The 60,948-nt window shown below is 34.7% G+C and overlaps 6 protein-coding genes and 1 non-coding gene across 8 annotated transcripts in view; 3 read left to right on the forward strand and 4 right to left on the reverse strand.

Moving 5' to 3' along the window:
- LOC114746840 (sulfhydryl oxidase 2-like) overlaps positions 1 to 2,566 on the forward strand; it is a 7,270-nt gene extending 4,704 nt beyond the window's left edge. The window contains exons 9-12 of one of the 2 annotated variants that reach the window (XM_028935126.1): positions 135 to 175; positions 1,201 to 1,347; positions 1,430 to 1,909; positions 2,154 to 2,566. In XM_028935126.1, the coding sequence (XP_028790959.1) occupies positions 135 to 175; positions 1,201 to 1,347; positions 1,430 to 1,898 (657 nt within the window). In that variant the 3' untranslated portion in view covers positions 1,899 to 1,909; positions 2,154 to 2,566. Of the gene's footprint in view, positions 1 to 134; positions 176 to 1,200; positions 1,348 to 1,429 lie in introns of both variants that reach the window. The other variant, XM_028935125.1, reaches the window with a different exon arrangement.
- A 20,249-nt stretch (positions 2,567 to 22,815) lies between these two features.
- Positions 22,816 to 23,491, forward strand: LOC114746803 (uncharacterized). Its single transcript, XM_028935083.1, has 3 exons — positions 22,816 to 22,965; positions 23,039 to 23,306; positions 23,391 to 23,491. The coding sequence occupies exons 1-3, from the start codon at positions 22,816 to 22,818 to the stop codon at positions 23,489 to 23,491; spliced, it is 519 nt and encodes a 172-aa protein (XP_028790916.1).
- Positions 23,492 to 30,993: 7,502 nt separating this feature from the next.
- Positions 30,994 to 31,935, forward strand: LOC114746804 (putative fasciclin-like arabinogalactan protein 20). Its single transcript, XM_028935084.1, has one exon. The coding sequence runs from the start codon at positions 30,994 to 30,996 to the stop codon at positions 31,933 to 31,935; it is 942 nt and encodes a 313-aa protein (XP_028790917.1).
- A 639-nt stretch (positions 31,936 to 32,574) lies between these two features.
- LOC114746824 (uncharacterized) lies at positions 32,575 to 37,443 on the reverse strand. Its single transcript, XM_028935106.1, has 9 exons — positions 37,119 to 37,443; positions 36,449 to 36,633; positions 35,525 to 35,703; positions 34,887 to 35,171; positions 34,735 to 34,793; positions 34,598 to 34,634; positions 34,434 to 34,505; positions 33,315 to 33,636; positions 32,575 to 33,210 (listed from the first exon to the last, which is right to left on the reverse strand). Exons 1-9 carry the CDS (start codon positions 37,249 to 37,251, stop codon positions 32,791 to 32,793), a joined length of 1,692 nt encoding a protein of 563 aa, XP_028790939.1. The 5' UTR covers positions 37,252 to 37,443; the 3' UTR covers positions 32,575 to 32,790.
- Positions 37,444 to 49,794: 12,351 nt separating this feature from the next.
- Positions 49,795 to 49,990, reverse strand: LOC114746847 (U2 spliceosomal RNA). Its single transcript, XR_003740317.1, has one exon. It is a non-coding gene; the product is annotated as a U2 spliceosomal RNA (small nuclear RNA).
- A 2,973-nt stretch (positions 49,991 to 52,963) lies between these two features.
- LOC114746829 (acetylglutamate kinase, chloroplastic) lies at positions 52,964 to 54,318 on the reverse strand. The gene has a single exon (XM_028935114.1). It carries the CDS (start codon positions 54,242 to 54,244, stop codon positions 53,213 to 53,215), a length of 1,032 nt encoding a protein of 343 aa, XP_028790947.1. The 5' UTR covers positions 54,245 to 54,318; the 3' UTR covers positions 52,964 to 53,212.
- Positions 54,319 to 56,825: 2,507 nt separating this feature from the next.
- Positions 56,826 to 60,116, reverse strand: LOC114746830 (probable ribose-5-phosphate isomerase 2). The gene has a single exon (XM_028935115.1). It carries the CDS (start codon positions 59,613 to 59,615, stop codon positions 58,800 to 58,802), a length of 816 nt encoding a protein of 271 aa, XP_028790948.1. The 5' UTR covers positions 59,616 to 60,116; the 3' UTR covers positions 56,826 to 58,799.
- Positions 60,117 to 60,948: the final 832 nt, after the last annotated feature.

The raw sequence follows: 60,948 nt of genomic DNA on the forward strand, positions 1-60,948 counted from the left end.
TTGCCCCCTTCTATAACTCATTTTAATTTTTATTTATATTTTTTTAATGATTTTGTGCTTGTAAATTGAAGTTTGATTGTCTTCAGACTGAGGACGTTCCTGATCTTTGGTTTACTTTGATTGTTCTTCTGTAGATGTTCTGCCGCGGCAGCAAGAATGATACGAGGGGCTTTAGGTACTGCTTTGCCATGTATACTCATATTTATGTTTTGGCTTCCATATTGAGTCAGGATATTTAACTATCCTTGTTTTCATCCAAAAGTAAGCTGGAATTTTGTACAGTAGCTGTACTCTTCTGATTGAACAGGACCTTTTGGTAAATGGTTTGTTGAAAGAAACATGACCTTAAGTTTCACTACCTCTGACATTACTGCGTCCATACCCAAGGGGTGATACAAAACATGATAGTGTGTGTGTGTGTGTTCAGATTTTATTTTCACAGCTGATTTATTTATATTCAAAAATTGCAAATATTTATCTATATAATCTGTTGTCATCACTTGTGAGTGGATGATAAACTGTGAGTGAAACTAACTTTGCTATTAAATGCATTTATTTATATGGAATATAATAAAAAAAAAAGGAAGAATAATTTAAATATAGGCATTTCAACTTTAAGCCTCTCAGCCTTCGAGAACCTTTTGCCCGCCCCTTTCCCCTCCTTTTTCTGGGTGACGTCCATCCCTTGTTAACAGGATGCCGAATTACATATATCCTTTGCCACATGGCATGCTCCCGTCAGTTTAAAAGTAAATAGTGGTGTTATTTTGTAGAAAAAGAAGTGGAGTGCAAATGACTATGAATAGTAGTATATGTATTTTTCTCAAAATAAATTCTTCTTTTTTCTGATCAAGCTTAATCCTTTTTGAATGAATTAGGCGGTACACCGCAGTCATCTCATTCTTTTTTCTTTCTAACCTTTGTTGGGAAAGGCCTTGGGGCTACATATCAGGGTGGAGAAGCTCTTTGCCTGTCTACTTTGTTTGTTGATGACTACTCTATAGGGAAGCTAGCTGATGTGTTTGTACTAAGGATTTTAGTAGTTGTGGTGATGATACTATTATGCGTGTTTCAAAATAATATGTATCGGGCGGCTTCACCCTGCTCTTCAATCTTGGACTCTGCAGAGCATGACAAAGCATATCACAACATCTTTGAATGGGATGCCTTGTCTTATCATTCTTGTGTTCTCTTTCTCAGCTGCGGCTTATGGGTTCTCCTGCATTCGCTTTCAGTGAGAATCGAGGATGGAGAAAGTCAGTTTACATTTAATGCTACATGTGATTTTGTTCACAACTTTTTCATCTGTGAGGAATGTCGACAGCATTTTTACAAGATGTGTTTAAGGTAAATTGAATTGAGACTACGTTTCTGTGTCATAATTTAAACTCATGAATTTCCTTTATCTTGGACAATGCTTAATTTTCAGTGCTAGTCCAATCAACAAAGCTCGTGACTTTGCTCTCTGGTTGTGGAGTGCTCATAATATGGTTAATGAAAGGTTGATGAAAGAAGAGGCATCTCTGGGAACAGGTGATCCAAAATTTCCAAAGATGGTATGGCCTCCAAAGAAGCTCTGTCCTACTTGTTACCAAGACCTTGGCCGGAGGACCAACAGAATTGAATGGAACAAGGACGAGGTCTACAAGCTTTTGACTCAATACTATGGAGAAAAGCTTGCATCTCTATATAAGAACAAGGGCATAGCTGGAAATGACGGAACCGAAGGGGCTGTTGAAGATTTAATAGCATCAAGTAATGCACTTGTGGTGCCTGTGGGAGCTGCATTGGCAATTGCTATTGCTAGCTGTGGTTTTGGAGCACTTGCATGCTACTGGCGTTCCCAACAAAAGAGTCGGAAGTATTTTCACCAACTACACTCTTTAAAGAACATATGATGATTAGGAGGGTAATGAATTCTTTCAAACTTCCTCAAGTCACAGTATTTTAACATTGATGTATTACAATCAGGGGGGTTAATATATTTTCATAATTTTGATTGAGAGTAGGCTTCTAGGGATCAAATTCATGACTTACTGGTTATGAAAGCTTTGATACTATACGAAACCACTTAATCATGGATGTTCCAGAACCATGTCAGTGGCAATTTAGGAGATGATTTGAGTTTCTCTTTTAATGTTTTCATGTTTCAAGCCAAAGGGGAAATAGAAGTAGAATTAGCTGAGAAGAATACAGAGGAATACAGACAAGGCGAATATCGGTTTTGTTCAACCCAAATTATGGTCACTTGCTCCCAAGAGAATGGCCAAGTTCCTTTTTGAGATGTACAGAATATGATTCTTAGCTGCTTACATTTCGACTAGATTATTATTGATCATGGATCTTATTTTCACTAGCTTTATTTGGGCAATGGTCACTTCTAGTTCAACTTGGAAAAATTTGGGATGAAAGGAGTATCAAGGTGTGAAATTTTTGTGAAGATTAGTTTCTGATTTCCCTTTCATGATCAAAAGCAACTTGCATAAGTTAAGAGGAGGGGTTTACATTCTTGATGGTTCATTTTTATACCTGACACTCGAATGAATTAATATCAGCCTTCTTGTCATTGGTATTGCTCATATTCCTTCCTTCTTTTCTTGTAATTTATTACTCTTGCGGTTCTTAATATAGGAGATAATTAGGGAATTAATATTGGTCTTTTACATAAGATATATTTTATATACTTATTAATTTTTTTTTCAAATCAACTTTGTTCTTCCAACAACAATCAAGTGGGGGGGGGAGGAAGAGAGAGAGCGAAAAAATTAAGGAAGATGTTTGAAGTGTTTTAAAAAAAACATATATTAACTAATTTGTTTAGGGTGTTTTTAGAAGAAAAATATATATCATATTAACTAATTTATTTAATGTTTTTAACTTACTCAAATTAACTAATAGGTTAATACAAATTTTCGTCCCTCAAATTTGGGTCCAATTTGGTATTGGTCTCTGAAATTTAAAACGTATGGTATTGGTCTCCGAAATTATATCTGTTTCAGATCGTGGGTCCCTGGCATCTTAGTACCGTTAAATTTTGTTGACGTGGCGTTAACATCGTTAAACTGATGAGTTGGTATATGACCTAGACATGATATTGATCTCTCAAATTTGGGGCCATTTTGGTGTTGGTCCCTGAAATTTAAAACTGATGGTATTTGTCTCTCAAATTATATCTGTTTCTGGCCTTTGGTCCTTGATAGCTTTAGGCCCTCCTCTTTTTATCTGTTCCTGTAGAACCCTCTGCTTTGCTGTTATTTGGTCTCAGCGGCTCTGGTGGCTTACTGGTCGTGCTTGCCTTTTTGTTGGAGTTGTTGGTGAGGTTCTTGTTGCTTCTTCTTAAGCTTCTTACTCTGGTAATGAGCTTCTCTTTTTTCTTGGGAGGTTCATCATCGTTTGTACTAGAAGAAGATGGCTTCAATGGGAGTGGTTTTGTATCTGAAGCCGGCTTCTTCTTCTCATGAACTGTTAAGTCACCTTTTTGGCCAAAGGTAATAGAGGAGGTAGAAGGTTTAGCTGAGAATGCACTGCGTTTCCTCCACACTAATATAGGAGCAGAAGCTTTGTGTTTTGACAAAAGTGAATCCTAGATTGCATAGATTCTCTTCGACCATAGCCTTCCATTGCTCATGCCACATCATCAAGTTTTAGTTGCCAAGTCAAATGCCATATCATAGGTTAACAAAGTTAGAGCCAACTCAGACAAATTTGACAGCGTAAAGCTATCACGAACCAACGGCCATAAACAGATATAATTTGAGGGACCAATACCATCTATTTTAAATTTCAGGGACCAATACCAAAATGGCCTCAAATTTGAGGGACCAATACCATGTCCAAGTCATATGCCACCTATATGCCAACTCATCGGTTAACGGTGTTAACACCACGTCAGCAAAATTTAACGGTGCCAAGATGCTAGGGACTAACGGTCTGAAACGGACATAATTTGAGGGACCAATACTACACGTTTTAAATTTCAGGAACCAATACCAAATTGGGCCTAAATTTGAGGGACCAAAATTTGTATTAACCCTTAACTAATTAAGTCTTATATTAAAAATTGAAAGAATATTATATTACTCAATTGATCTAATTTACTAAGGGCCTGTTTGGTTCCATTACACATGCATTAGGAATGCATTGCATTGTAATGCAATATATAACGCATGCAATCTTGATCACCGTGTTTTTGTTTGGCATCGTATTAAAGGGATGGGAAAAAAATTAATTTTTCAATTAACTTAAATGTAAATATATGTGAAATGAGCAAAATGCCACCAAAGGAAACTTTTCCCCTTATCCATTTAGTATGCCTCGATCTCCACCAATCACCATGATTGTAGATTTCAAGAGACCAACCATTTAACTATTCCTGTAAACCTTCAAGAGTTCCTCTGCCTACGCCATTAGCATCATCTATAACCAGTTTTCCATTTGACCCACGACAGTTGCGTTTTTCACTTGGAATTAAATCCATTGAGCGCTTGATCCAATCAAATAATAATCCTAAGAAAATATGCTGAGTCAAATTTAAAACCACAAACCTAGATCATTGAGCGAATAAGCGAATTCATGAAATCAAACCATGATTTAAAACTAGACGAACATGATGATGGGAAACCCACAATGAAGTAGCAGGGAAGAATACTCCAGTATATGCGTTTTGATAAACAATAAATAGCATGTCTACTCAACAAAGAAGACCACTGATGGATGAAGGGGAGGTAAGGAAGGAAGACGTGTGGCCAATAATGATGGTTGATAATACTTATTGAGGGTAAATGTTGTCTTTTCATCTAGGTTATTAAGGGTAAAATTGTCATTTTATAAAGAATTACATACATGCAATAAGTATTCATAGAGATCCCCCTATGAATAGATATTACCAAAAAATGTGCAATCTTCTTTACTAATGCAATCTTGATTACCATCAATAAGACCAACCAAACAAGTTATTTATAGTAATGTAATAAAGATTACCATTACACACCTGTAATAGGGTTAAACCAAACGGGTCCTAAGTGGTTCTTATATTTAGGATTATTTTTAGAACTGGAAGAGTATATTACTTTGTTACGATTAACTTGAAAGTTGATGGCAAGGATATTATCATCATTTTTGGGAAGTGAATCTCGCTATTAGGAATGTAACCCCTAAAGTAATTGAAAAGCATTCACATCTGCATGCAAGGCTTCTAATGCCATGAATTATGATCACCGTTTCATGCACCATTTTTTTTTTTTTAATTAAACTTCATCCTCATCACGGCTTATCCCGCACTGTACTAATTTCCCCTGAGATCTCATCTCTTCTTCCAGATCCATGTTCAGTATAGAAACATCAACTTCTGCGTCCTTCACAGAAGAAGATGCTGCCGCCATTGACTGGTTTCGGTTTTCCAGTTCAGCTTCTAGAGTGGACTCAATAAGCAGCCCATCCTGCACATGCAGAACGAAGTGGTCCCTCATAGTCGAACTTTGCACTCACCTTGATCCAACCTTTTAAGTACTCCTCCGGTCTTAAATACAAGACTCATTTTATAGTGTAATTTAGAACCGGAGTAGTATATTCCTTTGATCCTATTTATATGATACTCTCAACATATTTTACAAAAATTTAAAAAAATTAAACCGCATTAAATATTTTTTAAAATATAATAACTTTTTAATATTATCCATGTCTAATATATATTTTTTAAAAAATAATTATCTATACTATAATAAATAAAAGATAAAATAGTATATTTATATTAAAAATTTAATAAGTTGATTTATAAATAGGATTAAAATTTTTTTTTCTCAAAACACAAAAAGACAAAAACATAACCATGTCAGCAACACCGAGAAGCATAGGACAATCGTCTTTTCTCCTCACAAAAGGAAACGACCTTTTAAACTTTAGAGATAGTCCAATTTTAAAATGAAGAAAGATTCCAAAAAAAAAAAACCACTATAGCACAGTTAATAGATCTGAACGAGGATATATTAAAAAAAGCGACGAAAACGACAAAACGAATTGAAGAAGTAAAAAGCGATTCATTGGTAAAGCTCACGTGAAAAATGATTATGAATTTGTTGTTTGATATGGATGTCTGACAAAACTAATTTTTATAAATTTAAATTAGGATAAAAATGAGTTGGTATAATATAATTTATGTTTAAATTAACGTGTATAAACAAGTCAGTTTGACAAATTAAAATGACTAAAAAAAATTAAAATGATTAAAAAAGACACAAATTTTGTTAAATAAGATATATTTATAATATATGTATATAACGTGATAATCCTAAGAGAGACATTAAAATTAAAATTATAAAAAATAAAAATAGTTAGTGTATTATAGGAAAATCTTTGTTCTCTGCATACAAAGGCTTTCACAGACAATTCACAAAGCAGTTCAAGAGAAGAAATGAGAAACCATCAAACTTGGCAGAGGTGGTCCCCCCTTCTCTCACTTTTTTTTCGCAGATGATCTCATTCTTTTTAGTAGCACCTTACCGGGCCAAATTCAACTGATACAATCAATCCTCTCAAATTTTTGCACTGCTTCCGGCCAAGTTGGTAGTCATAACAAAACCAGAATACATTTCTCTCGGAATGTAGGAAGAGGGCAAGCTGAAGCGTTCTGTCATACCCTTCAATTTCAGAAGACCTCACACTTGGGCAAGTACCCTAGAGTGCCACTTTTGCATTCAGGAATGTCAAAAGACACTTATCTCTACCTTTTTGACAAGGTACAACTAAAGTTAACCAATTGGAAAGCTAAGTCTCTTTCTTTGGCTGGACGGCTTACATTAGCAAAGACTATTTTGAGCACTATACCTTACTATGCCATGCAAACATCTCTTATTCTAGCATCATGCCGATAGACCATTGAGAAAACAATTCGCAAATTCATTTGGGGCTCTACCAGTGAATCCAGAAAAAAGCTGAGTTTAGTAAAGTGGAAGGACAAGTGCACACCTCTAAAATATGAAGGTACCGGGATCCGAAATCTACAAGGGCAGAACAACACTTTCTTGGCTAAGCTTGCTTTCAATCTTATTAGCAAGGCTTACCAACTCTGGGTCCAAGTCTTTAAAGCCAAATATAAATGGGGACCCGGTACTAACTGAGTTCAAAACCAAGACTGCCTCGCACACTTGGCGTAGCATAGCAAAAGTCTGGCCGCAAACTGAATTGAATGTTGCATGGAAACTCAGGGAATGGACACACCATTTGTTTCTGGGAAGATAATTGGGAGGGAGATATGGGGCCACTTAAATTCCTCTCATTTGTTGATGTTCCTGACTTTGACTTGCACAAAACCATCGCTGACTTCATCACGACCTCGGGGCAATGGGCATGGGACAAATTCTACCATCTCCTTCTTCCTCCAGCAATCAACTTGTAAATCGGTGCCACCTCTCCTCCAAGTGCAGCTGCTACCACGGATACTTGCTTTTGGAATCTCACCTCTAATGGCAACTTCTCTGTCTCAACTGCTTATCATGAAGATCAAGGAATATGTACAAATGAGCAAAGCATGAATTGGTCTTGGATTTGGAAATGGTCAGGATTACAACAAATCAGAACATTCTTATGGCTGGCCACAAAAAATCGTCTCCTCACCAATGAGGAACGAGTCAGACAGGGTATGGCCACTGAAGGAACTTGCATACTATGCCACGTAGATCTAGAAAACTTAGAACACATCCTTCGACGTTGTCCCACTGCCTACACCTGCTGGAGGAAAGCCATTCCACAGTCACGCGTTCAAGATTTTTTTCAAAAGCCCTTCCAAGACTGGCTTCTTTGGAACCTCAATCCAAGATGCATGGGCACTCACTGGCGTCTCTTCTTTGGCACACTTTGTTGGAAATTATGGCATAACAGGAATGAATCCTCTACACCTGAGGATATTATTATCTCTGTTTGCACTCTTGTCAATCACACAACTAATGCCAGGGAACTCCTTAGCTCTATAGAGTCCATAGCTTAGTTGTGGTGCCTTTGTAAGCCGTTGTACATTTTGTTAATATATTCATTTACATTCAAATTTTTTTTTGAAAATACTAAAATTACTTAAATTTTATGGAAAATTTAATTTGTAAAATGATCTAAATCATAGTACTAGACATTGGTACTTTGTATTTACAAAATTTGCAGTATACTAATATTCTATGTGTATAAGAGTTTATCAACTTTTCTTTTTAAACTAAACAAAGTGGACTCCATTTTGTTTTTTTAACCTTATATGTGTTACTCTCTCTCCACTGCAACAATTAACTTTTTTTCTAAATCGCCTAGTGACAAACTCAATTAGTTTTATATATTTTGGTATCTTTTATATGAGTTTTGTCAGCTTAATTGGTCCCTTTTTACCTTAATTGATTTAATTTATTTTATTTTGAATTATTATTTTTTAGGGGCAAAATTGTCATATTTTGGTTTAATTGTGACTAATTAATTTTTGAGGACAATTAATGCTACTTTATTTTTGAATTTTTGCTTGCAGGTTTTTGGAAGATTTTGAAAAATAAAAAATAAAAAAAAGAAAATATAATAAAAAAAAATAATTTAAAAAAAAGGGGAGCAAAACGTTGCGTTTTGCTCCCCAACCTAATATACTAATAATCATCTTCAATTGGAGACGAGGGACGCCGAAGAAAAAGACGGAACAGAGCTGAGCGGCGGCAACGAACGAGACTGAGCACGAACGGGTAGACACACACGCAAGCGGCGCAGACGAAACAGAGCAACAGGGAGGGAGAACACGAGAATCATCATCATCGGCCACTTCACCTTCGTCTTCTCGGCTGATCTTGAACGCGGAACCAGTGACGGCCGTGCGAACAGGGTGAAGGATTTAGCTTGAGTATATCAGCGTCTTCTCCTTCTCGGTCTGACGACTTCGTAACATCTCTTTCATGGAAGCCTATAACAGAGCGTTGATTGCAGCATTTTTTATGGCAAACCGAGGCTAGACTTCATAATCTTCCAATTCAACAATAATGGCAGGAGCTTAGATCATCAAAGGGGAGCTTTAGTTGCTTTAATTTCCTGTCTAATAATTGTTTAACAATTCCTAGTCTTAGGATAGTTATTCTAATTATTAGAAAATAATTGTATTGCTTAATCTGATTATATTTAGAGATTATTGTGACTGAATTATTGTTTAGTATTTGACATTGGGCTGTTTATAGTTTTGATCTCAATTATAATGTTGTGGTTATGACATTTGTATTGATTTTAGAATTAATATATTGTGATTTTTTAAGGTGGCTTAGAATTTTGGATCATATAGTCTCTTGCTAGCTTTAATTCTGTTATTTTGGATTTAAGAGTTCTAATTAAGCATTGGTTTTTAGCATCCTTAATCTCATTTTACTATTCTGGTTGCAGTTAGTAAGTTGGGATTTTAGGAAAATATTTTGTGGCAACTCGAGGTGGCTCGGTTGTTGGATCAAAAGCTTAATTATAATTCTTAATTCATTGTTTTTAACTCCCACATCTTTTAGAGTGATGATTGCCTGCGTTGTTGAATTGGAGGATTGATTTTTATCAGTGTTATTTGTGTGTCTCATTTTCATTTCTTTAATCTCCATTCATTTTAATCACTTTTATATAAAAACAAAATTAAAAAGTATTTTAATTTCAATTTGATTCGTAGTATTTAATTAACAGCTTTTCAAAATCAAAAATCTCTTTTTATAGTTTAGGTTACTTGCATTCATTTACTAGGGTTTAATTTCGTTTTCGGCTCCTCAAAGTGAAACGACCCGAGTTGTGCACTATATTGCATTAATTCGGTTAATTTTTGAAGTAACCCCAAAGCGACAATTAAGGGCAGTTAAACTTCAAGTGGTAGAGAGAGTTTCTCTCTTAACATACGATGGGATCAAAAGCTCATTTCTGTAAAAGCCATGTCACCCCAGACACAATATTTTAGAGATAATATTCAGACAAAACAAAGGAATTAACAAGAAAAGCCACATCACCTGCTTATTAGACATGCTAGGTCAGATTATTTTGGTCAAACTTGTGCTGACTCATCAATTTCACGGTCAAAGTAACAGACTTGTTAGCATAGGATACCAGTGCACCATTTTAATTACTTTGAGGGTAAAATTGCATCATAAATTACTTTAGGTCACTGGGTGTACCTGGAAAAATACTTTGGGGTGTTGGGTGCACCTTAACCCTAGAAATATTATATATATTTATTTTTGTAAAAGAATCTTGCAGGTGCTTTTCAGCTCAACTGGCAAAGGCTTCAGCATGTGCGCATGAGGTCTCAGGTTCGAACTAACACTTATTTACAAATTGGATCAATTTGTGACGTGGCGATGATGTGGTGGCTCATAATGATGGATATATGGCGATGACGTAGACCAAGCAATGATGTGGCTACATGGGAGAGAGGAGGAGTTGAGGTGGCATCCAATAATAGACACGTGACGATGACGTGGATGAAGAGATGATGTGGCAACATGGGAGAGAGAGGAGTTGGTGAGGTGGCAGCCATTGATGACGTGGCGGCTCATAGTGATGGACAGTAGCGATGATGTGGTATTTTAAATTTACAAAATAAAAAAAATTTAGTGACAGATTAGTGACGGCAATTTCCGTCACCAATTTGTGACAGAATTTTCCGTCACAAATCCATCATTATTTTGTGACGTAATTTTTATGGGATATCCGTTACTAATTAGTGACGGATTAGTGATGAAAAATTTCCATCACTAATTTCTGTCGCTAATTAGTGACGGAATTTTGAATTCCGTCACTAATTGTTTAATCACTGTGGAATTAGTGACGAAAAAAATTCCGTCACTAACTGAATTCCGTCGCTAATTTTGATTAGTGATGAAAATTCTGTCACTAAATTCCAACGCTAATTTGATGTGTTTTTGTAGTTATTACTATTTTTTAATTTATTCTTGGGATCTTCTAATATCAAAAACATATTGCCAAATATAGTAATGGATTATAGTAATATATTTTTGATAAAACTGACCGCGGGAGGGTTTTAACTAGTTTTTGTTTCAGATTTTCAATCAGTAATAATAATTAACAAAAGAAATCAGGTAAGGGATTCAAATAGAGGAAGACCTCCACTTGTAATGACTCATTGTGAGAATAATGTGTAATCAAATATTTAGTAAAATTGTCAAGTGTTATTAGATACTTCAATCTTTTATATGATTGTCCAATATTCTTACTTAAGAAAAACTATACTTTTTCAAAAATATATACTACTTTAATTTGGTTTTTAATGTAGAGGCTAATTTGAGAGTTGATATTGGTCTTATATATAAGACCTATTTCACATGTTTATTAATTTTTTTTCAAACTAACTCTTTTGGTATTCTCTTAATAATAATCATGTAGGAAAGGAAGGGAAAAAATTACAAAAGATTATTAGGGTATTTAAAAAAAAACATATCATAGTAACTAATTTAACTAATATTCTTAATTTACTCAAATTAGTTAATTAAATTTTATATTAAGTATTGGAGAAATACATCGGCAAATGCCTTGAACCTCATGCATGTCATGGATATACACAAAGCAATTTTTAATTTACATAAAAACATAATCATAACTTTTCCTTTTATTTATTTATTTTTGGGACTGAATCACAATCTATTTCTCCAAAATGATCAATAATAAAACGAAAGTAGGAGCCATTGCACAAATAATGGAAAATGAAGTGATTCTATTAAGTACCATTAATTGAAATTTTGCAAGCATCTCTATAATCGTATTTGGAATCATATCTATATAGTCTTATTCAGAACATACACTCTCATTCATGAATCAAAGCGGAACGCGAAAACCAATAGAATTCAGAGAAACGAAGAATCTACTTCTATTATGAAATCTTGTGTTACCCGATTTAGGCAAAACGGGTCAGGCGGGTTGGGCTTATATGGTTATACCGGTGGGCTGTAACCCTTCCAAGCGTGGCGGTTGCCCCTTCTCCTTCCACCACCAAGTGATTCTTCTGGCATCGTCTTTGGTCCTTCCCCCACCAAGCGATTCTTTTGGGTACTACGACCATCTTCGTGATGCATGAATCTTCCGGCATCGTCCCTGGTCCTCCTCCCAACCAAGTGCTTCCTCCAGTACTGCCCCCGTCTTCGCGATGCATGTGGGTTTCCACCTCCATTCCAGTCTTGTCGCCTGACATCATCTGCCTTTCCCGCATTGTGAAAGATTTCTTATATGGCTTCTATTTTCTCCATGCTCGAAGCCTTCAAGCTGCACCCTATCCCCAAATATGGTTAGATTCATGCGTGCTCCTTCATTGACCGAATTTGATATTTTTAAATTTGGATTATATATCATGAATACTGTCATTTTTGCCACTTTAAAGTTGGGATCTTTATATGAGAATTACAGTCCCCAAATCTCCACTATTCTTTTCGGTCGTTCCTGATATACACCTCAGATTCATTAAATGGGTTATTAGGATCACAATAAACTGGACGTGAACCATCTTTATAATAAGGCCAGAGACCATGAATTCCAAAATCTGCTTCAGGCTTCCAAAATCATATTTTGCAAGTTCTTAAACTAAATATTACATCGCCGGCTCCATATTTGCTTTTGGATTTTTTTTTTTATAGCTTTTTAGATCATCTTTCCCAATTTCTTTTGCATTAGAGGATAGAAGATTGCCCCACACCTGATGGTTGAGGAGTGATTTGCAGCATTTATAAGGCTAGAGCCCAAGAATTCCAAAATCTGCTTCAGGCTTCCAAAATCATATTTTGCAAGTTCTTAAACTGAATATTACATCGCCAGCTACATATTTGCTTTTGGTTTTTTTTTTTTTAAGCTTTCTAGATCATCTTTCCCAATTTCTTTTACATTAGGGGATAGAAAATTGCCCCGCACCTGATGGTTGAGGAGTGATTTGTAGCATTTCGATTTTCAAAATTTTGATTTGATTTATTATTTTTTGTAGTTGTTTGTTTAATATGCCAGCTTATTATTATTTTTGGATTTCTGTCAGCCTTTTTGTTATTGGATTTCCCAAACTTATTTTGATTCCATATTAATGATGATTAAGATTTCAAATTATACAGTTACTAATCAATAATTAATATATTGCTATGGCTCTCCAATTTCATCCGTTATGTATTTTATCAAGCAGTTAAATTGCCATGAATGCTTGCGGCTAATTATTCCCTCCTTAAATGCATAAGATAGACATTCACAATAATTTAATCCAATTTACTTGCTGAGTTATTATTTCATTTACTGCACAATTATAAGACATTCATTTCATCATATTTTAATTTAAATACCACGCCCTCTACTTGATAATGCACTATTGTTAACAACATCATTCAGCATTAGGTACGTTGTCCCCTCACTTCGAGTTCTTTCATAACCTTTTAGCTATTATTTTATATTTGCATTTATATTGGAATTAGGATTAGAATTTATATTTGGATTGAATTAGAGCAACTGATTTGAGAATTGATGATTTGAAGTTGAATGAATTGAATTGATTTGATTTTATATCAGTTAGATGTTTATTGTATATCTATTTATTTTACATAGATTAAATCCTCACTACAAGAAATTGCTGAAGTAGCAGCGGAACATTTCTAGCGGTTAAACAAAACCGCTAGAAATTCCAGATATTTCTAGCGGTTCCTATAAAAACCGCTGCAAAATACAGACGGTTTGACCATTACCCGCACATTTCTAGCGGTTATCCACTAACCGCTAGAAAATTAGAGCTAGAAAATTCCCCGGGCTTTGGCGGGAACTTGGCGCCAAATTTGTAGCGTTTACTTTCTAGCGGTTCAGGCTAATAAACCGCTAGACACCGAAAAATTCTAGCGGTTGATGCATGAAGCGCTAGAAATTTTTTTCATTCTCCGAGGAGTTTAGAAATTTCTAGCGGTTCGGTCCTGAACCGCTAGAGATTTCTAGCGGTTCGGTCCTGAACCGCTAGAGATTTCTAGCGGTTATGGACCGAACCGCTAGAAATTGTTAGCGGTTCAGGACCGAACCGCCAGACTTTCTAGCGGTTCTCGGACGAACCGCTAGAAATGGCTAGCGGTTCAGGACCGAACCGCCAGAATTTCTAGCGGTTCTCGGCAAAACCGCTAGAAATTGCTAGCGGTTTGGACCGAACCGCTAGCCAATTCCCAACGGTCATATGACCGTTGGGAATTTCTAGCGGTTCGGCTCAAAACCGCTAGCAATTTCTAGCGGTTTTGGGCCTAACCGCTAAAAAGTCTCGGTCTATATATACCCCCCCACACTCTCACTTCTTCAATCGTTCTGGAAGCGAAACTCTGCTGAATTTTCTTCACAAACATATTCGAGTTCTGATTCAGTTGTAGATCCTTATTTTCAGGTAAAAATAGTAATTTATTGATAAATAATTTTTATTTTATGTTTTATTTTATTTATTTTATAATGTTATAGCTTATAAATAAATTTTTTTTTATTTCATTTATAAATAATTACTATTTGTTGTTATTAGGATGCCTCGTCGACACGGGAAAGACCCAGTTGATCCTGAGAGAGCTGGACCCAGTGAGGTTCATCATGATGCTGGTGAGCCATTCCCCAGCATTCATGACTACGATCTGAGCGAGGAGGATATCCTCAGTTTTATGGAGCAGGATGGTGTTGAGCGGACTGAGGAGGCTCATTTTACTGGGGATGAGCAACCCCATGCTGATGCTGCTGACGAGGAGGAGGAGCAGGATCAGGGGAATGAGTATCCCCAGGCTGCACAGCGTCCTGCTCCGAGACGTTAGGCTGGTTATGAGATGGAATTTGTCGGTAAGTATTTATTTAACTTTTTAAAGTTTTGATCAGTATTTAATTTATATAGAAATTATATTAATTTATTGATATATAATTTATTTCTTAATTAAATTTTGCAGACACTGAGGGGAACAGGTCCTATCGGAGGCTGACAGCCAGAGAGCTGTCTATGATGACGGGCGGACGAGTGGTTGTGCCGCTTAATGAGTTGGGCCAACCGACGAAGAAAGGTGGCCAGTTGTACAACAAGTACGTGCGCCTCCTTGGTCAGCAGTGGACGCTGTTCCCCATCTACGTGCAGGACTGGAAGAAGATCACCTCAGACAAGAAGCAGCAAGGCTGGGAAATGATGAAGGTAATATAAAATTGTTATTTATAATTTTTTTTAATTTAAATAAATGATTATATATTTTGTTTTCAAATAATTTAATTGTTTGATTATAATTTTTTATTTATTTAATTTGTTTGTTATTTATAATATTTTTAAAAGTAGTTAAATGAATATATATTTTTTATTTAAATTATTTAAAAGTAGTTAAATGAAAATAATTTGTTATTGATTTCATTAATTTATTACTTATAATAATTTTAAATTTAGTTGAGTAAAAATATTTTTTCATTTAAATTACTTAATTGTTTAATTATTATTTGTTTTTGATTAATTTATATTTTATTTATAATATTGTTAAATTAGTTAAAAACTAATTATTTGTTTTTTATTATTGAAATTGCTTAATTATTTGTTTATAATTTGTTATTTAGTTAATTTATTATTTTAATCATAGAGTAAATTTATTCTGGGGGAGGAGTTGAGGGCTGACACGATCAAGAGGCTTGGGATGGTATGGAAGAACAGGAGGGCTGACCTGTGGAGGGAGAAGAAAGGTGACGGGACGAGGCCCCTCCAGGAGATACTGGCAGATGTACCTGGTGGAGTCCCGGACCAAGACTGGTCCACTTACGTCTATTTTAGGATGACGGCTGACCAGATGGTATGATAATATTGTATTAATTATAATTTCTTTATTTTTTATCCGACTTGACTCATTTAATTTAATTTTTTTACATTTTGCTTCAGGCTCTTTCTAGGAGAAATGCTAGGAGCGTCAGGCATCAGACGATACGTCATAGGGCTGGATCCAGGAGCTTTGCGATCACTTATGACGAGATTGTGAGTACTTGAAATAAATTTATTAAATATGTAGATGTATTTAATTTGTAACTAATTATTTCTTTGATTTCATTTACAGAGGGAAAAGACGCAGCAGGAGCAGGGATACACGCCCACTTATGGCGAGATGTGGCCGATGGTGTATAGACCCCGAGACGGGCGTGCGTCGGATGAGGTTGAGGAGATAGCGGTAAGTAATAAATTAAATATTAATATAATATCACAGTGTAGATATCATTATATTATAATTAACTTCTTTATATTAATTTTGGTAGGCACGGATGACTCAGGTCGATTCCGAGTTGCGTGAGTCTCAGGGGTCTGCCTTGGATCCCACCGCCTCACTTTTAGCGGGTCGTGGCCGGCCGCAGCACCCTGGTCGAGTTAGCGGGCTTGGACTTGGACCTACACCGACTAGGTTGCCCCGCTCAAGTGGCGCTGGCCCTTCATATACTGCTGGGAGCTCTCATGCGAGTGCGAAGCGGCCGAGTTCCGCATCTTCAGAGGAATTGCGAGAGGAGCTCAGACAAGAGTTCGAGGCCAGGATCGTGGAGCGTGATCGTCAGTTCCAGGAGCGTGATCGTCAGCTCCAGACGCAGCTTGACCAGCTCTTGGCAGCTGCTACGGCTCTGCGTCATGTGGTGGTCAGTATAGCTCCAAACATCTCGGTTCCTGACATCCCCGACCTACACATGCCACCAGTCCCGCCCCTACCCCGCCATCCGCCAGTCCAGTCCCAGCAGGTTGAGCGGCCTGCCCACCGTCAGCCGGAGGATTCAGCAGAGGATGATCCCGATGATGCTGCTTCTGCCCCCCACCCATGATTTGCTTTCATTGTATGGGATTTTATTAGAATCTTGATTTTACGGTTTTATATACTATTTAGATATTTATCTAAATTTTATATTTATTTGTTTCCTTTATTGATTTATTTCTATAATTTTATTTATGTCAAGTACTAATTAATATTGAAATATTTATTTATTTATTACAACATCAACATTACAATTTATTAAACACGTTAAACATGTTAATTAATCAAAATAATTCTATAATCATTTATTAATTTAATAAATATTTATTTTCGTAATGTTATTAATTTATTGTGCGGTATTTCTATTTAATATTTAAAAATAATAGCGTTTGTAGCGGTTCAAAAACCGTTAGAAAATTCAACCGCTAGAAAATTAGCAAATTTTACCTAATTTCTAGCGGTTTTATAACCGCTAGAAAATTCAAAACCGATGGAGAGAAAATTCCCGTTAAACCGCTAGAAATTTCACCAGAACCGCTAGAAAATTAGCAAATTTTACCTAATTTTCTAGCGGTTTTATAACCGCTAGAAAATTCAAAACCGATGGAGAGAAAATTCCCGTTAAACCGCTAGAAATTTCTATCGGTTTGTAACCGATATTTAGAATTTCTAGCGGTTAATAACCGCTGGAAATTGAAAATTTCCGTTAAAACCGCTACAAATTTGTAGCGGTTTTGTAACCGCTACAAAAAAATGACCGTTCCTCCAGCCTCCTTTATAAGCTGAAGCACTTCAACTGAATTCCATTTTAACTTCTCTTTGAGCTCTGTGTCATATTTTCACGAAATTTGAGCATTATTAGTCATGGATAGGTCGTGGATCAACTTGCACCGGTCGACTCCGCAATACTTGGCTGGTCTAAACTATTTCTTGGATTTTGCTTTCGCCAATACTGTCGTAAATGGTAAGATTCAGTGTCCCTGTCCTAAATGTAATTTCAAAAAGTGGCATCCCAAAGATATTGTTAGGGAACATTTAATCTTTAAGCCTTTTCCGCGAGAGTACATATTTTGGCAACTACATGGGGAACGGCTAGATATGGGTGCTGAGTCAGTGCCAGTAGTTTCACGGATGGGAGTTCGAGTGGATGAGGCCGATGCCGTGAATGATGCTGTGCGTGATGCTTTTGGTGTTCACGAAAGCTCGAATCCCAACGAAGATGAAGTAGAGGGACCTCAACCGGAGTTTCTAAGAAACGAAACTGCTCGGGAATTTTTTGACCTCATGACCGAAGCTGACAAGCCTCTTTATTCTGGGTGTACAAAGTATTCGAAGTTGTCATTCTTGGTGAGGCTGTATCACATCAAATGCTTGTGCGGTATGACTGACAAGGCGATGTCTATGTTGCTGGAATTACTGGGAGATGCTTTCCCCCAAGCTGAATTCCCTCCGTCTTTTTACGAAGCAAAAAAGATTATTAACAAGCTTGGCTTGAACTATAAGAAGATAGATGCATGCCCAAACGACTGTATGCTATACTGGGGAGATGATGCCAACAAAGAGATTTGTACGAGATGCAAGACGTCACGCTATAAGTCGGTACGGAAGGGCAAGAAGCAAAAGAAGAAACCGGCCAAAATTCTCAGGTACAAATTATTACAGCGTGTTACTTGTTCCGTCTCTAAAAATATTCGATATTTGAAATTCTTAAAACAATTGATTATGTCATCAATTTTCTTAAATTGAGTCAATATTTAGTACTTAAATATTCGGTATTTTAAATTTTTAATCTATTATTTTCTTAGATACTTTCCTTTGAAACCACGGTTGCAAAGAATGTATATGTCATCAAAAATGGCTCAGCACATGAGGTGGCACGCGACTGAGGAAAACCTAGATGGTAGGTTAAGGCACCCACGAGACTCGGAGGCGTGGAAAGCGTTTATGCGAAATTTCCAGACTTTGCCAATGATCCTAGAAATGTACGTCTTGCATTGGCAACCGATGGTTTTAATCCCTTCGGAAACATGAGCACAAGTTACAGTATCTGGCCGGTGGTGTTAATTCCATACAATCTACCACCTTGGATGTGCATGAAGCAGAGCTCCTTTTTGCTTTCCATGATCATTCCTGGCAAGAAAGCACCAGGAAATGATATTGACGTATACCTGCAACCGTTGATACACGAATTGCTCGACCTATGGACGAATGGTGTTGAGGCATATGACTCACATGACAAGCAACTATTCAATCTCCGTGCAGCCTTGATGTGGACAATAAGTGATTTTCCCGGTTTGGGAACTTTGTCTGGCTGGAATGTGCATACTGGGTTGGCCTGTCTTGAGTGCAATTTTGATTCTGTGCCATGTCGCCTTCCACACAGTCGCAAGTGGTGCTTCATAGGACATCGACGGTTCCTTGATTCCAAGCACAGACTTAGATTGCAACGGATTCGCTTCGATGGGAAACAGGAGAAGAGAGATCCGCCTGTTACTTTGTCTGGTATGGATATTTTGCGGCAGTTAGAAGATGTTCATATCGAGTTTGGTAAGAGTGTGGATCCCGAACGATTGGGACGACGATCTCGTGGGACATCTGATACGCAACCTATGCAATGGCGGAAGAGAAGCATATTTTTCACTCTTCCTTATTGGGAATCTAATTTGCTACGACACAGTTTGGATGTTATGCACATTGAAAAAAATGTGTGCGATAATGTGCTATATACGTTGCTCAATGAAGCTGGAAAGTCCAAAGACCATCTCGCAGCTAGAAAAGATTTACGGGCCTGGGGAATTCGTGAAGAGGCTTGGCCTGATGAAAACGACAAGTTTCAGCCAGCTAAATTCACCTTGACAAAGCAGAACAAGGATATCTTCCTCTCGACGTTGAAGAACATAAAAGTACCAGATGGATATTCTAGCAACATTTCAAGGTGTATCGATCTGCAGGCTCGAAAGGTTACTGGGTTGAAAAGTCATGACTCTCATGTTCTTATGCAACAGTTACTTCCATTGGCCTTGAAAAACACACTTCCTTCTGATGTATCGGTGGTTTTGGTAGAATTATGTTCATTTTTCAAGAAGTTGTGTGCGAAGGTCTTGGTAGCGGAAGAGCTTGATCAGCTGCAAAATAAAATTATTCTTACACTTTGTCACTTGGAGATGATATTTCCTCCATCATTCTTTACTGTTATGGTTCACTTGACTGTCCACCTTATTCGAGAAGCAAAGGTTGCTGGCCCAGTTCACTATCGATGGATGTACCCTATAGAGAGGTACTAGATTATCTTTTATTCCCGCCTCTTTAAATTTCACATTGTTCTTTCATTTACTCGTAATTATTAATGCAATTTTAACTTACAGGTACTTGGAAAAATTAAAATCATATGTTAGGAATAAGGCATGGCCTGAGGGGTCAATAGCAGAAGGTTATTCCGGAGATGAGGTCCTAACTTTCTGTTCGAGGTACTTTGATGACATGGAGACATCTTTTAACCGCCCGCGTCGCGTAGATGATTCTCCTCCCGGTCCTTCCACGTCAACTTTATTTCCTCCTGTTGGGAAACCAGTTGGAGGATATGAATTCTTCAGACTCACTCCTACAGAGAAACTCCAGGCACACAGACACGTTTTGATAAATTGCAGCCAAGTTGAACCCTTCATGCAGTAAGTATATATATCATATAAGCTCACTAGCTTTTACACTTTATATTTGTTTCTTACTGACTCTTCTAACAAATTACACTTTACTATAGTGAGTTTAGGAGTTATCTCAGGTGTCAGCTACGGGGCCGTGCGCGTTCTGCTGACATTGATAAAAGAGTCCACAAAGAGTTTCCCAGTTGGTTTACACGTCGAATACGTAATGACAACAGCCCATACACAGATGAATTCAGAGCTCTTTCTCTCGGTCCGTTAGACCATGCACGAAGGTTTACCGCGTACAATGTCAACGGCTTCAAGTTCTGTACGGTTGGACGTGATCAGGGATTGCTCACACAAAACTCTGGAGTTTGCGGGACATTCGGAACGAGATGTTATGCTAGCAGTAGTGATGGCGATATGCGCTTTGGAGGCGTCACTTACTATGGAAAGCTAATTGACATTATTGAGTTGACTTACCAGCTTTTCACCGTGACACTGTTCAAATGCTCCTGGGCAAATACGACAACTTCACGGGGACTCGCTACTGACCATTTGGGCATCACCTCAGTCAATTTCTCTAGACTTATTCATACGGGAGCATCTGAAGATGATGAGCCATATATCCTTGCTTCTGAGGCACACCAAATTTACTATGTCGAGGACGAGAAACATAAAGACTGGAATATGGTCGTTCACCTCAAGCCACGGGATCTTTACGATATGGGTGATGGTGACATTATTTACGACAGTAAACCCTTCCAACCCTCGAATTTTGAAGACTTCTTTCCTCAAGGAGATGATAATTTGCCACTTATCAGGTACACGTCTTTTCTTAAATTATTTAAATAATTAACTACTAATTACTAATTTTTTCCAAATACAACATAAATTTAACAAATTTTTTTAAAATATGTCCTTTCAGGCCGGATGATGATGGAGAGTAGCAGCATCCAAAATAAATTATTTAACAAATTTTTCGTCCATAAATACATATGTATAAATAAAAATTCGTAAAATTTTTTTAAAAATAAAAAAATTTTCATTTGTAGCGGTTCATAACCGCTGCATATATAACCACTACTAATTACTAGCGCTTATATATACGCTAGAAAATGAATAACAGCTACAAAATGTTATAAAACGCTACAAAAACACCGCTACAAATGTGTCGCTGATCTCTATAAATACCATATCTTCTCTACATTCATTTACTCCATCTCTTTTCCTTCCTCTCCTATTCTTCTTCATAATTCTCTCTTTTTTTCTTACTATCTCATATTGTGGTTTTTTTCTCTTTACTCTATGGTAAGTAAATTTTATTTTATAATTCATTGTATCTTTTATTTGTTTTTATTTAAAATTTACTAACATATTTATTTCTCCTTTCCTTTCAGATTTTTCTTCTCCACATTTGTCATGCCCTCCTCAACTGATTCAAATACTCATCAACCTAATACTATAGGTTCAATATTCCAAAATATATCATCTTCAATTCAACTATCTTATTAAATATTCAATTAAATTATCTTATTAGACTAAATTCACTTCTTTTGACACATTCATAATTTAATTACATATTTTTATTACAAAATTTGAATATATAAAATGTAACATATAACTAATTATACAAATTAACAAAAATTCTTCAAAATAATTTATTTAATGGTTTTTAAAATTATAATATGAAAAACCATAAATTTTTTTTTCTGGCACGGTAAACATTTCTAGCGGTTCCGAACCGCTAGAAATATTTCGTCAAATTTAAATTTTGCGCCAAAATTTCTAGCAGTTAAAAAACGCTAGAAAAGTTTCCCACCATTCTTAAAATTCAATTGGCGTGAAAATTTAATTTCCCAAAAATTTCTAGCAGTTCTATAACCGCTAGTAATTTTCGCGCGCTACTGAAATTTATTTACACGTTTCTAGCGGTTATGAAACCGCTAGAAATTTTTTCCGGGAAAAATTTTCTAGCGGTTTTATAACCGCTAGTAATGTGTCTCCTTCAGATATTTTATAGCGGTTCGGAACCGCTAGAAATTTTCTATCGTTTTGACCATGATGTGTAGCGGTTGCGATAACCGCTAGAAATTTTTTCTTGCACCTGTTTTTCTAGCGGTTTCCTTAACCGCTACAAATGTTATTTGTTGCGGTTAAAACCGCTAGAAATGTAACACTCTAACCGCTAGAATTAACATATTTTTTTGTAGTGCCTGGGCACTTTACATCTGATATATTCTTACTTTTAGGAATTTAATCATTTATAATTCATTATCATAATGCTTTACTATTTCGATATTGCTTCAACCACACCTTTTATAGCTTGACTAAACTACAAACATTAAACCACTGTGATTCCAATTGAACCTCAAATCAATTGTATCAAATTTCTTATAAAAGAACCTATTATTGCTGTTGTGTTTTCCTTTTTCAGTGGGTGACGAGAAGATCATCATCATAATATGGCTAGCGTTATGCAGGACCACATCAAAGATATTGACGACAGTAAAGATACATGGGCTATTGTTGCTTGTGTTATTAGAAAGAGGATTGCCTACAAGAAGACTCCACCATACGCTCCCTGGAGGATTGGCCTACTTGTGGATGAGCAAGTGAGCTAGAGATTGACATTGCTTAATTATCAAAGATTTACTACTATTAATTGACCCCACAGAATTTGTACAGGGTTATAGGATAGAAGGTTTTGTAACACAAAGAGGACTGTTTGAGCATTACAAAAATGAACCCAAAGAGGGTGGGGTATACCACTTTGAAAACTTTGATGTTGTTGACAATGGAGATCAATACAGAGTTACAACACATTCTTGGAGGCTTAAGTTTCATACTACTACATACATTGAAGAATCAGATTTGCCAATTCCTGGCAAGGCATACAACTTCATCCCCATAAAAGATATTGCTGGATTCACCATGAAGAATGAGGAGCTAATTGGTTAGTACTGCAGGATTCTGTTTAAGATCCAAATGTTAGGTTTTCACTTCTATTTCAATCATGTTGTAAACAATTTGTGTGCAGATGTGATAGGCTTCCTCCAAGGATTTGGCACCTTGCAAGGCTGCAAGAATGAGTTTGGAACTCCTCAAAGACTAAACCTCACTCTTGCTGACAAAAAGTAAGAACCACTCCTGGAGATTTTTTTTAAATTACTCCATTTTACATGTACATTTAATTTAATTTGAACACACACACACATATATATATTATAGTGATAATATTTATATATTATATTTTTCTCAACTTTCTGTGTTGGTTCATAGAAAGTCATGAAATACTGCAATATATTTGTATAAATGCCATATTTTTATGCATATTTGTTTCTAATGGTATGTAAAACTCGCTGTAGAGTCTTTGTTAATTAATGTGTACTCCTCAACAACATTGTCTATTTTCCCCTTCAAAAACGTTTTAAAAAAGTCATATTCCTCACGTGATGTTTAGTTTATAGGTGCAAGGGACATAATGTAACAGTAAAAAAAAACACTAAAAAGATTATAATTTATAACTGCATACATAAATTTCTGAATCTATCTGAGAATTGGATAGATATAGCTATTTCATATAGAGCATGAGAACAAGTCTTAATATTCTGTATATGTTGTATAAGATTTTAATATATATATATATATATATCTATATATATTTTAATATATGAGATTCTACATATATTTTGAAATAAATGCAAAATATAGTTTTATTTTCGTTGGGTTAAGTATTCAAATTTATATATATTTTGTATATATTCAACAAGATTTTAATATATATTATATATGTATTTTTAATACGCAAGATTCGTCATATACTTAGAATTATATGCAACACATACTTTTATTAGTATTGAAAATCAAGTGAAAATCAAGTGACAATACTTTTTGAATGGTGAAATTATATATAAAGCACAGGAAAACGTCTTAATATTTTGTATATATTCCAAAAGATTTTCATTTATATCTATACATATATTTTTAATACATATGATTCTGCATATATTTCAAATTAAATGCAAAATATATTTTTTAGTCAAAGCAAATCAAGAAAGAATGATTTTTACTGATTTGTTAGTAAGACTTGTAAAATTCTTAGATATTATATATATATATATATATATATATATTATGTAAATGTCATTTACTGATTTCTCACGTGGTTTACGCTAATAGCAGTGAATTTTCTCCCTTACCGTGTCATATTGTTCTCTGTTACAAAGCTTGAGATGAAATTAGCTAGAGATTTGGAACAAATTGGTTCATATCAGTCATTGGATTTACTATGATACATTTGTAGTTGACTCTCTAGCCACCAGTTTTTATCATTTATCTTCTCCTAACTTAAGTAGCCAAATGTGACTTGCAGTGAATGCACAATAAATGTGGTGCTATTTGGTACTTGCACAGTCAACGCATTTAACAGCAAGAGTCATGAACTCCAGCCCCCTATTGTTGTGATGGTTAGGTTTGGTAAGCTTAACAATCCTAAAAGTAAATCATTCTGTCTTTAAGACATCCTCAATTTCAATATCCTTACTCTCTATTTATTAGTAATAATATGTGTGTCATTATTACCACATGGTCATATTAACAATGTGTTTGAAGCAACCAAGGTTTCGTTCAGTCCTAAAATTCTAGAGGCTCAACTTCTACTCCAAAGGTTACATTCGATGAAAATCTACTTCTGCATTACAAAATTGTTATTCATTTAAATTTATTTATCCAGTGAAAAAATTAATCATCTACATTAATATTATTGCTAGCCTTGATGAAACACCTGGAGGAAGCCAACGTTTCTCTCAGGTAACAAATGCCGATAATCAGCTTCTTGACAATGAGTCCCTGTTAACTTTTCCAATAAGGATACATGTGGCTAAACTCTCCAAAATTAACAAAGTTAGAACATATCTCTATTTATACAAGCATTCTGTTGAGACTTTTTCAATTAGAATATTTTAAGACATGTTTTATAATACTAAATCTAGATTTAGATTCTCATATGAAACCGTGAGGTACATTGCCATCAAGGACCAACTTTTATTTGGGTGAAATATTGAAGGAGTGAAGTTAAACTGTTTGGTCCTTAAACATAAAATTATGTGATAGTCAAATGTAATTTGCCCTCTAATTATTCCTTAGGCACATAATTGTCCATCATAAAATATTTATTAAAACCATTCTCTTCTTGATAATAGGCATGTGAGGTTGTGACCAAGGTTTTTGTTCAGAAAGTTGAAATCGCTTATGGCTGGACCTACGATGGATGCGCATGCGATAGTAAACCCTCACATGAAAATGACAAACTTCAATGCAAAAGTTGTTAACAATGACGTTTTGGTCACTAAGCCTAAGTATGGTTCTATGTTATTTTCGATCTATATCAAACACACTTGCACCTCATTTATTTGAAACACATTGATGAAAAATGAAAATTACACTGAAACACTATCATACCAATTCACAGATTTAAGGTCCATTACAAGGTGTTTGATTTAACAGGTAAATGTTTGGTCATATTTTTCAATCGTCTTACTTCTAATCTTATTGGCTTCTCAGCTAAGGAGCTGAAGAAAAAGTTAGCAGAGGTTTGGCTCCATAATCACACTAAATTTTCAACTCATTGGCCACATTCTGCAATTTTCACCCGTTGTTTCCATTTCCGGAGGAAAAAAAAACAAGGTTCTTTTCCAGAAGAACTAAGTAATTGTGTGGGTAAAGAAATGCTTATCAAGCTTAGAATCAAGGAAAACAACATCAAGTTTCGAAAAAGCAGTATAGGAGTAACCCAGTACACTACTGATCAGAAGTTGCTACATCAGTTTACTTACTCTGACATTAAGGTATGAGGATAATTCTCCCCTTATATCTTCCACCTAAATGTTAGCCAACTTAACATAACTAATAATGTTACTCTTGAGCAATCCACAGTTGAGTCTCTTGTCTCAGCAACCAACAACATCATCGTCAAGTGGCATAGTGAGTGAGGACGGTGATGTTCTAGTATCTTAGTTGCTTGGCTCTCCGGATTTATTGTCCAAACGTTAAAAAAAAAACACAGCTAATTCCTCTATTGATGGTGATGAGACTAGACTGTCTAACCACTTGACTTTAAACTCCATCTATATGAAGCCACTGAAGAACATTACAAAGGAAAAGTGAAGTTTCAGACTGATTTCTGAGCTTTCAATCGACACCATTGTCTATTGGTTATCTTATGGAATTATGACCTGTGGTTTAATAAGGCGTTTTGGTGTTTTGATTATGTATTGATGGATTTATGTTTTTATGATTGAATTTCTCTTCCTAATTCAATTTAACAGTTTTAGTAAGAGTTTAATTTAATAGTTATATTTGTCTAGGAAAGCTAGATTGCATTTTGCTCCGACTAATGAATTAAAATAACAAAATCAATAATAATATAATTTAATTAAATATACAACATTAGATACATATCTATCTAATCTATATATTACTTAATAAATTAATTAAATTTTTACAAATTGTTACTATTGCTATCCCTCATTAATCATTAATTAACAAGTCAGAAAATATCATTTTTTAATATATTAACAATAGTTAATCAATAATGTATTTAGTTGGAAAAAAACAAACTATTAGACTGTTTGTAGATGGTGGATTGTGGTTTCCTATTTGCATAGTAAACTATTTTATTTGAACAATGCGTATATTTCACTAATATAATTAGAAAACAACTTCTATTCTTTAAGTCTGAATTAATTTAAGTATATCAACCATCTCAGTTAAATTATTAGTTAACATAATATTTTTTTTTAAACAACCCAAGCATAGATTCAATTTGCACATGTGAATATATTTAAATACTATCAAAATCATATTTAAATCATATTACATGTGAATATATATTTAAATCATAACCGGATAACCATCCTCATCTTTTATATACAAAAAAATTACATGCATAACAACCATCCGTGCAACGCACGGGGAGAAGATCCTAGTTAGTCTATTAATTACACCAAAGCATTCTTTTTTTTTTTCAATAAAAAAACCTTATCAATTACACTTTTTGCCCCAAAATTAATTACACGTTAGAAGACTAAAAATGTTTATATGTATATATGTGTACGTGTGTGTGTGTGTGTGTGTGTGTGTGTGTGTGTGTGTGTGTGTTTTAACATGATACTTCAGAAAATTTGAAATGGAGGGAGTATGTTAGTTGCAAGCTGAAGAATTCTCGAGATTTATGATTAACATGAACTATATATTGGTTTTAATTTCAATGCATCGATGACTGAACCACAGAAATTAATCGTACCCTGAACACTGAACTTTCGGCAAGTAAAACCAAACTGGAAAATGAAATCCAACAGAATTCGAAGAAACAAAGATTAATGCTGAACTTATTCATTCGCCTGTAATTATGTAACGTAGTAGCATGCATGTTTAATGATAATAATGTTATATAGTAGTTATCCAAAGAGAACTGTTAAAGCACAGAACCAGAAACATTCACTTAGTACTCTGAACATAGAACAGATAAACAATCGAATAGGATAACATTAAATTCAGAGATTGCCATTATGCTAGAGTAATTGGTCACAATGCTCTAATCTTTGTGATTGGTTTGGTGCCAAAATGATGGATCTATTACTGATTAGGGTACTATGAATCTGAAAAGGAACCTTGGAAATGGACTGGTGGATGTGGAATGGGATATATATTATATGGGGAGTGGCCCTATGGAACTTTGGATGTGCTCTCGTGTTTTGCTATTTATTAAAATAGAGATTGTTTTACCCATAATATATTAAATTTGGCGCAATTTCATCAACCATTTTAATGTGATTTTAAACAAACAAAGGAAGGGTGAGATTGCACCAAATTATTTTTTCAAAAAAAAAAATCATATGTAAAATTATACTTCTAAAAAATTAGGGTGTTGAACGCCACTTTACCTTCTTTTTTTTTCCCTCCCCCTTTCCTCCGGTCTCTTTTTTAAGTGGTGATAATTTGAATAGGTCTAATGTAAATTGTTCTAAAATTTAAATGCACTTTTCCATTTTTATTCTCAATTAATTACATGTTTAATTTCTCTCAATTTTCTCTTACTTATTCTGTCTCACACCCACCCTCTTTGCAAAGGAAGGATATGTTTTGGGGGGGGGGGGGGAACATTTATGTGTGAGTGTTTGTGTGTGTGTATGCCATATAACCAATTTTAACGACTTTTGTTATCTATATACTCCTCCGGTCCTTATTATAAGACCCAATTTGACTTTTTATTTGGTCCTAATTATAAGACCCAATCCATTTTGTCTCTTATATTTATGCATTTTTTTCCAAGATAATCCTTCTAATAATGATAGTTTTAGCCAATATACTTAATTAGCAAGGATATTTTAGGAATGACAACATTTATTTATTATAAATAACCAACTTAACTTACTTCCTTAATCTCCTCAAATAAGTCAATTGGGTCTTATAATTAGGACCGGAGGAGTAATTTAGTTTGGCTATTGGTAACTTATAAAAAGTAGTACCAAAAAAGAGCATAAAACTCAACGGTGGCTGTCTCATTAATTATCAAGAGGCTGGAAACAAATAATGATGCGACTGTGAATTAATGAAGTAATCGAATACAGATCATACTCTGAACATAGAACTACACTGCTATCATTAAGCATAGTATCCAGGGATTACATCTACCAAAGAGGAACACTAAATTCAATAATGGCTAATTAATAATATTAATCAATTACCAACAAGCTGTTGATTGAAATGGTAAACGGTTTCACCCCTTAAAGAAAAATACAAGTTCGAATCTCAAGAAGCACATTTGTTAGAAGGATTTTAATTTTAATGCTGCTAGCTTCTATAGGAATTAGTCTCAAACCCAAAGTAGTTTGGGGATACTCTAAGTTATATAAAAAATATATATATTAATCAATTACTATGAATATGGAATGCCAAAAGTTTGATGAGAAAGCGGATGACAACAACGGACTGCCTCTATATATAGTTGTACACACAAACAAACACTTGTGCATTGCTATTTCATTTCAACTTCAATTAGGATCCTATTTCCCGAGGTCTTCAAGTTTTAATTTCTTCATTACAAGCAACAGGAATAATGGGTTGGTTGTTGGGTTTGGTTGCTGGCGTGGCGGCGGGGATCGGAGCTGTGGTGGCCGTGGTCAATGTGGTGTTGGATGTGATGGAAACTGCTGACAGAATTAAGCAACAAAAGGAAAAAGCGGAGAAATTTGGCTGAGAAGAATTTTATGCCCTTATTTCTAGGTCCTTTTTAAATTTGTGTGTTTGTGTGTGTGTTTTATATTTTGGTTTTCAGTAGTTATTGCCTAATATGGTTTGGGAGTTTTTTTAATTTTTCTTTTTTGATTTTGCTGTGCCTTTGATGATTTATGACAAATTAAGAGCGTATCCTCCCTCGTTTACTTTGATTTTTCTCATATTTAATTTCTGTTTCTTTGCTCCCAATTTTGCATTTTCCCGGCGCAGCTTAATTTTGATTCGATTTAAAACTCAATCCCTCATCACTTGTCACAACTTCTAGTAGGATATTTGATGAGATTAAATTACCAACCCAATTGCACGTAAGGTCTCCATTTTTGCCCACAAGTAAAATCTGATGTGCCATTTAATTTTAGTTTATTAATATTTAAATAAAACAAAATCTAAAATAAAAATTATCTCTTGATTATCTGTTTTCCAACGAGTAATTATTTCCTGCACAGTTTTCTATTCTTGTCAAATTAAAGATTAATAGTTACCAATATAATCTGATGCTGTTGAGCGTAATTTCAACTGAACTTAGGAAAATCCTTTTGATTTATTCCTGTTCAAGAGGCCCCTATAGATGTGAGGTTTAATGTATTTTGGAAAACTTAAATAAGCATTTGTAATATTAATAATTACACATTTAAAAAACGTATAGATGGTTATTATCTCATAACTATATATCAATAAAAGTCAAGTATAGTGAAATGGATTAATCGCTCACAACAAAATTAATATTTAAATCTCTGTTGAAAAAGATGCTTACATATCTTTATGCTAATCTACTATGGTCAAATGTAAATGGACTCAAAAAAGGCTTGTCTTTAATTTTTTCCCTAATCAATGGTAGTTACTTCAATAAATACATAACTTCACTCATATGTCGTACTTTCTTGTTTTCTTGATATAAGTTCTAATTTTGAAAAATAAACAAACTAAAACAGTAATTATGCATATGTGGCCGGAAAAAAAAGAAGGAAAGGTTGCATCTTTAGATATCTAAAGATGAGATAAGTGATTAGATTTTTTTAATTATATTTGGAAATCTTTAACGGATAATACTATTATAAGTGTCTAATATAATTATTAAAATTATATTTTAACTTTTGAAATAAAAGAAAATGTGTTGAAATGTCTCAAAGTCTGAGGAGTTCTTTTTTTTAAAAAAAAAAATCACCGTTTCCCTTGTTGATCTTTTTTTGTAAAAATGGAGATAGTATAATAGTAGTAATTAATAAGGCGCGCGGGGGGCATTTCTGTCTTGGGGTGGGAATACTCTAACGATCCCTTCAACGGTCTCGCTCTCTTTCTTTGCTTTCCCGCCAAGGTCCCAACAGAAACCAGAACCTCTCTCAATGGCTGCCTCTTTTCTTCTTCTTCTTCTTCTTCTACACACTTCCTCCCTTTTCTCCTTTTCCTCTTCTCTCTCCCGTGAAACCGTCCTCGACGCTGCCGACATTCTCTCCGATTCAGGCTACACCTCCATGTCTCTCACTCTCCAAGCTCTTTTTCAAACTCTTCTTTCGCAAACTCCTTCTCTCACCATTTTCGCTCCATCGGATTCTTCTTTTGCAAAATCGGGTCAACCTTCTCTTGATCTCCTCCGTTTCCACTTCTCCCCTCTGCCTTTGCCGCCTCAGAACCTCCGATTGCTCCCCGCTGGCTCCGAGATCCCGACCTTGCTGAATAACCACACTCTCATCGTCACTGAGTCACATTCCGATTTCGAGATTTCGCTTAACTACGTCCGAGTCATTGGTTCGTCGCCTATTTATGAGGATGGGCTTTTCCTGATCTACGGAATCGACAGTTTCTTCGATCCCGATTTTCAGTATACTCCAGCATCTCAGGAACCTAGCCCTAATCCAATTTGTGGGTTGCAGAGACAGACTATGAGTTCCTCCGATTCGTTCAGTCAAGCCATCGAAACACTTCGATCCACAGGGTACTATCTGACGGCGTCGTTTCTTGGTTTGCAAATGAATGGAATCAGCAACGAGGCCGCAATGACCGTTTTTGCTCCTGAAGATGAAATGGCGAAGAATCTTCTTGCGAATTTCAGCGAGTATCCATCGTTCTTTCTTCGTCATGTTGTACCATGTAAGCTTCTCTGGAATGATCTGGCGGACTTGAACAGCGGGTCGAACTTACCCACTATGTTGGAGGGTTTTTCTATTAACGTCGCGAGGTCTGGTGGTGTTTTGGCGCTGAACGGAGTCGCAGTTGTCTTTCCGAATATATTTCACAGCGATAAGCTTGTTGTTCATGGCGTAAGTGATGCTCTTGTGGCGCATTAAAAGTTGAAGAAGCTTCCTCTGATGTGATAGGCAAAGCATGTGGAGGAAATTGTGTTCGATTCTGGTGGATACTGTACTGACGCAGCAATGACGCGGACCGACGAAGCACTGATTTCCCAAATGAGGAGTCTAAGTGTGGTATTTCAAACTTGCATCGTTTACAATGTTATCAGACTATTCTTCAAACTTCAAGCTGTACTTATATATAAAGATACTCCATATATGGTTAATATTTGAGGTGATCGTTCATCAAAACTCAGTTTTATGTGACATTGAAAGGAGAGTTTATATTGCTTAGAAAATATATCCTTTACATATTGTTCATATCCAAATTGATCATCATCCCACTTTTCGCTCTCTGATTTTTCTTCAGTGATGACTTTCTTAAATTGCTGCAAATAAAAAAAATATCATTTTAAACACGACCAGTAACTTCTTAAAAAGTTCTTCTTCTTCTTCTTCTTTTTTTTAAGCATGGATCATTATAAATTGTCTAACCACGTAATCACATAAACGTATAGTAAACACTGTGATAAATTTTAATCTTCATGTGATTGAAGCATTTAATGGAAAATATTGGAATAATTTCACCATCATTTACCATTATTAGAAGATAGGAGACTGAATATACACATGAAACTTTTCTTTGACACAACAAATATTGCTTCTTCTTCTTTTTCTCTATATGAATACAACCTACATATATATATATATATATATATATATCGTAAGTACTCTTCTCTTGAAACTCAAATGGTGTAGCTTCGCTTCACCTTGGTTTCATACCCTAATATGGGGTACAATATAACGCTAATGACCTACTTTCTTTTTCCTTCTAATTTTATGTTGGACGATCTATACCTCCCCTGCTGCATTTGGCAATGATGAATTTGTATTGTTGCGGTTCTTACTAAATCTGTTCTTTAGTTTTTGTGCAAAGGATGGTTTGGCAAACTCCTCCTCCCTTTGGGGGCGGTTTGCATAGAGTATCCAGAGAACAAGACAGAGCAAGACACCAACCGAAATGAGACCAAGCCCAGCATTGATAACCTTGAGATAATGGTTCAATGGAGGGCAGTAGCTTGAAGTGATTTCTTCGAATGTTTCCCTCACAAAATTGCAATTTTGAAGGTTGAGTAAAAGTGGTGTATAATGTTCTAATGCATAGCTCTCGTTAACTGCACCCACCAACTCCGAGTAAATCTCCGGCGTCACCCTACCGATGCTGCTGCAAAAACCATATTCTGTTACCTGGCACTCGTAGTTCTTCCAAACCTGAAAAATTCGATCCAAGTTAAATGTCAAGACTTCCAGTTTTGCTTTCAATATGATCATAGGAAGAAGAAATAAAGTAAAGTGATCAAATTGTTAGAACTTACCAATGAGGCATTGGAGGAGGAAACTTCTTGAGACGTACATTCCCGCTCTTTGAGCTGAGAATCAAAAGGGTAACACAAAGGCGGCATTGCAGGTCCAGACTGATTGTAATAGCTTGGATCATTTGGCGACGTATTTGCATCGGCAATGCTGTAGATGAACCGATTCACAACACTTACAATATTGGTGACCACTTGTTTACTCTGAACCAGTGTCTTGTTTGTGGTTCTCTGATCAACACAAGGAAGGATGTCACTAAGGGCAGATTCTGCATGAGGATTCTCTACCCATTCTCCCATAGCCATACATGCATCAGAAATTGCACTGAAATAGAAATATTTTTTGATCATATTAGTGTGAGTCATTGACGAAATTGGACTACCAGAAAATGCATAATATTCTATTTTAGTTCAATACTATCTTGTCATATGATGGTTTTGTTCTGGATTAAACTACAATTTTAATAAGGGTGGTTAGAGGTAGCAAAGTCAAAAGTGGTCTTAGTTTCTCTTCAAAATTTTCAATGAATCCGGCTTACAAAAGTCTAAAAGACCAAAACAAAACTTATCGTGCATAGATACCTAAACATTTCAAAAGTAGGTCCCACTGAAAAGTCTGCAAATAAATATACTTGATACGTCAATCTATGGTTGGGTTCATCTACCAACTTTTTTCTAAAACCAGGCCTGCCTAACATGGATAATAAATAATAATGAGCATTAAAATAACAAAACACATGGAACATGTACATGCATAAGAGGATAAATAAGAAGAAAAATAATTAAAATGGTTTTTCATTTCCAAAAGTAAAGAAAATGTCCAAGTCAGGACTTTTTTGGAGGAGGAAAATAGCTACCTTCTTTGTTGATTTCTCTAGCAAATTAAATAAATCTGGCTTCCAAGAATTTAGTAGACTAAACACAAACTTATCATGCATAGGCACTTAAGAATGTCAAAAGTAGGTTCCACTGAAATGTCTGCTAATAAATACACTCGAATGCCCCGTCCCTGGTTGGTTTCATCCACCAACTATTTAAAACACTGAGTCAACCTAAGAATTTCTCCTAATTCCTCCCCACAATAAAGGTTAAAAAGCAAATAAAAAGAATCTGGCGGCTTACTTGTTAAATATGAGGAACACTCCACAAAGAATGAATGTGACTGCGACTAATAGCCACCCACTGATAACAAAACTGCAACATTTTAAAACCAAATGTGAGAAGTGAGAGCATAATTAGGATTAGGATTGTTCTGGTATAAACAGGCCGTGGGCAAAAAAACATACATGAGAATTGCATGCTGATGTCCAAGAATGGACAAACCTGCAGAAAATATATTGATTAGCCTGCTGTAAAGCTGACCTCAAGAATATAAATATAAAACAGATAGATCAATTTTCAAGCTACTACAATGGATACATACATAGGCCAATTAGAGCTAAGACAAGCATCACTGCTGCCACTGCAATCAAAGCTGAGCGCCTACATGATGGATTCAAAGTTTAGCACTTCAAATATTGATTTTCAATTATAGAAACTAAAATACAGAGTGCCGCCAAGTTCATGATAACATACACATTATTGAATACTCTTTTGATTTTAACAGAATTTTCATCTGTCTTCTCAGACAGTGTATTTGCTGCAGCATTTAGATCCATATTCAAATTGTCAATATCATCCATGATGTCAGATGGAAGAAGCATCTGAGCGACATTTATTGTCTTTGCAAGGGAGAGATACTCTGTGACATTTCTCAGAGTTTGCACTGTGTAATCGGATTGGTTGACGACGTAACCTAGGGTTTGCAAGGCTTCATCATGAAACTTATCCTGCCCAACAGATAGGACGACACACCCAGTCCTGTATGATATGAGATCAGAACAAATCAGCAAAAGACACCAGGAAAGATTCAACAAATCGGTTTTAAAACAGGACATCATAGAAATCTTGCTTATCATATGCTGCAAATTGATTCCCAGAATTTCAGAGCATGCAAATGTTGTGACTACCAAATTGTTAGCAGATTAGTAGATATTGAATAAGTTTTACAGATAACATAAGAGCAGATGGTTATAAGACACAAGAGCAGATGCATACAAGTGCATATTAACAAAATTTGGTGTCAATATTCAATGAGAGGACCAAGATGGGAAACATAGACAACGTAATATTTTGAGAAGTTAACAAAGGAACATTAAAATAAAGAGTATTACGCCGCAGCACAGGTGAATGATATAAGCAGTATGAGACAAATTCTCTGCGAACGATTTGATCCTTCATCCTTGATGTTAATTCCCCATCCGCAGCATAAATGAATTATAAGAGCCAAGCCAAATGAAAGAAACCATAAGACAGCAAGAATGAAAGCAGCAGCACCAGTGAACCCAACTGACTGCATGTAAAACAGTTAAAAGGATATTAATTTGAGTGAATAAGTGAATTGCAAGGCTTGTTTGAAACATAGAAAATCTGAATCTGCTTGAAAATAAATAAATAAGCAGAATGCTACGTGATCGACAGATAGCCTTGGAAATTAGATTCTCCAAGGGGTGCAAATATATAAAACAAAAATAATTGCTTAAAAAGGTAAGAAGGCAATAAATTTAGGAGAAAATGGAGATAAACCCTTTTAACTTTGATCGATTTGCAAACATTTGTCAAATTTGGAAGCCCAGAAAATAACCCCTGAACTATCACCTTTCAGAATTTAAACCATTCTTGTCCATTTTCCCATCATCGAAGATGTCACCTTAGTCTCTATCATTTTTTTTTTTTTTAAAGCAAATGGGAGTACCGAAAGAGGCAAATAAGTATTCAAAAAGGCATCTCTGATAACAGGATTAGAGAGGAAATGGACATAATGGTTCAAATCCTGTAAGATGATAATGTAGAGAGATATTTAATACTTCCAAATCTGTAAGCATTACAAAAAACCATTTCGGATCTGCCAAAAAGAACAACGGAAAAGTAATAAACGAAAGAGAGTTAGCTTAAGGCACGCAACCTCGGTGCTGAGGAAAACAGAAAAAATGAAAATTGTTGCTCAAAACAGGGGGGGGGGGGGGGACAGATTAAGACATCAAAAGAAGAATAAAGCATCCATTTCCTAACATAAACACCAGGCTCGTGGTACTTACTGCCCAATAATGCTTATTAGAAATGTCCCAACCATCGCGATAACGTCGGAAACCTCGAAGAATATCAGGCCTTTTCGTTCTGTTTGCCGCCAATATAAGAGTATCCTCAGGTGAATGTGATTCTGGCACTGGTGCTAGTGCCGCTTGTGCGACTTCATTCTTCCATGGACCCAAATTCTCTTCTCCTGAAACACACAACAACGCAGGATCAAAATAGATTACAAAATCTGATGATCTCTGATGCTAGTCTGAGTTAGAGGATCCTAGTTCTACTCCAAATTTTGAGCCAAAATAAGCCAAAAAAATAATTACAAGACGACGCAATTAAACAAGGTTCCAAATAAAGAAGCATCTGCCTTGTTTGGTTGCCAAGAAAATCTGCCAAAAGGGAAGGTCTCAGCGTTTCCATTTCAGGGACCCCAAAGAAACACCCAGCAACAAATTAAAGAGTGCATATTTAAGTTTAATTCATTTATTATGATCCCATTTCGGAAAATTCACGGTAAAATGAGGCAAAAACTCCTTCCTGCATCTTCCCAGCAACCAAACAAGTGAGAGAAATAAGATCCACGCCGAACCCATTATCGTAGCCAGCGAGAGTCAAGTTCACCAGGAATGAGAACATTGTTATCAATCCATAATCAAAACTGCAGAAACTTGCAAGACGAACCTAAGATAAACTTGACGGGATGCCTGATCGACCCACTTGAAGATAAGGCTGAAATCGAGCTCACCGAAAGCAATACGAGTACGGAGACCAAAAATAAAGAAACCCCATTAGATGATGAAACGAAGACCTTCATTGCTGCAGGAATACTCAGCGTTCACCCCAAAAGAGGCCACCCGGCCATTTTCATTACCCGGTAATCAGAGAGAGAGAGAGAGAGAGAGAAGAAACAAATGCCAATACAGAAGCAGAGCATGCACAGTGTGACCCTCAAAGCTTGTGAAGCATTGTGTTTAAGAGGTCCTATATGTAACTAAAGAGAGAGATTACAGAGATTTTTATAGAAACAGAGAGAGAAAGAGGAAGAAGAAGGAGGGAGGTAAGAGAGTCACGCATTCACACATGGTGTGCGCACAGTGACGAAGATTGATGAAAAAGGAAACGAAAAAGGCGGGTGTCAACAATAAGCAGTGAGATTAGATTAATTAAATAATTAATTAATGAACAAAGCAAAAAACTATAAATCCACTGGATTAAGCAAACCCAATCACTTTCTGTGAAAAATTATGTGCGATGATAACAATAAATCTTTATTTCACGACCAAAAGGCTAAAAAGATGCTCGTATCGTATGTTCAACTATTCCATACAATAAAATAAATGAAAAGAAATGAAAAAGCAAAAACCCAATCCGTTGTTCGGTTGTTCTTGCCTTGCGCTGCAAATTGCTGGATTAATGGGTTTTTGCTTGCTTGCCACATTTGATTTTGTCCTCTTCTGCTTTTCTGCTTTTTCCTCTTTTTTTTTTAATTTTTTCTCGACTTTAAGGAGCTCCCCACTCCTCCACTTAATGCGATATTTATTTGTTTTATTAAATTACACAAACTCATAATTTCATCAAAAATTACGTGATAATGCACTTTTAATTCTTAGAATGTACACAATTTTTTCAGGAAAAAATTATTTAATTTTTGATTTAAATTTAAATTAAGTTAGTTACTACACGAAGTTCTATTTGACATTTTTATAATAAAAGATATTTTAGTTAAAATTCTTGATTAAAGTAGCCTTCTGTGTTTTTTTTTTTAAATGGGACAGGATCAAAGTACTAATTAAGTAGCCTTCTTTGGGGAAAAAAATAGGTTTTTGTTTCAGGAAATCATTATATTTTGTTTTTTTTCTTATTTTAGAATCACTCTTAATCATATCTAGCCATACAAATTTTATGACAAGTATGATTGAGGTGGATGATGATTCACTTTCCTACTCTGCAAACTGAGCCATGCTTAATCAAGATGTCAGTTCAATTACATTTTAAAAAAATATTTAGATTTATATTGAATTAAATTATTTGAAATTGTTTAATTTATTAACCAACAATTTTTATTTACTAAAATTAATATTATTGATTGTCAAACATTTTTAAATTGCTTATATCGCATAGACCATAATATAGGAAATACTCTAGGATGTTGTAAAATGAGAAGGGGCTGAGAGAACGGAGCTAGTAGTCCGTTTTCCGAGTGAGTGGGAACAGAAACAAACAAAACGGAGGAATCCGGGGAGAATATAAACGGAACGGCATGTTGTTCTTTTTTTTGACCAGATGGCATGCTGTTCTAAGGAATGAACAAAGAAGGAAGATATTATCCGATGCGATTGGGTATATAATAGAATCATGCACCGCACCTGATAAGAAAAGAATCAGATTTTGTAGGAGTAAGAGCGGGCCGGCGGGTGGGTCCCCATGTTGCCTTTTGCGTTGCGTGTGGAGACCATTGAACGGAATCCATTGAAGTTGCTAGGGGTGTTCACGGGACGGATCGGGACCGGGACAGGCCCGTCCCGGTTCCGTCCCGATGAACAGTAACGGGACAGATTTTCTGTCCCGTGTCCCGGCCCGTCCCGGGGTTGTCCCGGTCCCGGTCGGGACGGGACGGATCCGGGACGGGACCGGGACGTCCCGAAATAATTTTTTTTATTTTTTTTTATTTTTTTAATTTTTTTTAAATTTTTTTAAATTTTTTTAAAAAAATCTAATTTTTTAATTATATTTTTTTGAGCTTAAATCTTATAAAAACATCTTTTTTATTTGTTTGGGCACTCTTAAACAAAAGCTCAAAATATTACATATAATAGTTATTAAAAACTCTAAACAAAAGCTTTTAACACAATAAAAACTTGCTAAAAATTCTAATCATCAATAATCTCAAATCATTAACAAATATAAAAACTCTAAATAAATATATCCATAGTTCCATGCAATAGTCTCAAATCTTAAAAAAATATGAAAAAAATGATATTATATAAAAAATTAAAAAAATTAAAATTTTTTTTTTTAAAAAAGGAACCGGGACGGGACCGGGACGGGACGACCCCGTCCCGTGTCCCGTCCCGTCCCGGTCCCTTTTTTGTCCCGTCCCGGTTTGTCCCGTCCCGAAAAATTTCGGGACGGATCCGTCCCGTCCCAATAAGACCGGGACCGGAACGGGCCGACCGGGACGGGCCGGCCTTGAACACCCCTAGAAGTTGCAGGGGAAAATAAAATTCAAGAAAAGTGGTTCAAAAGTCATTCAACTTGCTAATGAATCTAATTGTATTTAAAATAGTATGCTTAAATTAAAATATATAAAAAATTTATATATAAATCTAAAATCAATAATATTATAATTAACAAGTATTAATTTATAAGGGAAATGAAATATTTATGCATAATCACAAATAATTTATCAAAATAAAATTCTTAAAACCACAAATTTAACAGAAAAATGACATTGTTTTAGTCTAATTTAAAAAATATAAAATCCAGTTTGTTCAAATCATCCAAAGTTATAGACCGAATTGCTTATGGACTTATGGGAATGATCCACTGGTTTACTTGTATGATAAACCAACGCGAGTTGAATTCTAATACCATTTATAAAATATATTATACAAGATTAATAGTATTTTTAATTTTTATAATTTGATTGAATTTAAGGTTTGCTTTTGCAATTTTAAATCATTGACTTTTGATCCTCATAGTTTTATAATTTTTTTTTAGTTCAATGAATAATTCTTGTATTTTATTTTTAAAGAATTTTAATTTTGATTTTTGCCCTTAAACTAATAAAATTATAAAGATAAAAACTAAAATTTGATGAAAAGATCCCAAAAAAAGAGAAGAATTACAATAAGTCCCAAAAAAAATTATTGAAAAGTTTTAATGTTATAATAAAAAAATGTTTGAGTTCAATGAACAATTCTTGTATTTTATTTTTAAATAATTTTAATTTTGATTTTTGCCCTTAAACTTAGATCAAATCTAATAAAATTATAAACAAAAAAGAGCACCGGAGAGAAAAAGGTGTCTTGTGTTGTGTGCGGCGGTGTGAATGGAGAAAGGGGGTAATGAAGTGCGGGAGAAGAGGGAGGGATTGGGGTTCACGTGAGGAGGGCGTGACTGGCGGCAGGTGGGTCCCACGAGATGTATGGGCCCACTGGGGGAGTGCCTTAAAAGCAGCGCACCGCTTGCCACACCCGATCGTCGTATGTCTTTTCGATCATAACGCCTTTACGCATATTACGCGTACCCAACTCTGCATTCCCTTTTCCCCCTTCGTCCAAAAATTATTAAATATTTCCCTTTTCCTCTGCTGTCTGCTTCATCCTCCCCGCCTTTTGCTTTTCCAAATTCTATTTTCAACATGCATTGCCCCTTTTTTTTTAAAAAAAAAAAAAAGTTGTTAGCTTAAAATCAAACACACATTATATATATTTTTTCCCATTTTTGGTGGAAGAGAAATCTGCACATCACTAGTTGCGGATTGAGGTTAATGTTATGATGTATACCAATACCTAAATCACTTTAAAAAATATCAATTTATTTATGAAGACGGTTAGTGAATAATTAACACAGTGAAACTAATTAATAATTAAATGGAGTAAAGATAAAAACATAAAAAATAATACTCCTCCGGTCCTAATTATAAGACCCAATTGACTTATTTGAGGAGATTAAGGAAGTAAGTTAAGTTGGTTATTTATAATAAATAAGTGTTGTTATTCCTAAAATATTCTTGCTAATTAAGTATATTGGCTAAAACTATCATTATTAGAAGGATTATCTTGGAAAAAAAATACATAAATATAAGAGAGAAAATGGATTGGGTCTTATAATTAGGACCAAATAAAAAGTCAAATTGGGTCTTATAATAAGGACCGGAGGAGTACTAAAAGTTTCAATTAGTCTGTTAATATCTCTTAAAAAATCTAAACATGTAATTTCAAAATGATTCTCTTATATATACACTTGGATGGGGTATGCTTTTATTTATTGTAGGAAGATAGGAGGGAGTAAGAAACAATTGAGTTATGTTTGTTGAGACATACATTAAAATCCAGTAATAATTGCACAGCATGTGGGATTCAGTTCTGGTAAAAAAAAGCATGTGAAATTCAGAAAAGATGAAGCAATGAGTATGCTTCCCACCTAGTCACTTCTATTTTCTACTGCAAAATTAGAGTCAATTTTTTAAAAATAAAAAAGTGATTTTAATTGACCCAAACATGATGAAGTTATTGATAAAAGTTCAAGCTAATCATAAGAGATGTGTTGGGGAAAAATAATTTTTATTTATATAAATTTTGGAAAAAAAAGTATGAAGGAAAAATAAGTGGTTCAGCTCATACTTCAAGTGATTGCTTTTTTCCCCCCTCCTAAATCATCTTTGATCCATCGGAATCAACTCATGCACTTATTATACTTGTGAAGGATTGAATTTGCAACCTCTCAAGATTTGTTTCTACCTGCTTATGGTAAGTGTTTATAAGTAATTTTACATAAATTGAAATAACTCTCACCACATATTTATATCATATTTCGTAAATTATTATTTAAAAATTATTTTTTAAGTATTCAATTGGAATTTCAAAACACCTTATTCGATTGCCACAGAGAGGATAGGTGCTAGTTGAGCCAAATGGCTCCAACACTTCAAGTGATTGGTTTGTAGATTAGATTCATGCAAGCGAGGTATGTCTATACTTTTAATTATTATTACCTTCTATTTTTAATATAAGAATTAGTTTAACATTTAATTTAGCTCTAAATATAGGATTTCACTCGATTTTGTTTTTCATATTATCCTTTTTTTTCCTTTAGGTAGTCCTTGTAGTAGTTGTGTATGTTAAATTTTTATCAAATAGTAATTTTAACTAATGTACTCCTTCGGTTCTTAATATATGACCTAATTATTGAGTTGATTTTGGTTTTAATATAAGACTTATTTATCATATTATCAATTTTTTTAAATTACCCCTATAGATACTTCCTCAATCATAATCAAATAAAAGAGGGAGATGAGATATTAAGGAAGATGGTTATGGTATTTTAGAAAAAAAACATGTCATATTTTTTATAATTAACTAACTTACCTAATTTTTTTAATCTAATCAAATTAGTTAAATAGGTCTTATATTAAGGACTAGAAGAGTATTTGGTTAGCAAGGCTATATTAAGAAAAATAACATATATTAAGAAAAATAACACATATTTATTATAAATAATTAACTTAACTAATTTTCTTAATATACTCAAATTAGTTAACTAATTATTGTATTAGGGATTAGATATAGTATTATTTATCTTCGTGTACATATGACTTGACCTAAAGTAGGTTATAAATCAAAATATAGTACAGTGAAGATTTTAATTTGTTGATGGCATTGGAATTAAAATTCCATATTATATTAAATCCATGCCTTGCATTTTGTTAAAAAAACCAATATATTCTGCATAGATATTAAGAGAAACATCAAATTGATAAGGAGGAGTTTCCATCTCAAATAAAGTACACTATCCCTATATTCATTTTTGGCAAAGTGAAAGATTAAGACAAAATAGCTATTTGTGACTTACCACTTTCCTCTATTCCGAACTCATCATGAAAATGTCACAGAAAATACATTGTAATAGATACAAAGAATCCGGACACGACTCAGATTAGGGGAGATATTTATATAAATACGTATCATAAAATATCATAGTTTCAATTTTAGAATTTGAAATATGATTTATTAATCTCAATATTTAGTTTTTCTATTCATGATCTCTAATTTTTTTAGGAAGGGTAGTGTATATTTCAAAATTTCAAAAACTTTTGTGTGATTTTTTAAGAAAATTTAGAATATACATTTAATATTACCTTAATGTCTAAGAAGATCCATAAAAAAATTAACCCTTTTTTTAAAATAAAGGGAAATGTAAATCATCATTTTCTTTATATAAAGCTGAGCAGTTTGAAGTGTTGATCACGAATAAGTAGGATACGATTTTTTGGTTTCTTGTAAGAAGGGAAAAGAAAACAAAAAGAAGACAACAAAACTACTCCGATTTGAAGGACCAATATTTGATCGTTGCATTTTGATCACGATATTGAATTAATTTATTAGGTGACATTGCAAAGCTCAACACGTTAATTCAATTTACCAACTTTTTTAATATAATTGATTTTGGTATAACTCTTTTTATATAATTTATTATAAGCAATTGGATTTGAGGTAAAATCATTCATAATTTTATATTCAATTAATGCAACAAATGGCGTACGTAATCTGGTAAGGGAGACAACATGTCGACATAAAAAAGAGCAAATTGTGTTGAAAAGATTAAATTGAAATTTACAAATTAGATGTCAATTATGTAATATCATATCAATTAATTAGTGGTTGAAAAAGAAGTGGGAGACGCGTATAAAATGTGTGGCAAATATTGTAGTGAGGTAGATGTAGATAGTTAAGCTAAATTAATTAACATTTATTGTTGGTATTGATGTGTGTAAATTAAAAGTGGTTTTAATTGTGGATTTTTTAGGTGGTTGGGATTTTTCAACATCAAATTGGACACTTGTTTTTGGATTTTGACGGCTAACCTTAACTCACATAAACACATGGAATGTTGCATTTGCTCCATACCTATATATGTGGATTAGTTATAACCAACACATTATTATTATTATTATTATTATTATTATTATTATTATTATTATTACATCATCTGATTTTCTAAATCACTTTCACCAGATCTCACCTTTATGCCATGCTTCGTTCTCATGTACCTTCTTCAATAATATATTGGTATGCTTACTATATCAGAGTTTTATATTTGTATTGGCGGATTCCATCTCTTTCTAATATTGTGTTTTTTAAAAGAGGGTACGGTGGGGAGATCACGTAAGAGAAAGGGACGAAATACACTAGCTGAAAGCAATATGCCTCTTGCGCATTTTAAGAGGTGTTTTAGCTTTGGGTTTATAATTAATTTTGGAGTTAATATCATTTTTATTTTAAAAAATTTGATTTCGCTTTTATTTCTATCTTTAAAACTTGATCTTATTTTAATCCACCTAATGATTTTTGATCCCTGAAATAACGTTTTTGGTTCTCTTGTTTTCAATTTCAGATATTAAAATCAAAATAAGATCAAATTTTAAAGATTAAAAATAATATTGACTCTTAATTTTATGTAAACGTGGTTGAATTTTTTTAAAAAGAAATATGATTTTGGCTCTCATAATTGATTATAAGAAGAATTTGTTTTTCAAGGCATAGACATCTTTTTATTAAATACAGTTATATTTAAAATACTGTGAATTCTAAATATGAATACAACAACAATCCAAATTAATGTATGTCTGCATGGAATCAAATTGGGGGTCACAAAGTCTTTGAAAAATCCATACGTGAGTATATTGGGCTAAAAAGATGTTTGGCATTTAAGAAAAATGCTTTGAAAAAGTATTTTTTTACAAATTGAAACAAATTTATCCATATGTTTATTTTGTATATCGTAAAATCACTTTTGAAACAATGATTTGGGTTTCATTCAAGCACCCCCTAACTTTTTTCCTGAAAAAAAAAACACATTATAAATTTTTTCTCACATACTTAACTTATACAACATAAAATAATGTAAAAGGGCGCTAAAAGCATGAATGTAGGTGATGACTGACCAGTTTTTATGATAATGGTATCCTTTTCATCATTGATGGTATTTTTAAGAGGGTATCTCTTAAGATATTCCTTAATCCTCACAGACGATATTAAGATCTTCCGCTAAATCACCATAGAGCATGACTTTTCCATAACTTTCCGTGTAAAATACGCGTCAATTCAGCGGAGGTATTGGAAATAAAGCCAATTTGTTTGGGTAAACCCAAGTAATCCCCTTCCATTGTTGCCTTAAAAGTTTGAATACTCATTCACAAATAGCTCTATTAGCAATACATTCAACCATTTACATTAAGTGTCTGACCCAACTCATCTTTAGAAAACTAACCTGCTTTAGTTTGTAAAGGATTAGTCCGAATCATTAAAGTAATCCTCAACTCTATCTTTGGAATCTTCACTAGGAAAGTGTTACTCCTCATACTTCTCATACTTAATGTAAGAGTTTCTTCTTGAAATATCCCTAATCCTATAGGATACTACCTAGTGTTATAAATATAAAACCTAATTTGTACTATAAATTACATTATCAATTAAGTCTTATATTTAAAATCAAAAGTAGTATTAAATTATGCCATTTCCATCCCCAATATAAAAGCTAGCAGGAATTAAATTTGATCATAAATATAATACTTAAATCTATTTTGTTCCTCTTATTTATCCAAATTAATCATATTAATTGCATATGTTAAGGGAGTTTGCATTAAAAGTAATTTCAATCAAAATAATCTAAGGCGGTATTTATAAAAACCAATACATATTTTTTTACAAATAATTTATTTAACTGTTTTTTTTAATCTACACAAATAATTTATTTAACTGTTTTTTTTAATCTACACAAATTAGTTAAATAGATTTTATATGAAGAACCAAAGATAGTATATTAATTTATAAGTTACATAAACTAGTTTGAAAAAAAAATGATAAATATCCCTAATTATCCCCTAAATTTCTCATTCATAAATTATTTTTCGTTTATATTTATTTCTGAATTGCTTAAAAATTGTACTTCATGCTTTTATCAAACGGTTCTTAAGAGTACAGACGTATCTTTCTTCAAAATAATTATTAGTAATATATAAGAAATTAAAATTCCACGTCAAGTGAATGGACAAGAGAAGATAGTGGGGTTGAATTATATGAAAGCAAAAAGTTATTAGAACAGTAATTGAATTTTTTTCAGAGTAAAAAGGACGCTTCAAATTAATACTATTAATTGTGGGTATTGATATGTGTAAATTAAAAGTGGCTTTAATTGTGGATTTGTTAGTTGATTGGGATTTTTCAACATCAAATTGGACACATGTTTTTGGATTTTGATGGCTAACCTTAACTCACACAAACACATGGAATGTTGCATTTGCACCATGCCTATATATGTGCATTAGTTATAACCAACACATTATTATTATTACATCATCTCATTTTCTAAATCACTTTCACCAAATCTCACCTTTATGCCATGCTTCATTCTCATGTAACTTCTTCAACAATATATTGGTATGCTTACTATATCAAAGTTTTATCTTTGTATTGGCGGATTCCACCTCTTCTTAATATTATGTTTTTGAAAAGAGGGTATGGTAGGGGGATCATGTAAGAGAAAGGGACGAAATGCACTATTTGAAAGCAATATGCTTCTTGCGCATATTAAGAAGTGTTTAGCTTTGAATTTATGATTAATTTTGGAGTTAATATCATTTTTATTCTAAAAAATTTGATCCCGTTTTGATTTATGTCTTTAAAATTTGATCTTATTTTAATCCACCTAATGATTTTTGATCCCTGAAATAATGTTTTTGGTTCTCTTGTTTTCAATTTCAGAGATTAAAATCAAAATAAGATCAAAGTTCAAGGATTAAAAATGATATTGACTCTTAATTTTGGCATATGTAGACATGGTTGAATTTTTTTTTAAAACAAATGATTTTAGCTCTCATAATTGATTATAAGAAGAATCTATTTTTTTAAGGTATAGACATCTTTTTATTAAAGATAATTTTATGCGAAATACTGTGAATACTAATCAAATTGAGGGTCTCAAAATCTCTGAAAAGTCCTTTCGCATATTGGGCTAAATTTTTTTTTGTAAAAAAAAACATATTATAAAATTTTTCTCACATATTTAACTTATACAACGCAAAATAATGTAAAAGGGCATAAACACATGAATGTTGGTGATGGCTGACCAGTTTTAAATGATAATGGTATCCCTTTCATCATTGATGGTATTTCACAATAGAGCATGACCCTTCTATAACTTTCCGTGTAAAATACGCGTCAATACAACGGAGGTATTAGCAATAAAACCAATTTTTTTGGGTAAACCCCAATAATCACCTTCCATTGTTGTCTTAAAATTTTGAAATAGTCATTCACAAATAGCCCTATTAGTAATACATTCAACCATTTGCATTAAATGAGTCTGACCCAACTCATCTGTAGAAGACTAACCTGGTTTAGTTTGTAAAGGACTAGTCCGAATCATCGCTAGGACAGTATTTCTCCTCATACTTAATGTAAGAGTTTCTTCTTGAAATATCCCTAGAGGATTCTACTTACTGTTATAAATATAAAATCTTATTTATAGTATAAATTACACTATAAATTAAGTTTTATATTTACAGCTCCTAATGTAAGAGCTTGTAGGAATTGAATTTAATCCTAAATATAATACCTATAATCCATTTTGTTCCCCTTATTTATCCAAATTAACCCTATTCATTGCATATGTTGAAGAAATTTGCATCAAAGGTAATTTCAATCAAAATAATCTAAGACAATATTTTAGAAAAACTTAACACATTTTTTTACAAATAACTAATTTAACTACTTTTTCTAATCTATACAAATTAGTTAGGTAGATCTTACATGAATAACCACAGATATTATATTAGTTTATAAGTTACATATAGTATATTAGTTTATAAGTTACATAAGTTAGTTTTAAAAAAATGATAAATATCCCTAATTAGGCCCTACGTTTCTCATTCATAAATTATTTTTCGTTTATATTTATTTCTGAACTTTTTAAAAATTTTATTTCATGCTTTTTATCAAACGGTTCTTAAGAGTGAACACGTATATCTCTTCAAAGTAATTATTAGTAATACATAATAAATTAAAATTCCACGTCCAGTGAATGGAGAAGAGAAAATAGTGGGTTTGCATCATTGGAAAGGAAAAGTTATTAGAACAGTAATTGAATTGTTTTCAGAGTAAAAAGGACACTTTAAATTAATACTATTACGGTTAGGCCTAAAAAGAAAATAATGTTATTATGGCCCTACTTATTGCGATGAACAATTCAATTTGCCTATGCCCAGTGAGTTAAGTGGATTGATTACTTTGTGAGATTCTGGTGGATCCTCCATCATCATAACACCCACTTTTCCAACCAATAAAGTCTCTAATATTTATCACAATATAATGATATTCCACAGTTTAATGAATAATAAATATAAAAGATTAAGCAAATGCAATGTGGGGTTCTCTGAAACTTTTCATTTTGCTAGGGGAAAAAAATTTCTTTGCCACTAAAATGCAGGATTTGGATCCTACATCAATCAGTGTTCAATAAACACCCTACTTTCTCTTTGTTTAAGAATTTAAATTAGTTTTATTTAATAAAAGTTGGGACTAAAATATTATTTTAGCTTTTATATTCTTCTTCTTTTGAAATAAGACAAACGGTAGAACCTGAAATATATGGATATAATTTACGTGATATAAAATTATTTGCCTCCCCTTTCACCTTTTTTGACTCCAATCCATCAGCTTGAGATGGCCAACCTAACAAAGCAAAAGTGAAAAAACCAAAATAAATAAATAAATAAAGAGACGACGCATCCATTTGCTTGGTTCACATTTCCTCTGGAAATGTCTTTTCAAAACATTGTTGATACTTTATATCTCTTCTTTTATGGAGTCCCCATCGTTCCAGACACAGCATATGCTGTCCTTTAAAAAGTCACAACATTTTTAATGGACCCTTCCCTTGCGATCAAGTTTGAAATCAATTCTTGTTGGATGGAGAATGAAATAAAAGAAGAAAACGTTTTTTTTTTGTACAAAAGTTAGTTTAAATGCTTAAATAATAACAAAATAATAAATCTGCATGAGAAACCAACGCATAGCTGACTACTAATATTTAATACCAAGGGCCGCCTAATATGTCGACCAGTGTGACTAAGCCCGTAATTCACGGACACTGAGGAAAACAAGGCATAGCAAACTGACCCTTTTTTGCCCTTTTTTGGTGGCAAACTACCCAACTCACTATTGTTTGCCTCAATTGCCAAAAATTACTTTCCTTCTTAAGTTGTAAGTGATTATTGTTATAAATACGTATAAAACTTTTTAAGAATACTATGTAATAAGGTACAAGATAATAATATTGTATTGATGTCATCGGTGAACCAAGATTAGACAATGGCAGAATTCTGAACCAAACAGTGTTATTATTATTTGGTCAATTCGGCATCATTTGGGCCCTAAGTCCAAAACAAAATCAACTTTATGTTAAGCCCATTAGCTGCGAGAACATCTGGGTGTTGGGCTCGGATGGAAAACCATAGACAAAGGATAATCATACCCTCCAAAACGGAACCATGCAACTAGGCCCATACAAATTCCACTTCTCGTCTGATAATGGGCCCCTTCAATTGGACCGATAAAAGCTTAAATACGGTTTGGCGGGGTGCGCCAGGCCCGTGCAGCAGTGCAACGCATGGGCGACGCGCGAGGACCCCAGTAGCAAGCTACTGTGGTGGATCCTCCCCCTTAAAAAATTAATTTAATATCATGTGGGCCGATGGCCCACGTATCAGATATTAAACTGATAAGAACAGATACTACACTTGATCTTAGCCAAAAGGCCGAGAAAGGTATGCTTTGAAAGAAGGGTTTCCTTGGCTTATATATCTGCTCAGTGCTTTCGTTCACATACAACTCTCCGATGTGGGACTAGGTTTTAGGCATTCCGAAAGCTCTCATTCACGGGCAAAGCAAGAGCAACAGAACGTGGTGACGCTGAATGAGTTAGTCCAATGGTGTGAAGGGGAGGAGTCACTTTAAGGAGAACTGATCAGAAAACTTGACATGTTTTTTCTTGCTGCTTCCATGAGAGCTCCATTAAAGATTAGCTTCTATTTTTCTGTTCCCTTCTTATTGATGATGAGCTGTTTGATGCCCTTGGATTTTGTGCCTAACTGAGTTTTGGCTTAGATTATGCAACCTCATGCCCTAATTATAAAACCATATTTGTAGTTTATAAATGAGATCTTATCATTCCAAGTTTTTCTCGTAGGTTTATCTTCACCTCCCTAATATGCTTTTTCACATACTCATCCGATCCTTAATATAAGATCTATTTAACTAATTTGATTAGATTAAGAAAGTCAAATAAGTTAGTTAATTATAAGAAAAGTGACATTTTTTTTAAAACACCATAATCATCTTTCTTAATACCCCATCTTCTTCTTCTACTTGATTATGGTTGAGTAAGTATTTATAGGAATAATTTAGAAAAATTGATAAATATGATAAATAAGTCTTATATTTAGGATTAAAACTAACTCAAGAATTAGATCCTATATTAAAGATCGGAGGAGTATTTTGTTTGGCATTTTAGGGCCTGATCCTTAAACTTATGTGCGCATGAGGTCGTCGTCGTGGCATTAAACTTCTCTGCACCATTGAATCTTTCAATTTTGTTGGGGAATGCAGATGTGCTCAACAAATCTGTCAGATAAGGAAAACTTATGGCACTTCCTTTCTAAGCCCTTCAAGCCCTCAGGGTAGACTGATGAGCCGGCAAAAGTAAACAAATGACATGGAAATTACTATTGAAACTTTCATATAGGAAATGCACGTTGGTTGATCACAAATGCTTAATAAGCAAACATTTCTGAACTAAATTGAGGGGATATGGGATTACCGGGGGGGGGGGGAATTGAGGGGATATGGGCTAGTACTACTTCCATATTTGAACAGATGTGTACATCCTTGATATTAAACTGGCGCAAATTTGAAGAAATATGCATATGGAGTCTCCGAGTGACAAATGGAGTGATAAACTATCATATGAAACAAACAGCAACATATGATAGGTCTGAACTGCAAAGTGAGTGGAGTTGGTGATAATTGCTTTCCTGCCATTAATCACTATATATGGTTGCGCTTTTTGCTTGAAATTGAAATGATCATGACTAATTCAGTTGACTCGCGAGAGCCTCCTACGCTCGCAGTAGACATAACTCCGACTACTACTGCCATTCCTCCAGATTCAAGTTCCAACAAAAGCTGAAGTAGTTGCCAAAGTGGAATAAAAAATAACAGAGAGAATATGCCAGCTTGAAAATACAGATGCTGATTTCGAATTTTCTGCTTTGATTTCTGACGCCTTAGTGATTCAGTGCTGCCGTCGATCAGTTGCTGTTGACACTTGACATACTCAGAATCTTTCCTGCTACTACTATAAAAGAAGAGAGGCTTTTGTAAGTTGGCTGATGAAGTCATCAGAAACTACTCCCGTGAATAAAATATCATGCAAATGGCAATGCTTGATCTGCTTGCCTTGGGCAGGTCCTGTGTCATTCTTCGTTTACATATTTTTGTGCTTGACTCATTGAAGGCATCCCTCTGCAAAGCAGGAGGTGAAGATTGTTAGTTTTGGCATAGCCACCTCTATGAATAAATTTCCAAGACCCAAGTGAACTGATAGATGTTGGAAATCAATCGCGTTCGATGGTCAGGTGTGTATTTGTCAGGTTTTAAAACTAAATGTTTGCACTCTAGTTACATCTCATATTCAGTCCTCCCGGTTTTCCATCTTCCTCTTTCCACACAGCTTAAGGCTTCCCCCCCAAAAAAAAAAGACGAAGAAAAAATTAGTTTTTGTGATTCGTTTATTTATTCTCTTCCTGTCGCCAAACTAATGTAGATGAATGCAAGTACCTTGAAACCATCAAATTTTATCTCCTTGCAACGGCATCAGGGAATTTGCAGATTGCTGTTAAGTGTTAACAACCTGTTTAACAGCTGCTGCAGCATTACCTTAATCTACAACACCAGATTCTCCATTTCAGCTCCCTTTGATCATTCTTGGTTAGTAGTGGATTTTTCATTTCAGTTCCCTTTGATCATTCTGGTTAGTAGTGTGCACAGCTCAGTCATAGATATTACGCTCATTGGCTCTATCTCCAATCTCGGTAGGAGCAGACCTTGCAGGTCTGGGCAGAACTGCAGCAGTTGATTGCTGACCTTTGAGAGCGAAGGATTTTTTGTTGCTGATTAAAGGTGGAGGACGAAAAAGATTCCTAACATAAATGCAGCCAGCCAGCCAGAATAATCTGGAATACGAAAATATATATAGATATATATATATAGAGAGTAAAAAGATCTGAGACGCCATTCATACACATAATTGCCTTGTCCAAGACTTCAGTTTCCCACTTCCCAGCCCTATTATAACTGATCATAGCATCAAAGCTTTCATCTCAGGGTCCACTCAACTGATAATAGCATCAAATCTTTCCGTGAGTTTTGGATTGTCTAGTTTTTTTCCTTCTGTCAAGCAGTGTCAAAAAGCTCGCACATATAGTGGAGTTTAAGAATCAATATCCTTGAAGCTCGCACTTTCAATTTTTCATAGCTCCAACTTTGAAGTGTATGCTCCTTCTATCAGCCATCTTACCTCATTTCTTTTAACATTAACTTCTTCTCCAGTCGGTGCATGACTGAGGTTTCATACATAAGACAGCCACACTAACTTTGAAGTGTATGATACACAAGACAGCCATGATTCTAACTCACTAACAAAATGTGCGTAAAGGCATAAAATGGCAAAATCCCAAAATCCCGGAAACGAAACGTAGCATATAAAAATGAGATTCAATTTTTTTCTTTAATCATTGCAAGAAACTACTCGCAGAGTTTATGAACTTGCACTAAAAGCAAATGGCTTAGAACAGCCACACTAAATGAATGTAGCTCAAAATAATTTAGTACAGACAACCGCTACACAGAAGGACGGAAGCAACACTTTCATAGAAAGGAAGAAGTACCAATCATCTTGCTTTGTGTGGTTAATTCACAGCTCCAAAATCCGAGTTAGCCGGTTATCATAGTTCCGGCACCCTGATCGGTCATTACTTCCAGAAGTAAAGAGTGAGGTACTCGGCCGTCAATGATACTGGTGGTTCTAACTCCTTGTGCAAGCGATCGCACACAGCAATTCACCTTGGGGATCATTCCCCCACCAACCTTGCCTTCCTCTATCATCCTCTTCACCCCTGATATATCAATCTCCTTCACCAAGCTCTTAGGGTCGTCCCGGTCCTCCAGTATCCCCGCAACATCCGTCAGCAATATCAATTTCTCAGCACCTAGCGCCGCAGCTAATTCTCCAGCCGCCGTGTCGGCATTGATGTTATAAGCCTGGCCCAGATTATCGGCAGCCACGGACGTCACCACCGGAATGTGATTGTTATCAATGAGTGGCCGGAGAATCGAGGGATCAACCTGAGCAACCTCACCAACAAAACCCAATTCGGCGGCTTTGGGGCTCGGGCGAGCCGTCATAAGCCGTCCATCAATGCCCGAAAGCCCAACAGCAGTGGCCCCAGCCTTATTGATGAGTGACACGAGGGTCTTGTTCACCTTGCCGACTAAAACCATGGAAACAATCTCCATCGTCTCAGCATCCGTAACTCGGAGGCCATCACGAAAAACTGCCTTAATGTTGAGACGGCTGAGCCACTGGTTTATCTCCGGTCCACCGCCGTGGACCAGTACGGGGCGAAGACCGACATAGGAGAGAAGAACGAGGTCGTTGATGACGGATCCTTGGAGTTCCGGCGACTTCATGGCGGCTCCTCCATACTTGACGACAATAGTTTTTCCTCGAAACTTTTGGATGAAGGGGAGGGACTCGGAGAGAACATCAACGCGAAGCTGATCGGAGGCGAGTGAATCGGGAAGAGTGGGGATTTGGACGGAGTTGGCAACGGCTGAGACGGAGAATTTGGGAAGGGAATGGAATGAGAGATTGGGACTGTTTGGACGAGAAGTTTTGCTGTTAGGGTTTTTGCAGATCAGAGGGAATGAAGATGGAAAATTTGTAAGGGTTTTAGCTGCCAACATCTCAGAGAAGTGAAGAAAGCAGAATGCGGCGGAGAAACAATGATCAATGTTCTAATTTTCGAACACGTTTCGCCAGTTTTCTCCCCAAAGCCACAACTTATAGATCGTTTACTGTACCTTGTAGTAAAGTTTTATTTTTAAGGAGTTTATATATATATATATATATATATATACATTTTTCCTTTACATGAACCTTTTTCTTTCTTTTACATTATCACTGAACAGTAGTATGATAGAAAATAAAAGGAGAATTACAATCAAGTCTCACAAAAGAGAAATAAATACTAAAAGGTCCTAATAACAATTTGAACAGCCTATAATGACAAGTTCTATAGTAAGAATGACAACCTCTGGAACCTGTCCTTCAATTCTTTTCCTTACTTGAAACCTCATTGTAATTCTTCCAAAAATAAAATATCTCAAAAAGGTATTGATATAATTTAAAATATGTAAAATATTGTATCAATTATATTTTCAATGGTCATTCTATAAATATAAACATTAATATATATATATATATATATATATATATATATCAGTATAAACACATAAGTTGAATATCTTATTGTAGTAGTTATTTATAAAATTTGAATATTTTGCCTCAACTTGGGTGCTGATAACTTTTTCTTTTGGAAAAAATTGCCAAATATTTAGGTGAATTTATTTTTAGTTGACAGCAGTGTAGAATTCTTTAACAAATTAATACTCATGCATAGTTTTTATTACCCAGACAAAATTATAGTAAGAGTTTAAGGGTGAGTGGTGAAACTGCATTATAATATCAATGGCATCCCTAAAAACTTTTTTCAAAACATTAAGAATACGGATGGAGAATGACAATTAAAAACCTGTATGAAAACTAATACAAAATGAAGACATGTTTACCACTAAAGTTTACAAGTCAAACTTCAATATTTACAGCTTAAATGTCCTCAATTTTACATTGTCATTCTTCTTTCAAGATATACCAGGCTTTTTTACCAAAATACTATAAACAGTAAAATTATATATCAAAATGCTGTGGTTTTAAAAGTATTTACTAATATGTTGCACTTAAAATTGTTCTTGATAAGAATAACTTTCAAATTACACACAAGTTGTTCTTGGCGTGAACAACTTCAAAAGTTGTTCTTGTCGTGAATGACTTCAGAAATCGTTTACGCTAAAAATGATTCCTAAAGTCATTCAAGAACGATTTTACTTTTTTTCTATTCACTCTCCATGCAAGAATCTCTGTCAATTTTGCATGCAAGAATCTCTAAAACTATACACGCGAGAATCCCATTCTCTTCCTATGAGGCTACGGCATCATATATGGTTTTATATAGAACATGTTGCTCTCTCTTCTCCTCCTCCTCTTACTTCATCTCTAAAATCTGAATTCTCTCTTCTTCTTCTTATTCTTCTTCTCACTTGCTCTATTTTCATTATTCTTTTCCTTTGTTATTTTTTTACTTTTGTTTCCAAACACTTGACAAGCTCTTTTACTGCTGTTATAGATATATTGTTTTTCTTCTATTTTTTCTTTTAAAAAACTTGCAGCCATGATATAGAATCTGATTTTTTATCCACACTACTCTTGATGAGTTAATATTTCATTGTTTTAATTTTCAGAAGTTGAATGGTGGGTTTAACAATTTGGGATATTTGTACCCTTTCTAAACTAGGTGCCTCTTATTTTAACATTAAAACTATCATCTGTTATATTGTTTTGAGATGTTAAAATTTTAATAAAAGCTCCAATTTCTTTTAGTATATGATTATTATTTTTTCTTATGAAAGTATACTTTTCCAGAAGTTTAAATTTGGTAAGATAAAACGGAAAAATAATTATATACACACCCTAAATATCAAATATGTGGTATATATTAAGTTGGTAAATTTTAAAAAAATAAAAAAGTGTTCTACACACTTCTAATGAACTATTGCTTTCATATACTTTTTAGATAAAAATAAGGGGTAAGTAATGAAAAATTGAAATTGAAATGAATGAACGATTTCAAGAATAAACTTAACAGAAAACCTAGAAACAAACATAGTTCATTAATACCTGTACTCTCTAAGTAAGTTCAAGAATATGCTGCATAGAAAACCTGGAATCCATTGTCCAATGACTAAAACTTCCCAAGGGCATCCAATCAATGTGTTCTTTACTATATTTTTAATAAGAAAACCCATTTCGCATTAAACCACAAAGAGACAAGAAAGATAACGATGCGGCGTGCCCCATACGTCTTGACAAACATAACTAAGGTTCCAAGGGATCATGCTGATGTTATGAGGAAGTTTATCGTGGGAAAGCTTAACTAATTTAATATGCAAAGGGAAGGATGTAACAAGGTGTACAATGCAATTATAATATATATTAAAATCCAACATTGAAACCTTCGAATGTATCACTAATATTCTTCAGATTCCATGTGGCCTTTGTGAAATAAAAGGAGTGGAATATCATCATCAGCAGGCAAAGATCCCAAAGTGATGAACCTAAGAATTCTCTTCAAGAAAGGCAAGGTTACATATAATATGTTCAAGATATAAGAGCCTAGCAAAAATTTGACATAAGAGAAAAGAGGCTATCTAATTGAAATACTTCACTCATCAAATGTATCATATATTACAAAGAGGAAGGGTTTACAACTATGCGCCCAAGTGGGTGAGCAACATCACCACCACCAGCATGCTTCACAAACTCTGCTGGGTAGAGGACGTTTCCATGGCATACGCCCATAATCCTCACTTCCTGCCCTCTACCATATCAGTACAATATTCCCTCAATTAAAGTCAATATTAGCTCATATCTACTTACAATTATCGGACAAATAAACACAAGCCAAAAAAAAAAAAAAACCTTTGAAAAACAATTGTCAAGAAACTCTCTCTGGTTCTTTAACCAAATGTTTATCATGGATGCGTGCAATCAAATGATCAGAGGTCTTGGTTTTCAAAATTCTCGCTCCTGCTGATGCAAAATCAATGGCGTGCAGGGATCAAGACAGAATCAAGTCAAGAACAGTATGAACAGCATCAAGCCCCAGGTGATGACAATAGTCATTTTGGCCCTTTTCACCATAATTAAGACTAATCTGCATCTGATTTTCCTAATACAGTTCACGCTAACCAGATAAGAGACACAATATTTCTACAACAGAACTGTACATGAAACTCTCTGCTGTACTTTATGGAAGTGAAAAAAGCTATGGCCATTTGAAATATGACTGGGAGTGACATAAATTAAAATCACAATTGTAGGATAACCTAGCACTATTTACAAAAATAGAATGAGAAATTTATCCAAAAGTACAAAATAGCACAGCAAGACAAGAAAATGCATCTATCCAGTTAAAAATGGAACCTAAGCCAAGGAAATGCACCTATCCAGTAAAAATGCAACCACGGAGCATGAACTCACACACTCACCTGAATGAAGGACCGAATCTGCAAAATGCTCATCAAAGATGGATGTATTGCAAATTAGAAAACCCAGGTCAGAGGACAAGGAATGGTTGAGGAATTAGCCAGCTAAACTGTGTGAACAAGAGAAAGCAGTTTTTCAAGTCATGTTGCCTTTGAAGCAACAATTGCAGCCATACATCCAAGACATTAATTTGGAGTAATCCAGCACCAGATGCAAAATTTCTACAAAGGTCCCATTAACCGCCTAAAATATTGCTATTGCTTTTCAGAGACAAGGAAGCACTTCAGTTTCCACATATTCAAGATGGAATGTCTTACTGTAGTTCCCTCAGGCAACAACAGGAAAGATCCCACTGGTTACATATAATGGAAAAGAAAATAATGCAAAAAGAAAAACAGCAATTCGGTGATAGAAAATGACTCTGTAACTCTACTCTATGAGGAAGGGCGAGTGGAAGACTTTGTTGGATATATTCTATTCAACTGGTTTCAAAAAAGTATAGGAGAAAGGGGGAAAACTTCAGGCATTTCACCTTAATACATGCATCATAACTAATTAAACCAATTGGTCTAACAATACATTTGAAGTTAGTACAGACATTAGAATCACACAAGCTGTATAATTAGGGGGAAATGAACAGTTTTAAAAAGTAGAGTGAATTTCATAATAATAGTTTCAGTTTGTCAAGGCCACGTAGAAAAAAGTCACTGGGCTAGGCTTTTCTGACTAAGCACAGAAGTAGGCAGCAACTGCAGATTTCAATAACAACCACTAGGCAGAAAGAGAAGCAAAATCTAAACCACTATCAATTCTTGAATAAAATAGTGAGGCCACTTTATATTAATAGCCACATCAAAGCTGTTACAGGAGACTAATAATCCGGCATAGCAAGTCTCGACTTTTTCTCTGCTTGCTTACATTCTATCAAAAGAATAATAATTTTGAAGAAGGCACTCTCTTCATCCGCTGTATCCACTAATACTAGGATCTAGGAAACTTGATCGCCTTTTACAACGAAGACCACCTCCTCCCACTGAACAACGACAATCTCTAGTACTAGGATAGCTATTAATGTTAGATGACCATGTCAACTTCAATCAATCAAACTACCTCCAGTTTCTCAGGTTCTGAACTTGACTACTTATTTTTAATCGTTATCCCAAGTTCACCTGCAATGATGACTGTAGTAGCCATGTCCAGAAACATTCCGTGCTCCACAACGCCAGCAAGCTGAAGAATCGCATCACTGGCAACCTTCAGATCCCCAATACTCTTGTTAAAGTACAAGTCTACAATGTAATTTCCGTTGTCAGTTACAAATGGTTCATCTTTCTCGCCAAAAGTCCTCAACTTAGCAACACAGCCTGAATCCTCAAACAATTTTTGAAGCCTAGCAGCAGTGAATTTCCAGCAAAAGGGTATAATCTCAACGGGCATAGCCAGTCCACTACCTCCCAAATACTTCACCAACTTGGACTCATCCACAATCACAATGAACTTCTTGCAAGCACCCTCTACCATTTTCTCTCTCAGAAGCGACCCCCCTCGCCCTTTCACTAAGTTCAAAAACGGATCGACTTCATCTGCTCCGTCAATCGCTAGATCCAAGGTTGGGTGCGAATCAAGATCTGACAACGGAATCCCCAATGAAACTGCCTGCTCATGTGTCTTCTTCGAGGTGGGTATTCCTATAATATTCTTAAGCTTGCCTTGACGCAAAAGCTCGCCGATTCGGTCCACTGCGTGCTTCGCCGTGGACCCGGTTCCCAAACCCAGAACCATTCCAGATTCAACGTACTCCACGGCTTTGTAAGCGGCGATTTTCTTCAAATCGTCCTGCGTTAGAATCACGGGAGGAGGAGATAAGGACGATGACGGTGACGAAGGCACCAAAAGACCCGCCTCCACGGCCGCTTTCTCAGACGCGATGAAATGGGGGCAAGGAATAGCCATCGTTACGGCCCTCCAAACAATCAAATAAGAATCAAAGGACAAAACTTTATAAAAATCCAGAAACCGGATAAGCCAATAAAACTTGAAAATTGAAATAATATCAAACCAAGGCAATAACGTATCGGGTGAAGGAGCGGATTCAAGAATTAAATAGTGGGTTTAAAAGAAAATGAACAAACAAACAAAATCCCGCCACCAGAAAAAGGTTAAAGGTCCGAATGAATATCAGAAGAAGAAAGAATCTAGGAGATATGGCCGAAGAAAGGGCAGAGATAACGGTTTCATAATAATAATAATAATAATAGAAAAATGTGTGGTGGTGATGAATGTTAGACAAAGGAACAAGGAAGAGGACGATAGGGTTAGAGTAGAGCGGTGGCGGATTTGCTTGGTTCAAGAGAAGAAGGGCTTGCGTTGGCTTTATATAGGGAAGGGAGAAGAGATTTGGGACGGTGGAAGATAAAAGTAAAGCTGGTTTGGTTGGATTCGAAAGGGCTGCATGGAAGATGATTGGGTTATTGCGCGCGGTGGACTGGAAAGGGCAGATTCGGCGAAGGAACAAGATCCTGCAGCAACCAGACTTTAACGTTAATTAATACCGATATTAATGTTATTCATTATTCAATGTCCAAAATTAATATTATCCTTTTCTTTTTATTACCATCACTATTCAGGACTCAGGAGTGCACCGCTACCCCAATTGGCTCAGAGAGGATACTTTTTCTCACATAACTTGATTAAATTTTTAACACAAATAAATACTTCTGTTATTAACCTTGGAGTTATTTGTGCAATTGATCTTAGTTTTAAATATAATATTTATTTTTTATATTTTTCATTTTTTTTAAAGTATTCTTGTTGATACTCTCCCAATCATAATCAAATAAGAGAGAAGGAAAGTATTAAAAAAGATGATTATAATATTTTAATAAAAATATGTCATATTTTTATAATTAATTAACTTATTCAATTTTTAATTTAATCAAATTAACTAAATAAGTCTTATATTAATAACTAAAGGAGTATCTTCTTTTTCTTTTTTTTTCAATACAAGATTCACCTTATAATTCAATATGAATCTTGTATTTAGAATAGAAGGTGGTAGTATATCGAAAGTTAGTAATATGTAAAATTTAGCAGAGTATATCACCACATTATTTACTCCCTCCCATTTTTTGATATGATGATTTTTTGAAAAACCGTAGTAATTACTTATTTTTTAGGGAAAAAACTACACTAATTTAATGAATTTTATTAAGGAATAATAATTTTAAAAAGAATAAAAGAATATGAATATATGTAATGAAAATAACTAGTTTTAACTATTTTTTAA

The sequence above is a fragment of the Neltuma alba genome, unplaced genomic scaffold (genome assembly GCF_004799145.2).
Source record: "Neltuma alba isolate B1F8T4 unplaced genomic scaffold, ASM479914v2 tig00005117_pilon, whole genome shotgun sequence".
Taxonomy (NCBI): Eukaryota; Viridiplantae; Streptophyta; class Magnoliopsida; order Fabales; family Fabaceae; genus Neltuma; species Neltuma alba.

Coding starts and splice junctions, on each gene's coding strand:
- LOC114746803 (XM_028935083.1), top strand. CDS start 22,816: ATGGCTAGCGTTATGCAGGACCACATCAAAGATATTGACGACAGTAAA. Junction 22,966..23,038: donor GCCTACTTGTGGATGAGCAA/GTGAGCTAGAGA, acceptor GAATTTGTACAG/GGTTATAGGATAGAAGGTTT. Junction 23,307..23,390: donor GAAGAATGAGGAGCTAATTG/GTTAGTACTGCA, acceptor ATTTGTGTGCAG/ATGTGATAGGCTTCCTCCAA.
- LOC114746804 (XM_028935084.1), top strand. CDS start 30,994: ATGGCTGCCTCTTTTCTTCTTCTTCTTCTTCTTCTACACACTTCCTCC.
- LOC114746824 (XM_028935106.1), bottom strand. CDS start 37,251: ATGAAGGTCTTCGTTTCATCATCTAATGGGGTTTCTTTATTTTTGGTC. Junction 34,635..34,734: donor CTTAGCTCTAATTGGCCTAT/GTATGTATCCAT, acceptor TATTTTCTGCAG/GTTTGTCCATTCTTGGACAT. Junction 33,637..34,433: donor GTGTTCCTCATATTTAACAA/GTAAGCCGCCAG, acceptor TTTCTATTTCAG/TGCAATTTCTGATGCATGTA.
- LOC114746829 (XM_028935114.1), bottom strand. CDS start 54,244: ATGTTGGCAGCTAAAACCCTTACAAATTTTCCATCTTCATTCCCTCTG.
- LOC114746830 (XM_028935115.1), bottom strand. CDS start 59,615: ATGGCTATTCCTTGCCCCCATTTCATCGCGTCTGAGAAAGCGGCCGTG.